At 36.7% G+C, this 72,089-nt stretch overlaps 1 protein-coding gene across 1 annotated transcript; it reads right to left on the bottom strand.

The window, feature by feature from the left end:
* Positions 1-20,984: 20,984 nt before the first annotated feature.
* Positions 20,985-56,294, bottom strand: LOC117987012 (lachesin-like). The gene is made up of 10 exons (XM_034973971.2): positions 55,678-56,294; positions 35,571-35,668; positions 30,816-31,023; positions 28,117-28,275; positions 27,580-27,708; positions 26,614-26,751; positions 25,033-25,182; positions 24,391-24,420; positions 23,470-23,532; positions 20,985-23,226 (listed from the first exon to the last, which is right to left on the bottom strand). Exons 1-10 carry the CDS (start codon positions 55,778-55,780, stop codon positions 23,126-23,128), a joined length of 1,179 nt encoding a protein of 392 aa, XP_034829862.1. The 5' UTR covers positions 55,781-56,294; the 3' UTR covers positions 20,985-23,125.
* Between the last annotated feature and the right edge of the window lie 15,795 nt (positions 56,295-72,089).

The raw sequence follows: 72,089 nt of genomic DNA, 5'->3' as shown, positions 1-72,089 counted from the left end.
TTAAGTTCAAGTATGAAGTTATGAACAATTTTTTTTTCAGTGACTTGATACTTCATTATTTTGTTGAAATTTTGTTTAGAGCTGTGTTAAGGTTATGATAAAAGCTACTTCACACACAAAACATGTTAAGTTTAAGTGAATGCTGGTAGTTTAAAGTGACATTTAGAAACAGATTTTGTTGTATTTTAGGTTATGTGTTAAAAGTGTAAAGTAACAGTCATCAAACCATTGCACAATCTCTTTGTTTTTTTTTGAAAGATAATATGCTAGTCAGAGTTCATTGCAACTTTGTTGCCTGTTTACTTTTGTAATTGTAAAGGTTGTAACACACTGTGTACTCATAAAGGTGATACTGCACCTTACAATCATTTATTCAATTTTGGGAAGTTTTATTTTGTTATATTTTGTTTACTATAGTAATAATATGTGCTTGTATTATTAACAATATTTTGGAATAGGAACATAATTGATGAAATAGTTAGGATAGACTTAAGAATATTGTTTTTGTTGTGTATTTTGCTTGTGTATATTTAATAGTTTAAATAACTTCTTTTGTGTTTGTGTTTAACCAATTTGTATAAGGCTAAACATAGACAGTTACACAAGCTCGATATTTTGTTAAATGTGTTTTGACTTAACACAATGGAACAGACTTTTGCCCAGTTTCATTCACTTTTGAAGGACGAATTGTGTTATGAGGTATCCATTCGTTCCGAAACTCCAGCACCTACAGTGCTAGGTTTAAAGAAACAGTTAAAACAATTAATTCAGGAAATTCCTTCTGAATCAATTTTAGAGACGGATTTCACTTCTGAAAGTGAGTTAGGGGTTATTACTAAAAAACTTCAAGACTTAGAAGATTTAATAAAAAAGTGTTCTGACACTAAAGATAGACATGCCCTCTGTAGGTCTAAAGCTTTAGCTTCACATTTGTACTTTAGAATTTTGAGAATACAGTGTTCCGAACTCAGCTTAATAAGTAGGAAGAGTGAATTACATACAAAGTTGCAGAGTTTGATTTCCAGATTAGATGCTGACAATGAGTCGTCTCACGACGAATCACTGGATTCCGAGAGTACCGCCGTTGACTGCACTGGTGATAAAAATGTTGCCAAGTGGAAGTTACATTTCAACGGACAGGGTGATCCGCGCAGTTTCATCGAACGCGTTGAGGAATATAAAAGATCTTATGGCGTTTCAGATGGAAAATTATTTGTTTCTGCATTTCATCTTTTTACAGGCCGAGCATTGTTATGGTACAGAGGCAACAAATGTCAAGTTTCGTCTTGGTCAGAATTGAAAACTTTATTTTTAGAGGAATTTGATGCAGTAGATTATGACTACAGGTTGCTAGGTGAAATTCGAGCAAGAACACAAGGCTCTGAAGAACCTGTGTCTATCTATTTCGCTGTAATGTTTGGCATGTTTTCAAGGTTGTCAACACCACTTTCCGAAGAACAAAAGTTACAAATTTTATTACATAATATTCGCCCTTTTTACTCAGAACAATTAGCTCTTGTTGACATTAGGTCTGTCGCAATGTTGAAGGAAAAGTGTCGCAAACTAGAGGCTGCGAGGCAGCGTTCCGCCTTATTTTCTGAGCCTACTAACAGTAAGGCAACTTTAAGTTCAGAGTTTGCTTACAAACAAGTGACAAAACAGATAAACACACTTTCAGTCACACCTGCACCTAAGGTTGATACAAGTAAAGGCACTAATTTTACGAAAACAAATAAACAACTATGTTACAAGTGCGGCAAGGGTAACCATTCCTTTAAATTTTGCAGGACAGTTCCGAAATTTATTAGATGTTTTTCGTGTGGACGTCAGAACTTTACAGTAAAGACATGTCCAAGTTGTAGTAAAAAGGCGACTAGTAAACCCGCTCCGGACAAAAATTCAAAAAACTAATTAGTAAGAACTGTGCAGAGACACAAGTAAAGAACTTGGTCATTAACAACAAAACATCCCTTTTACCTGACACAGTTCTGTATTCAGTGGATAAACGAGACTTTAGGCCACATTTAAAGGTTTTTGTTGACGGGTTTGAGATTACAGGTTTACTAGATTCCGGTGCTTGCGCGTCAATTTTGGGTAACCAGGCGCACAAGGTTTTTTTGAGATTCGGTTATAAATTGCATAGCAGTATTGATACCACATTTTCAGTGGCAAATGGAGACAAACTTGATTGCATGGGTTATATGTTTATTCCGATTACTTATAATTCCGTAACTCACATAATAAAATTTTTTGTAGTACCCTCTATAATAGCGGATGTTATTTTTGGCTGTGACTTTTGGAAAACATTTCAGTTAGCCCCTGGCATTTTTGATAATTTAGAATTAATTAAGGCACCTTCTCAATTTTACAATATTTGTGCGATTGATAATGAACAAATTCATACCATCACTTCTTTTGAAAACTTATCATCTCAACAGAAAGAATTAGCCCAGTCTGTAGTAAATAAATTTTTAGATATTTCTTCAGAGAAAATTGGATTGGGTAGAACAAAATTAATTGAACATGTTATTGACACCGGTGATGCCTTGCCAATAAAAATAAAACAATATCCACTTTCTCCCGAAAAGAAGGAAGCTTTAAGTAAAGAGTTAGATAGGATGCTGGAAATGGACGTAGTTACTCCGAGTGAAAGCCCTTGGAATAACCCAGCAATTTTAGTGAAAAAGGCAAATGGAGACTGGAGATTTTGCCTAGATTGCAGGAAATTAAATTCAGTGACAAAGGGGGATTCATACTCAATACCGTACATTCCACAAATTCTAGATAGCTTGAAAGAGGCAAGGTTTTTATCATCGATTGATTTAAGTTCAAGTTTCTGGCAAATTCCGTTAGCTAACGACTCTCAGGAAAAAACCAGTTTTACAGTTCCTGGTAGAGGGTTATTCAAATTTAAAGTCATGCCGTTTGGCCTATGCGGTGCACCAGCACGACAGCAGAGGTTAATGGACCAGTTATTTAATCAAAATTTTTGTAGTGATATTGAAAATGGAATAGTATTTTGTTATATAGATGATATTGTTATTTGTTCTGCTGATTTTGAAACCCATTTAATTTTATTAAACAGAGTTCTGGATAAACTAAAAATGGCTCAACTATCCATAAATTTTGATAAATGTAATTTTTTTAGAAACTCTTTGAAATATTTAGGGTATATAGTGGACGAATTTGGTTTACGCACAGATCCTGGAAAAGTTGCCGCAGTTTTGAACTTTCCGACCCCAAAAACTGCACAGGAGGTAAAGATTTTCCTAGGCACTTGTTCTTGGTACAGGCGCTTTATTAGGAATTTTTCAACCATCGCTGCACCACTCAATAGACTAACGAGTAAAGGAAAGAACGCACCTAAATTTGAGTGGAGCGAACAGGCAGAGGTAGCATTTAATACATTGAAGAATGCGTTGGTAACCGCACCTGTTCTTGCGGTACCGAATTTTGAAAAACCATTCAAAATACATTGTGATGCTTCTGCATATGGTGTTGGCGGTATGCTAACGCAAGAAACCGATGGTTGCGATCATCCCATTGCGTATGTCAGTAGGAGCCTAAATAAAAACGAAAGGAATTACAGCGCGACGGAACGCGAGGCTCTAGCTGTGATTTTTGCAGTGGAGAAATTTCAGGCTTATTTTGGTTCCAAGCCAGTCACAATTATCACAGACCATGCATCCCTAAAGTGGTTCTTAAATTTAGAAAATCCCTCAGGACGACTCGCCAGATGGGGTTGTAGATTATCACAGTATAATTTTGTTATCGAACATAGGAAGGGTTGTGATAATGTAGTTCCGGATACCTTGTCGAGACTCATACACGTAGATGTAGTTGGTGATCGTAATGATAACTCTAGTCAACAAGTTTTGGTAGATGACTGGTATGACAAAACATTTAATGGCTGTAAAATCAATCCAGCAAATTTTCCGAATTTTTGTATTTTGAACGATAAACTATATCGTTACAGTAAATGTAAATACCAGCTTCTCAGTGAGTTCGACTGGAAAGAGGTAGTCCACAAGAACGACATCCTTAGAATTATGCAACAAAACCATGCAGATGCAACTGCAGGTCATTTTGGTGTGTTCAAAACTCATCGCAGATTATCCCTCAGATATTTTTGGCGTGGTATGTATAAGGACGTGGTTGAGTACGTTAAGAATTGTGATACTTGCTCTGCGTATAAACACACGACATCAGCCACTCCAGGTCTGCTTGGGAAGCCTAAAGTCTGCGAGAGACCTTTTCAGGTCATTTCGGCTGATTTAGTCGGACCTTTGCCTAGGTCTAAATCAGGATTTACATTTCTTTTTGTGGTGACGTGTTGTTTTTCGAAATATACAATGTTGTTTCCGTTACGGCGTGCCACAGGTGCCGCTGTTGTTAAAGCGCTAGAGAATTTTGTATTTTTGAACCATAGTGTTCCAGAGACTGTGATTGTGGACAATGGGTCCCAATTTACAGGATCTGAATTCCGTAATCTCATTAAGCGTTATAATATTCCGAAATTACACTACACACCACTGTACACTCCGCAAGTTAACCTTGTTGAGAGGTACAATAAGGTTGTTATGACTGCTGTAGCCGCTTTTGTGAAAGATAACCACAGGTCCTGGGACGAAAACCTGTACAAGGTCCAGTTCGCCATAAACAGTGCGGTTAATGAATCCACTGGATTCTCCCCGTTCTTCCTTGTCCACGCTAGAGAACCGGTCTTAAATGGTTCCTTCTATAAGGACACGGATAAGGAGTACGAGGCCGGAATTCCAAGGGAGGAATACGCAGGAAAGTTTGGATCTTTGGAGGACATATTTGGTCAGGTTAGGAGAAATTTGTTTCAGGCTCATGCAGAGTATGCAACGCATTACAACTTAAGGCGTAGGTCTGCAAGCTATTCTGTTGGGGATATAGTGTGGAAAAAGACCTATCCACAAAGCGACGCTACAAATTTTTTCGCAGCTAAGCTGGCACCTAAGTATGAAAAGTGCAGGGTTGTCAAGGTTTTGTCACCTTTGGTTTATGAACTAGTTAGAGTAGCTGACAACCACCCAATAGGCACTTGGCATATTAAGGATATTAAGAAGTAGATATTTGCCATTACTTAGTTTGGTCTAAACTGTTTGAATATTTAAGTTATCAATATTCAATTAGGAATTTGAATGAGTGTAGTGATGTTCTGAGTTAACAGTTACATTACCATGGTTCAGTTGAAGATGAATGTAGTGGATGTATGTAGGGATGAATATGTGATGATTGGAATGCTTGTGGTAGACCAACCGGTTGAGAAAGTAAAAATGCAAATATCGTACTTTGGGGATAACGAAAAGGGGGGGTTTTGTGTTTTGTTTTCGTTTTCCTTCTAGATAATGGATCATTTCTGTTATTTTTCCGATTCTGTTCCGAGATCTATTTTCTAGGAGAGTTATTTCGTTTTTTTTTTTTCTCATATTCCGATTTTGATTCGGTTTTATTTTTCCGAATGGGATAGAGAACGGTTGCCATATCAGATGGACCCGTTCACAACCAGATTTTCCGTATTTGTTGAGTAACAAATATTACGATGGTAGTTTAAAAGAGTGAACCACCGTAGGCCTAGACGCATTCTATCAGTCAGCTGAAGAATGATGCCAAGATGTTTCCACTCAAGTGTCTTAGACACCATGAAGTTTTTTGTATATATTCTTTTTAGAAGTTAGGGTTGTGTAGTTAAGTATAATGTATAAAACCTTACACTGTTTTCAGTATATTTATTTTGTTAGACAATTTTCCTTGTTAGTAGTAGATGTGCGTTCACGCGTAACTTCTGTGTTTTTTTTGTTTGTTTCAGGCAAATTGTTGGTAGTTGTTGGATGACGCTGAGGGCAGCGTGGTTCAACCTGTTGAACCTTTTCGTAGGAGGGGAAGTATTGTGACGTTGTAAATTTTGAACTACTAACTAGCGTTTCGCTTTTAATAAAAATCAATTTTGTTCAAAGTATGTTGGTGCCACCTAGCATCAAGGTGCAGAACTACGCGTGGGTCGATGTTCAGAGTTCATTCGAGCCACAATAGATGGCGTTTGCTTCGTTGTCAATTGTCGTAAAAATAAAACAAAATAATTAAATAAAACCATAATATCATTTGTTTATTGTTAAGTCATTAACAAAACGGTTCTTATAATATATCCTTAGGTTCCGCAAATATTCAAAAATGAATTGGCTTCATGATCAAACTAAATGAGAGCGGCCACACTCGGGTTGCGTCTGGCAACACCGATTGGTGAGATTTAGAATTTTTCTGGAGTCAACATGTGAAGACGAATTTTTTCGTTCCAGGAAAATCTCACTCTTTTTCGCCCATGGCTTCGCCTGGGAAAATACAATAGTTATAAATTTAGTCATCCTAACGTATTTCAATGTTTCATCAATTATGTTCCAGTTATTTTACCTTCCCAAATAAATGAGGATAATGGGTTGTGGGTGGACTCCTGAAAACCATTGGTGGCCAGGAGTTCAATAGGGTTTCCGTTTGCGTTTCCGTTTTTAGTTTTCGGTTTTCGTATTTCGCTTTCGTTTTCCGTATTTATTTCTTTTGTACATTCACGTTGGCAACTTAATTCTATGGATAAGACTTGGTGAAAATCTTTGTAATGAAACATTTCGGTTGTGAAGAATCAAGTTAAATCGAGTTTTGGGAGCTTGGCCGATGCCGTCCAGCTACCTTGCAGTCTTCGCACCTACAAGTAAGCAAATGTTTGTATCCTGGAACAGTTTAGTGAACCTTCTTAGTGTATGTGTACAGTAAGAACCCTGTCTTTACTACTGAGCTTTTATTTTGAAACAATTTTATGAATTTTACTGTGTCATTGTCTATTCCATGCCAATGGCATCTTAAATTTAAAACATAGATTTTATGTACTATCTACCTAAGGCATTCTAATGTATCTAAATTAAGTCTTGGCATTAAGCTAGAATAACTAAGCATTATTAGCCATCATTATGTATTAAGCGACCCCGGTAAAAGTTACATTAAAAACAATTTTGCCTAACATCTAGCAAATTTCATTTATAACACCTCATATACATTACAAGGGAGTCGACGGCTAGCTTCTATTCTTTACTAGGTAGATAGATCAAGTAAATTATTTTTTTTTTTCCGCTAATCTTTGTAAGGTGGTAGATTATTCCGTATCCGGGTATATTTCTATTCCGCCCAATTTACCACCCTTACACTGCGCGAATCGTCTAGACTTCATATTTTTATGGGACTCCACAATGGCACCTCATTGGCACCGACCCCAAAAAATATTATTATGGAACTATATTAACTCTTGTAGGTATACATAATATATTCGGTAATAAATTAAATTATTTTTCAATTTTTAGTGTTTATGTAACGAAGTCGGTTATACATTTTTTTGTAAAAAAAATTTATTTCACAATTTTTAGTGGCCCCAATGGAATTATGCTATGACTGGTTAAAAATCTACTGTTTACTAAGCTATTACACTGATCGCGAGCAATTTACTCTTATCCGTTGAGGAGTTCCAGTATCTATCTTCGAAGATGTTCATCAGATCTTCACCAAATTGAAATGGGACCAACTTTGAAGTATACCCTTTCAAACAAAAAAAGAATTTTCAAAATCGGTCCAGGCGTTTTTGAGTAATCGGGGAACATACATAAAAAAAAAAAAAAAAAAGATTCCGACGAATTGAGAACCTCCTCCTCCTTTTTTTGAAGTCGGTTAAAAATTATGTTTTCTTTTCTTCCGATAAGAGAAAGTAAGTTAGTTTTCTACTACTTGCTCAGAAATTGCTTCAATATTAAAAAAAAAAAAAAAACGTGAAGCGGCTTTTGCACGTCAGCAATTTCCAACAGGACGGTTCCTATGAATTGCTGGACAATTTCATACTGGTAACGAGGTTACTTTAAATGCACAAAAACTTTTCGACATGGTTCCTCCTCCACTCTTCTACCATCGTACCGCAAGAAGTCGTCAGGGTCTGGAAATTCCACGGACATGTACGAAGCTATATGCTCCCTCGTTTCTTATCCAAACCTCTAGGATACATCAGTTTTCCCCTCCACTTTTAATATGGGTACCTTTTAGTCAAGAGTGAATAGGCATCTTCTAGAGAAGCGCGTTCCATTTTAGGCTAGATCATCACTTGTATTGTCAGCGAGTCTGATTGCAGCCAAGCGCTAGTCAATAAATTTAAAAAACTAACACAAATAAGGTACCACAAATACCTGTAGAAGTAGCCCTATTGTGATTCTTACTGCTTGTTATATTATATTTTTTATATACTACACCACTACGCGTCACAAACGCTGTAGCTACGTAGTAGCTATGTAGCGACTGGCTACGTAGTAGCTACGTAGCTAGAGCGTATTGTCAGTAGGTATAGTGTGGGGTTCACAGTAGCATACTCACATCAGCGGCTGACATATTATGCATTATGTGTGGTTTTTCTATAAATACCTATAAAAGGACTAGTTGATGCATCCATCTAGGAATTTGCAATTTTTCATCTAAGTTTCATCTATAATGTAACTCGCACTAGGACAGGATTTGAGAAATTCCACTTGAGCAACGCTGAGGGAGGTCAGCTAGCAATAATACATTAACAAAGTAAAGTCCACAAACGAAAGTTCCATCTAGGTATAGTGCGTTCAATATTAACTGGCGTGTTTCCATTTGAGACCGTCATTAGCAATAACAATAGGATTGCATGCGATATAACATATATTATATCAAATAACATGCGAATTGCCACGTAAACAATAGGGGTGATAAACCAAACACTCAGAGCTCATTCGTTTTTAAAGGAGCCGGTTCAACCTTATACATTTTGTTGCGAACCAACCAGTGTTGATACTTTTGAAATCACCCGTAACGACTTAATCCTATTGTTATTGCTAATGACTGTCTATATATAATAATAACGACACCGGAGACGAACAGAGACTGGCTGGTGATTGAATTGAAGACAATACTAGGACTATCGTACACAATACACGACCTGCTGGTTCAACGCAAACTACGGCTATTGTTATTGCTAATGATGGTCTCAATTGGAAACACGCCAGTTAATATTGAATGCACTATACCTATGTATTATGCTTTTGTAGTCACCGTAGCGCATAAATGATCTCAATAACGACACCGGGGACGAACAGAGACTGGCTGGTGATTGAATTGAAGACAATACTAGGACTATCGTACACAATACACGACCTGCTGGTTCAACGCAAACTACGGCTGATCAAGCAGTAGCTTTCAACGTGATTGGCAAAACAACATTGAACCATTTGGTGAATATTCCTTAATGGCAGTACTATAGGTATACCTATACTTTGATTTTACGAACAGGTTCTGTGATTCATTTTTTAGGGTTCCGTACCTCAAAAGAAAAAACGGAACCCTTATAGGATCACTTTGTTGTCTGTCTGTCTCTCTGTCTGTCTGTCGAGAAACTTACAGGGTACTTCCTGTTGAGCTGGAATCATGAAATTTGGCAGGTAGGTGTGTCTTGGCTTTAGGGGAAAAACTGAAAACCGTGAATTTATGTTCACATCACACAAAAAAAAATTAATGGTGGTCATGAACTAATAATTAGTATTTTCAATTATCAAAGTAAGATAACTATATCAAATGTGGTATCATATGAAAGGGCTTCTCCTGTGGATTCTAAAACAGATTTTTATTTATTTTTATGAATCATAGTTTTTGAATTATCGTGCAAAATGTCGAAAGAATACGACTGTACTACGGAACCCTCGGTGCGCGAGCCTGACTCGTACTTGGCCGGTTTTTTATTTATTTAATACTACTATCACATAGTAAGTATAAGTCCCACAAGTTGCTAATGCGCGTTGACGCCATTTTTGTGACGTCAGCACTAGACTGAAGTTTCGAGCTGATGGTATATTTATATTTCGGCTGACGTCAAAATGACGTCATTTCGATGTTAATGAAATATGATTCCAGCGCAATAGAAATTTGCGGGACTTGTAGCGAAGTCTTTATTTGAACGCCAAGCTTACATTTACCTAAAATAAGTATTGTCGGCCTGATATTTAAAAAAACCTTAAATAAAAGGATGCCGTTACTTATTAGGAAAAAACTCTCTTATTGCCATATGTTTTGTATTAATTGGTTTCAATATTTCAATTAAAAAGTCAAACAGCTATTTATTTGTTGAAAACAATACTTACGCCTTTAAAATTTCGTCCGTTCGTTTAGTCTCTAGAAGGGAGAAATAATCCACACTCGTACATAGGTACATAATTTACTTACACACAGTTTAAAAGCATGACCTTTTAATGAGCTTTTTGACCTCATTCCACCCTCATTTTTCTACAACCGCACCGCGCGCCACCGTAGGGAATTTCACCCTCACCACCTGGGTGTCTGGTGCACTTCGACCGTCCGCTGTGCCAGATCCCTCTTTCCACGCACATGCAAACTGTGGAACCAACTCCCATCGGCGGTGTTCCCACTAGATTACAACATGGGTTATTCAAAGGGCGGACCAACAAATTCCTAAAAGGCCGGCAACGCATCGGCGGTTCCTCTGGTGCTGCAAATGTTCATAGGCGCGGTAATCACTTAACATCAGGTGACCCGCCTGCTCGTTTGCTCGCTATCTCTATTTAATAAAAAAAGACTTAACTACATACCTAATAATAAAACTAAGAAAAAGCTGGGCATTTATAAATTGTTTATATCTAATAGTACAGCTTAATAGATTTTTTTTGCAAAAACTCCGCAACCTGTCCGATGAACTGAAGATAAATGCAAGTGTTCCGTCAAGTGTCCACTTGATTAATGGACCATCTCGAAACAAAATGCTCACCTTAAATCCCTGACCGAACTATTAACAAGGGATCTTGCTAATCGGAATTGTATTACAATTTGCTAAACTGCCATGGTTGTGTTTGCATTTTGAAACGCTTAGCTATATTTATAACAAGCTTATGCCCGTGACTTAGCCCGCGTGGACTACACAAATTTCAAATCCCTATTTTACCCACTTAGGAGTTGAATTTTCAAATTATTTTGTCTACGTGATATTATATTAGCCATTAAGCTATTCAAAAATCCTGTGGAAACTCTCATGTTTTTCTACGATAAAAAGTAGGCTGTGTCTGTTTCCTGGATGCAATTGCTACCTCTGTGACTCTCTCTATGAATTTGACTAACAAATTAGAGCAAGAGATTCGATGGTGTCCGACCTTTCGCTCTCGTTCGTCAGTCGAAGTGGGATAGTGATAAGTAGCTATTTGCTTCAAGTATATTGTATGAGGACTGCTCTATCCATAATCCATATACCTATTACCTATAGATTCATGGGTCTGCTGGTATGGTCGTTGTAAATAGCTGGGCGGTAGAATCGGCTATACAACGTTAGTTTTATTTTAGTATACGTAACACGTTAACCGAAACCGAAACACGTGTCGAATATTTTTACATAAAGAATATACATGTAAAGAAACTATCTTATATACATTTATACAAAATTTCAAAAATACTTAATGAAAATTGACGAAGTTATAAGCCTGTCGTTGTGAGTCGTTGTTGTCGCGAAAACATGGTCACTCAAAGCGAGCGGCTGTGAGCGAATGGGACGGCTAGGCTAGCGTCAATCGTGCGCGCTCCCGCTTGCGCGTCTCGAATCAGCTGGTGCATGCGGTCATTCAACTAGGTATCCAAACTTGCAGGATTTTAAAGTATTTTTTGGTCAAAATATAACACGTTGTAAAAATGGTTGCAATCGATTCTGTTGCTGATTCTGAACAAACTACTTTCAAGTTTTACATGTACTAAAACTAACGTTGTATTATTATGTAGGTGAATGTTCGACAAAAAGGCTGCTCAGCCTGCCTACTCGGTTAAACATACTTGGTTCGGCTTTAGACTGCAAAGCCGAACGAGGACTCAAACAGAAGTGCTAAAAACCGAGTAGCACTCGACTAAACATAAGCGGTTTTGACGATCGGGCGAACTGAATGAAAATCAAACATGCATGAGTTACATTTTGAAGCCGATTTTGTTGTTCAATAAAAATTGTCAAATATAACGTGGCGACCCGCCTATGTATACACACATGGGCGGGTCGCCACATTCTAGGCGGGTTTCACAAAGCACGAAGTTTTTTGGTTGTCAAAACTAGGAATCTTGTAGGTAAATTACAACGTTGCCTTCAAATTGCTCCATAAAAGCCTGCTACGCGACCCTCATTTTCTCGCGTGACTGAAAGTTTGTAAACTTTTCTTACATGAAGCCTATTATTAGTTATTATTTTATTGATAAATTTAGGCGGTGAAGTTTATCCGATTTACATTTTTGTCACGCATGTAGCTTGTTTACCTATACTTTATTAGGATTTAGGACTATAATAAAGCATGTACTTACTTAGCTTAAGTTGGTGATTAGCATTTTAAAACTACAAATGCAGTTTTCATTTGCGAGAGCCGCGTAATTTTTTGAAATAAATGTAGCCCATGTCACTCAGGAATAATTTCGCTTTCCACTGGTGAATGAATTTTCAAATCGATTCTGTCTGTCTAGCATAGCTGTCTGCTATGCTGACGGACGGACGGACAGACAGACAGACAGACAGACGACAAAGGGTATAAGCGTTCTGTTTTTCCTTTTGAGGTAAGGGACCCTAAAAATACTCATAGGTACCTACCACACTTTAATAACGAATTAAATAGAGGTCGTACACATTTCATTGCTTTCTACACAATTGTATTCATATCGCAGGGTCACAATTCCAACTTAATAATCCAGGGTTTGTTAAATGAGCCAGCAGTTATCCAGTAGAATTAACTCACAGCGCTGCCTTATATCGCTCGTGATTTTTAAGCCTCGTTTTAAATGTTTTGTAGGATTAAGCGTAAAATGAACATAAAATATTCTGAAAAGGATTCGGTCAAAGGGAATTTTAAGTGATTTACTTACTTGATAATATTACGAACGTTATTAAGGATTATAAGAAGCCGAATTTCAAAGTTCACACTTTAGCAGGTATTACTTTGATGTAAGTAGACAGTGTGGCCTGTTTGTGACGGGGTATATTAAATAATTAAAATAATTCGAATAAGTAGACACAATTGAATCAATTCAGATTTACCAATTTTGCAATAGTTATTTGTTATGCAAGGCTGCAAAGTTGTTATTTTGTCGCGAGAAATTCAAAGGCTCGAGCCCAAATAAATTTGAAGCCGTGCGAAACACACAACTTTTCATCTCACTACAGCGAGGAAAACGCTAGATGCTTGATACAAAAGTCGCAAAGTCAGGCAGTGAAGGAGATTCTAATTCAAGAAGATTCTATATACGAATAAAGTTTTTTTCATAATTCAACAAACTTCATTATAATTATTGTTTTACTCAATAAAGCTAAAACGGAGTAGGTAGGTATTATGTTTAATTTAATTAAATAAAATTAAATGCTCCTACTTGTCACTTAATACTTAGTAAATAATAATTAATAGTAAAGACAGTAAGGACGAACGAACCGCGTTTCTGAACGTTTCATTATCACATGGTATTTTAATAGGAAGAAAAAAGTCCTAAGTAGGTACGCCTCAGGTACGCAACCATAGACCACAGTTCGTCACGTTCGAATTTCAACTCGTACTTTCCACGCTAGCGAGCAAAATTACCACTTTCCACACAGATTTCAAAGGGTAAAATGATTGTTTCCGAGCGAGTGAGATGATAAGGTTTTTTACTGCATTATAACAGATTTTCTAAAGAAAATAGGCACTTTATCATTTTATTATGTTGTACTTAACTAATATTATAAGCCAACCACAATTTATTATGCACGGCCTTCTGTATTGTTGTGGTACGTACGTGTGTTAGCCTTCCCCACATTCCTGGAACAGGGGGAGAAAGGTGCATACAAAGCACTATGTAAATTTCTTTCTATTTTCAAGTTATAGGGAAACAATTTTGTAGGTTGCATGTCCAATGTGTTTTTGTACAGTCATGTACATAATATAAAACGATATAATGTCAATACAATAGACCTGCTAGTAATATGACTTTGCGCGCTTCGAATGTGGTAATATTGTAAACTTCGTCCGCGCGGATTTAGGTTGTTAAAAATCCCGTGGGAACTCTTAGATTTTTCGGGATAAAAAGTAGCCCATGTCCTTCCCCGGGATGCAAGCTATATCTGTAGATAGATCATAAGATAGATTAGTCATCCTATAGAATTTTTCACTTGCAAAAGAACGAATGAGAAATGTGTTTCTGCAACGTTTTTATGGACCCTTTCCAGTGTTTACTTTGCCTTGCTATTTAAGAAACATTTAAAGTGACATTAAGATAATAACTCATTTTTGCGGACGACAAGTATATTTTGGCTGCCTTCCAAAATTATAAACCTCGGGCCCGTACTAAGGGTATAAGCACATACATTCGACCGACATCGATAGGCGTGGATCGGTTGAAAATTACTAATTTTAAAAAATCGACTACCTGTAAATAAAACAATCAATCCATAAAATCCATCCATTTTGTATATAAGCATAAACAGTTGATCAATGAGGAAGTTTCAGGACAACGTTCGATAAAATTTTCTTAGATGGCGCTAAATAACCCCACCACTAAAGATGAAAAATAATACCTGTATCTATATGATCTATGCTTTAATGTTTAGGTCGTGTCAATCAATGACATAGATGAAGAGTAAGAGCTAGCGAGCACTGCAATTTTCCTTAAGTTTCTTCCCCACAAAATGTGTGAACTATAATAGAAGTAATTAATTAATTTCGCATCGATTTAAATTTAAAAAATTAAAGCATTGATCAATACCAACATATTATTTTTCATCTTTACTGGTGGGGTTATTTAGCGCCATATATGAAAATCTTATCGAACGTTGCCCTGAAACTTCCTCATTGAGTGGCGTCGGAAACGCTAGACTCGAGGCAAGAGTCATTCTGTCGTGGAACTGTGAGTGCTGTAAACTGTCCGTTCGTCAACTTATCTCATTGTACGTGGCAGAAAATAATGTACATAGACCTTTAGAATGAGACTAGCTTATGCTCGTGACTCGTCCGCGTGGACCATACAAATTTCAAACCCTATTTCACCCCCTTAGGGGTTGAATTTTCAAAAATCCTTTCTTAGCGGATGCCTACGTCATAATAGGCTATCTGCATGCCAAATTTCAGCCCGATCCGTCCAGTAGTTTGAGCTGTGCGTCGATAGATCAGTCAGTCAGTCTTCAGGCTTTGTAGAGCGTTGAGCGTTATCTTTGTTACTTATACTTATGTGACGTTTTGTCGGTCTCAACGACTGAGACAATGCTCTACAAAACCTCTCAATCTCTTTCTAAAGGTCGATGTACATTATTTTCTGCGTACTGTTCTATTGTTACTGATAGCGTCTATTGAGATCAAACGCATGAGTGTGCTAACACCCTAAGCAACAACCCGAGGCGAATTAGTCAAAAATAAAGCTATAAATATTATGTAAAACACATACATGAAATATGGAGCAGAGTATAATAACTTTGCTCGGAGATAGGAAAATAAGATTGATATCGAGCTTCGGAAAATGACGTGAATTTTGTCATAAAAACTGCAAGTTTAGAAAATATTTAGCTTTGGTATGAATTTCAAACATGTCGTCGTATCGAATATTTTCGTTATTTTCTAATAAATACTTATTGAAAACTAGCTGACTTAACCAGGCTTTGCGGAAATGTATTTAGATGCCTAGGTATACATAATACACAAACCGGACAAGTGCGAGTCAGGCTCTCGCAACGAGGGTTCCGTACTAGAGTCAGATTTTTTCGACATTTTGCATGATAATTCAAAAAATATAATGCATAAAAATAAATAAAAAGTTGTTTTAGAATGCACAGGTGAAGACCTTTCATAATATGATACCCCACTTGATATAGTTACCTATCTTACTTCGAAAATTGAAAATACTAATTATTAGTTCATGACCACAATTTAATTTTTTTGTGTGATGTAACCACAAATTCACGTTTTTCAGATTTTTTCCCGAACGTCTGTTACAAGACCTACCTACCTACCTGCCAAATTTCATGATTCTAGGTCAAAGGGAAGTACCCTGTAGGTTTCTTGACAGACCGACAGACAGACAGACAACAAAGTGATCCTATAAAGGTTCCGTTTTTTCTTTTGAAGTACGGAATCCTAAAAATGAAAAAAAAACATCCAGTAGAATTGAGAACTTCCTGCTTTTTTGAAGTCGTTTAAAAAAAGAATCTGCAATAATGTAGGAGAGTCTATATAATAATAATGTAGGAGAGATAGTAAAGGTCAAACATAGGTATAACAGGCCACACACTACAAAAGTTATGAGGCGGCGCCACGCTTGCCGTCGCCCCGTGCCGTGGCATAAATACTGACGCAAGGAAATATAACCTGCATTCCGGGCTGCTTGCCACACGAACGAGTACCTACTTCGGAGTGTTTCAACAGTATATCATAATTGTGCACTGGTGCAGTGCTGCGAGCTGGTCTTGCCAGTGGGAAGTCTCAGGTTAAATTCCCATCCATCATTCATCCTGCGGTACTATAACCCTTTGTGGGTCCCTGCATCCTCCACAGTCTTCTTCCATTCTTCTTCTTCTCGGGTCGACGGTCACCTCAAATACAGGCAGCCCAAAATGCCGCAACCGCGATAGCTCCGTCGGTAGCCTCGTGTAGCTCCTCGTTCGTGTAGGTTGTCGGACACGCAGGGCACCCAGTCATGTGCGCAATGGTCTGTCTCGGATGACCGCAGATGCACTCCGTTCATGTCCAGAGATGAAGCGCCACCTTGCTAAGTTTGCCCTAGACTTCCCCACTCCTGCTCTGAGGCGCTTTCTCCATTTATCGCGGTCCTTTGCCTGGCCTCTCCAGTTTGTGTATCTACTCATTCTTTATTTATTTATTTGTTTTTTATTCAGGTAAACTTTTTACAAGTGCTTATGAATAGTCAGGTAGTTTTAATTTACCACTGGTTCGGAATGCCGTTCCTACCGAGAAGAACCAGCAAGAAACTCGGCGGTTGCTCTTTTAATTTTTCAATTTACAATGTGATTATACCGTACTATACAAGCCATTGCAGCCCCGTGCATTGCTGGAGCGAGTCAAATCCAAGCTTTTTTATCGTTTACATAGTCCTTTCAGTTATTGTTCTACGCATTCTATCTAACGCTCTTTTGACTTGCCTTTAGGTCTTTTCTGATGTTCCAAGTAGGTACCAATTTGCAAGCAAAATCGTTTATCGTTTTTCTTATGCCGAAGTAGGCGGTCCGGAATTTTCTTCTGTATCGGAATACACAACCTAACCATGTCGAGTGGTTGGCCCAACGATGAACCCTCCTCTTTTTTTGAGCTAGAGACTGGCTAGACTATACCGTGGTCAAAACAGTTCGTGATAACTATATTTATCACAGCACACTCAGAGTTCGATTCTCGACAGGGGTATTTTGGAACCTTATTCTTTTTAGGGTTCCGTACCTCAAAAGGAAAAACGGAACCCTTATAGAATCACTTTGTTGTCTGTCTGTCTGTCAGTCTGTCAAGAAACCTACAGGGTACTTCCCGTTGACCTAGAATCATGAAATTTGGCAGGTAGGTGTGTATAGCTGGCATTAGCGAAAAATATGAAAACCGTGAATTTGTGATTATACATCACACAAAAACAATTAAATTGTGGTCATAAACTAATAATTTGTTTTTTAATTTTCGAAGTAAGATAACTATATCAAGTGGGGTATCATATGAAAGGGCTTCACCTGTGCATTCTAAAACAGATTTTTATTTATTTTTATACATCATAGTTTTTAAATTATCGTGCAAAATGTCGAAAAAATACGACTGTATTACGGAACGCTCGTTGCGCGAGCCTGACTCGCACGTGGCCGGTTTTTTAAATGGTCTCTGGACTGGTTTGGTAGCTTCAGTAGCTACCGACGAAGATGTGTCTCCAAGCCAGTTCTTCAGTGCTATCCCGTGTAGAAACGGGTTAGGTGTTGATAAGTATAAGTTTAATTGAATGTCGTTACGTACTTCCAAGTTAGCCAGATATTATCAAGTAGGTAGATGCTAAGCAACGCTTACCTAAGTGAATTATTGCAGAGTTGACGGACTGTGGCGTGTCGTGATGTGTACAAATTCAATTTCTCTTTACCTCCAGGGTACATAGCCAGAGAGCTGGTGGGCCAAATTTAATATAATGTGGCAGGTATCGAATAAGCTAAGCTGTGATAGCCTAGTGGTTAGGACGTCTGCCTTCTAATCGTAGGTCAGGAGTTCGATCCCGGGCACGCACCTCTAACTTTTCAAAGCTAAGTGAGTTTTTTACCGATTTTGATGAAATTTGGTATAGAGATAGCTTGCATCCGAGGGGGGGGGGGCTACTTTTCATCCCCGAAAATTAAAGAGTTCCCACGGGATTTTTAGAAATCTAGTAATTAATATTAGATTTCTAGTGTTTAATATGACGTATTGGATCAGCAAACAAATCTAATTCTATTCTATTCTAGTATGGTATCAGCTCTCTTGCTAAAAGGTATGTGCTATTGACCCCGATCATAATCGAAAACGACTAGCGTGTTTGCTGATAACAATAATGCCATAAATTTAGCCCTTTAGAACTGCTAAAGCCATAATCGAAAAGATCACATTTAACCTCACCTGTTCTAAAGAAGGAGTTCCAGCTTCGATGCCTGGTTGGGTTAAATTGGCTTTTTAAATGCAGTTATTACCAATGGTGTTAGACTAAATTCGTGGTTTAATGATACCTACCTATATATATACCATGTACTTTATATTCCCGCACTCCTTATTGTCATATACCGAGTGGCTGGAAATCCGACATGACCGGAGAAAGTTAAGGTGCAGCCGTGCAGGGAGTGCCGTGCCACGGGAGTATACCTAACACCGCCATCTTTGTCCGCAGCCGCTATGTTAACCACTAGATCAATCGTGGCGGTCAATTTTAATATAAGCTATGCCTTACTTTCCAAAAAATATACCCTTTGTGTCACATTGCATGCAAAACCTTGTCAGAATGTATCCTACGTTGAAATCAGTTTATTCCGGCGGCAACCAGCGCCGAGTACAATGGACCTATTGTTTTGATTCAATCGTACCTGTGCTGTATGCAATGCTGCAAATCTCGCCGACCGACTGGCTAGTACAACAAACACTATAATAAATTCACACCACAGAATTCCAAATAATCTAATGGATATGTGATCTGCTCTCTTTGATTAAGAGGTGATACCCTAGTAGTTCAGACGTCGGCGTCCTATTCGGGAGGTCTGGGGTTCGATCCGGGGCACGCTGCAACTACAGTTCACGACAGTTGGGGAACTTCTAACAAAACGTCGAGGCTTCGACATCACTGGCAGGCGTCAAATGTTAGTTGGTACATTTCACACAAGTAGCCCTACGGTAGCCCTATTTTTGTTAATCATGGCAGTCAATTTCTATATGTGTAAGCTATGCCTTACTTTACTAAAAATATACCCTTTGTGTCACATTGCATGCAAAACCTTGTCAGAATGTATCCTTTGTTGAAATCAGTTTATTCCGGCGGCAACCAGCGCCGAGTACAATGGACCTATTGTTTTGATTCAATCGTACCTGTGCTGTATGCAATGCTGCAAATCTCGCCGACCGACTGGCTAGTACAACAAACACATGATACATTCACACCACAGAATCCCAAATAATCTAACCAATGGATATGGTATCTGATCGCTTTGATTAAGAGTGGTTAAGACGTTGGCCTCCTATTCGGGAGGTCTGGGGTTCGATCCCGGGCACGCCGCAACCACGGTTTACGACGGTTTTGGAACTTGTAACAAATCGTCGAGGCAGGCGTCAATAAGTACGGTATTTGACAACTAGTCAAATCAGTAACTTTTTATCAAACATCAAAACGCTATATTCTATGAAATACTAGAATGTGACGTCATATCATAATGACGTACTTTTTTAGTTTAATCGATAATGAAAATGAAAATGAAAATGAAAATCTTTTTTATTCGTATGAACTTTTAAAAGTTTTTTTTTTTTTTTTAATAGATATAGTGAGCAAGCGAGCAGGCGGGTCACCTGATGTTAAGTGATTACCGCCGCCCATGAACATTTGCAGCACCAGAGGAGCCGCCGATGCGTTGCCGGCCTTTTAGGAATTTGTTGGTCCGCCCCTTGAATAACCCCATGTTATAATCTAGTGGGAACACCGCCGATGGGAGTTGGTTCCACAGTTTGCACGTGCGTGGAAAGAAGGATCTGGCGCAGCGGACGGTCGAAGTGCACCAGACACCCAGATGGTGAGGGTGAAATTCCTTACGGTGGCGCGCGGTGCGGTTGTAGAAAAAAGAGGGTGGAATGAGGTCAAAAAGCTCTTCAGAGCACTCCCCATTATACAGGCGATAGAACACGCATAGAGAGCTAACGTCTCTGCGGTGCTCCAAGCTTTCCAACGAGCCGGTTAGTGCTTACGAATAGTCGGATGCATCTACCACTGGTTCGGATAATTTTAAATGGTTATTACACTTAAAACAAAGAACGTAGATTTTATGTATTTTGGAAGACCCTCTATTAAATATTCACTGATAAACAATTTGTTTTTGATGTAGTCAAATACCCAATTGTTAGTAGGTACATTTCACACAAGTAGCCCTAAGGTAGCCCTATTTTTCTTTGATTTCATGTCACCATAGCCTAATATTTATCATAATAACGTCGATTCAGGATCAAACCGAGTGAGTTCCTTTACTCTAGTTCACTCTGCCGCAACTCTAACTTTTCGGAGTCATGTGCAGTATTCTTGTGCAGAAAAATATTCTGCTTTTATACGTGGTACAACGTGAATCTGGCTTTCACGAGCTCTTGCACATAAGGTTAGAAAATAATTTGAAATTATCCTTTTGTACAGAGATTATACGGGTTTCTATGGACTCTACGACAAATAAAAATACACAATCCATTGATACGTAAACTATTTTATTTTTTATACTGATCAGCAATAGTGGTCCGCATTTAACTAAATTGACTTAAGTATGATATAAATTAAATTACATTTACAAAATATATTTAAAAGAAATAAATACCATAGTAATTAATCATTGTAATATCAACATATTATGATAATTTATAACATCTAAACATAATTAATATGTCACACATTTTTTTTTCTATGCAGCCTGTAGGTATATAATATAGTATAAACAATTATGTATTTATGATTTAATCAAATTATTACTTTAATAAGCTGTCACATTCACATTTGGTACAAAAAGTTGATTTTTGGTAAGAAATAATAATATAGATAAGGGCGTAACTATTTTTTTTAACTAAATATATAAAAGGAAAAGTTGACTGACTGACTGACTGACTGATCTATCAACGCACAGTTCAAACTACTGGACGGATCGGGCTGAAATTTGGCATGCAGATGGCTATTATGACGTAGGCATCCGCTAAGAAAGGGTTTTTGGGGGATTTTTACACGAAGGGGGTTTTAAATTCGTGTAGTCCACGCGAACGAAGTCGCGATCATAAGCTAGTACGTTTATATTATGGCTTAGTGTTGGCAAGCACAATCAGTGCGACAAAACTTTCTCGGCTTTTCTCGGATTTTTAACAAAATCTTAACGCTAATAATAAGACAAACGATAATATTATTATATCAAGATATATATTATCGTTTGTCGAATAACAAAGACATAGTCTCTTAATGCAATTCTTAGTTCATACAATTGGATTTAACCAAACAATTTTTCAATTGCTTGAACCTTAAGCAAAAAATATTTCGCTATTAGCCTCTTTTATATACAGCTTATTATATTAAACTCAGTCTATACTTACCATATTATAACTATCTTATAATACTATTTATATAATACTTTGGTTTATTTCGTAATATTGTTATTTAGACTAGTAAATTATTATTTCGTTTAAAAAAGGTATGCTTTAGTTAATTAAAGCTTGTACTACACTATTTGAAAGCTATTTAAGCGTTTCTAATTTATTTTGTAACAGCAACAAAATATTCCATTTTACATGTATATAATCTTATTATTTAGATAATATTATTTTAACAAACATTTTATTTGTATCTATATAATAATAATAATAATAATGTATTAATACAGTTGTTTCAGTATTTTCTTTATGAAAAATCAATAGTCAAAAAATGTAATATTATACGCTGTTCGATAAATATAAATTCATGTTGTCTAAATTTACACATAAAAATACTGTTAAAAATTGAATTATTTAAAAAATAACATACTTAACTAATGATATGATCTCTTAAGAATTTAATGTTCAGATGAGATATGTTAATTAAATTCATAAGATAATAATCTAAGTTTAGAGCATACTACTTAGCATACCAAACCATTTTAAAATAAATAATTAAATTAATCAAATTTTTGTTAATATTCATTAAACAACTCTTATTTTGATGAGTAATAGTGGTGCCTAAGATGGACTTGCTAAATTCTATTAGTTGAACTAACAAGGATAATAAGCTTTAAGGTTTAGGAACGTGCTCAAACTGATCTCGCTAAAGTGCCCAGGTAAGTCTTACCAGAACTAAACTGTTGAAGCAGCGATATTTGGATTGAACAAGAAAATCTTATAGAAAATAACCAAGTAGCTATAATAAGTTATCAAAACACGAGCAATAAATAAAATTACAGTAAATACTCTTAGTTATTATATTATTATTGATCTACATAAACTGTAGAGTAATAAAGTTTTGTGTGTTAAATTGTCCAGTGTACAAGTTTTTACTTGTTGTACAAGTTCGGAATGCTCTTCCTAAAAATGATATGTAAATGAGTGATAAGATAAAAATATATCAGATACCTATCTATTTGTATAACCAATCAGCTCTAAAATATATCCCTCTAACAAATAAAACTGGAATAGCGGTGGAATAGTTATACTCTGTTTTGTCTTTTTCCTTCAAATGTCAAATTACTGATGACAGAGAAAGACAAAACAGAGTATAACTATTCCACCGCTATTCCAGGTTTATTTGTTAGAGGGTACAATTATTATCCGTTTTACTACTTTTTCATTGCAAATTCTCAACCTTTTTTAATTCAATGAAATTACGGTACAACTCTCTTAATTAGGATAATTAATAAAAACAACAACTTATAACAAAAGCCGTCCCTGGGCACTGCTTTGTTGTAGTCTTGTAATCTAAAATCTGAAAAAGAATACCAATTCAATTAAAAAAATATTATAGAAGAACGTATGAAAAAGTTTGAATAAAAGCATTTAACATTGGCTGCTGATTATCTTGAAAAAATAAACTAATATTTTACGATAAAATTAAAATTAATTAAGTAGCCTCAACAAAGAAAATACAAGTTAAAATAATTATATTATAATAGCTTTCATTGGAAAGCCGGTATAAGGTCAAATTGACAAGGATGAAATATAATCTTACCCTGCGTACCGAACGGTGTACTTTCAGATGCTTTCCCTGCCACTATATTTAGCTTTTGAATAGCTGAAACAAAATAATATAACATTATGAAAACACACCGAGACCGAGAGGCCGCTCACCAACTAGGTGGTCCGACCAGCTAAAGGAGTCCAGCAGGTGTGGATTTTATCACATTGCGAAAATGGCCACCGACAGAAGCCGATGGAAACAGATAATCCATTCGAGGGCAGGTTGCCAGGACCACGATCTTCAGCAATGAAGGAACGACCGGAGAGATAGAGAGAGATGAAAATAAAATTCTTACTATCCGTACCTACTACCGACAAAAATTCAAAATTCAAATAATTTATTCAAAATCCATATCCATACTAATATTACAAATGTGAAAGTGTGTCTGTCTGTCTGCTAGCCTTTCACGGCTCATCCGTTCAACCAATTTTGACGAAATTTGGAACAGAGATACATAGTTTGCATACCGGGGAAGGACATACGCTACTTTTTATCCCAGAAAACCAAAGAGTTCCCACGGGATTTTGAATAACCTAAATCCACGCGGATGAAGTCGCGGGCATACTCTAGTAGGTAATACATAAGACTTTTTGATGGTCGGTTGTTGGATTTGTAAGATATTGTGGTGATAATTATTACGCGAACTTAAAACTAAATCTACGAGGGTTCTAAACGCGCCCAGGTCTGAGAAGAGCCCACAAAAAACTTAGTCAGTATAAATGTGTGTCTGTCCGATTTAACCGATTTTGACGAAATTTGGTACAATGTTAGGTTATATCCTAGAGACGGAGATAGCCTACTTTTACTTTCAGAAGAATCCACGCGGACGAATATTGGCGAGCATCTTAGTAGGTAGGTACTTACCTAACAAGTATGACTTAGACAATGAGAATAAAAAATACAAATACTAACCATTTCTGTTTTCCGCTGGGGGCAGCATGGCTATCCAAAAAATAATGACAATATAATATTATTAATTATACCTGTGATTTACGTAAAAGATAATTAAAAATAAGAATAAAAGTGCGATAAATAAAATGCAGTTTAATTTAAAGTAAAGATTCTCGGATGAATTCAGTTGCAATACAAAACCAGTATAAATTTTACCGACAACACGTTCGCATTTTTTTGCGAAATTTCATCTTTCATTTTAAAAACAAGCGATTCTCGAATTGCAACATCTGTGGCCAAATTAACTGTCTATTCTGCATTGCGGTAAATAGCGATCTATTTATAAAAATCCAATTACTAAGACATTTGGCCTAAGAGCCAGCACGTGCCAGACCTTCCTAATTTTATAAAAGCTGAAAGTATCTCTGTGTATTGTTCCCAACATGTGGACGTCTATCGGTCGGTTATGATGATGATGTGGTTCGAAATTATTGTTAAATAAATTTAAATAATGTTGATAATATTCATAGATAGGTATGTAAGCTTGATCAGACCAACCTATGCATGTGTACATTTGCTGTAGATCTGAGCAGTTGCATTCGTAGCCAAACTGAATGTTGTCTAAGCTATGCCAATATGTATATCTGTGACTGTAGTACTTACGATATAATTTGATGGTGCCTTCCGTATCGCCCAATGAATTCTTGGATACACATTTATATGTGCCATAGTCCGAGCTAGTAACTCTTCTTATAGGCAGACGAAGGATAGAACGATATGATCCAGCAACTTTTTGCGGCTCCAGACCACCTCCTGCATGAAATGATGTTTATTTTACAATCAGAATCTTAAAGTAACTAAGAAATCTGTTTATCGTAAACATTGATATCGATATTTAACGAAAAAGATCTGCAATCCAATGATTAAATCGCTGTTATGTGTACTTAAGTGTGTCTGTCTGTCTGCTAGCTTTACAAGACCCATCCGTTAAAACAATTTGACAAAATTTAATACAATAATTATTATAGTTTTCATCCTGAATACGCTACTTTTCGTCCCGGAAAATTAAAGAGTTCCCACGGGATTATTAAAGGTACATCCGTTAAACCATTAAAAAACCAAATCACTTAACATCAGGTGACCCGCCTGCTCGTTTGCTCGCTATATCTATTTTAAAAAATCCATGTGACGAAGTCACTGGTATTACAACCGAAGACATGATTTGGATATCATTGAATTTGCCGCCATCATCATTTTTAAATTTGGAAAAATCATCTTTGATAAGTATTGGTGTTAGTAATTATAGATTACTTTTTGTTAGGATAAGTACATCATTCCGTATTATTATCCATAGTATTATAGTATCCATATTATTATGTCGTAATTATATTAATTAGCCATTAAGGTAAAATGATAAGGGGTTCAAGGTAGGTATTGCTCTAAAAACTCACATATTTAAAGCAGTATGTATATACCTACACGTATTTAATGAGTTATTTATTAATAACGTGTACAGAGCTATTAAATTAAATTAAACGCTTTTATGATTTGAATGCAGCGCAATCAATTTACATTAATGAGAAAATTGGAATGAATGAAAATGATTTCAAAATGAAATATCAATGGAACCAGTGATTGTGATAATAAGTACCTACTCTGGGATGGCAACTAATAATAATTGTAAATTCACTAACTAAATTATTATATTTTAAAGATTAATTATTGTTAATGATAGAAGATGGCAAGGCAATCGGCACGCAATAACTTAATGAAAAAAACCGGCCAAATGAAAATAAAACTCACGCACCGAGGGTTCCGTATCTTGGACCATCCTAACTTTCACATTTATAGTATACCTAGCTGATGATCGTGACTTTATCCGCGTGAATTTAGGTTTTTAAAAATTCACGGGAAATCCTTGATTTTCTGAGATAAAAAATAGCTCGTGTCACTCTCTCTAGGTCTTTAACTCGATCTGTTGCAACGCGATTGAAAGACTTACCAATAAACCAACAAACAGACACTTTCGGATTTATAATATGGGTATGGGTAGAGTCTTAGAAATCCTTGTCATTCTGAGAGAGCCGTGCTCAGTAGTGTCCTATCCAGTACCGTTGCCAACGCAAGCGCGTTGCATGACGTCATTAAGCCAGGTTCGCAGATATTTCCAACGGGTTGTATCCATCTATCTATCACTACAGGAGTAGTGGGAGCACGGACGAGAGAATGGGAGAACCTACTCACCTATAGGAACAATTTCACCCGTATCTCTGCTCCAGTAGCTAACTGGCTTGGGATAGCCGTCCGTTTCGCATTCCAGCACTAAGTCCGAGCCAACCGCCGCGCCTACCAGTTGATTTCTTATAACGATCACCGGTGGAACTGGTAAACAGAAAATGTATTTAACACAATTATTACAATGTAAAAAATCAGTCAATATAAATATAAACAATAGAAATACACGTCCTGTGAAAATTTCAGGCCTATAGGTACCTATTATGGTTCTCGAAATAAAGCCCACTGACAGACAGGCGGACGGACGGACGGACGGACAGCAGAGTCATAGTAACAGGGTTCCGTTGTCATCCGGTACGGAACCCTATAAACGGGTATGTACCACGATTATACGATGATTTGGAGGTAAATGTATGAAAAGAGAAGAAGTAGAAGAACTTTAGTTTAGTTAGTGTAACTAGTTCGAATAGTTATTTGTAGAACTCTGAGACCGTCGGCTTATCCGCCCATTTCTTTAAAAAACCAGCCAAGTGCGAGTCAGGCTCGCGCAACGTGGGTTCCGTACTCAATCGTATTTTTTCGACATTTTGCACGATAATTCAAAAACTATGATGCTTAAAAATAAATAAAAATCTTTTTTAGAATGTACAGATGAAGACCTTTCTTATGATAATATAGTCACTCACTTACCCTAAATTCACGGTTTTCTGATTTTTCCCCAAATGTCATCTATAAGATCTACCTACCTGCCAAATTTCATGATTCTAGGTCAACGGGAAGTACCCTGTAGGTTTCTTGACAGACAGATAGACAGACAGACAGACAACAAAGTGATCCTATAAGGGTTCCGTTTTTCCCTTTGAGGTACGGAACCCTAAAAAAGACCGGGGTGATCACTCAGTTAACCATGATTGATTTTCCTAACGAGGAAAAAATACCTAGTGCTATATTGTGTGATATCCCTACAAAACTTACATTCAACAGTTAACATAATCCTTTTGGCGATGGTGGGCGGGACTCCATTGGAGGCGATGCACAAATAGGCCCCTGCATGTAGCCGGCTCACTCGACTTATATTTAACACGGGCCCCTCCACTGACGTCACTGCAATCACATAGAACTGTTACCTATTTTTAGAACCTAAGGTAAGGTACCTATCGATCCCACAGACAACAGTCAGAGTTCTAAGTTCTGACCTCACTGCGAATATAGGCGACGCATCACGAAAACCTTGCTAAAACCTCAATAGCTCAATGGTTTCTGAATTCTGAAAGGTCAGTGGTTCAAACCCCATCCGTTGTACTATTGTAGTACCTACAATTACGCTTAGTTGGAGGCGAAAAGCGGAATCTTAAGTACTCATGATTAACATGGTGCGTGCCCGGGATCGAACCCCCGACCTCCGATTAAGAGGCGGACGTCCTAATTATTAGGCTATCACAGTTTCACTAGGCTATGACAGCTTATTACATTCCATTCCATACTTAGGTTTAGGTTTAAATAACGTCTCACCTTGTACGCCTTCAGAAATCATTATAGGATTGGAGTGTTCCCGTCGCCACGAGATCTGCGGATGTGGTGACCCCGTGGCTGCACACGTCATACTGACAGGGGCACCTTCCCGCACCGTCAGATCAGAGCTCGTCCCGCGGTCTAGGATATCCGGTGGTACTAAAATAATTTCGAACGTTCAAAAATCAAAATACCTAGGTTATTTTTTAACCTCTGTGTTTCAAAAACTGTTGACTTTCTTGTTTTCATCAAGAACTAATAAGATATTTTATTGGAATACAAAATGGCGCTATTTATACTATCTTCTAACCTCTTTTTCACCCCCATAGGGATTTTCGTAAATCGTATCTGCACTTGTGCTGTTGTGTTTACCCTAAGTAGATCAAAATGCACGAGCCTTTGAGATGATTAGCCAACGCGTTGCGGGCACGAGTCGTGCCACGTACGAGGCGCGTACGAGGCACGGATTCAAAACATCAGGAACATTTTATATTTATATGAAGTAGTTTATGCTTCACCGTGCCTCGTTCGCGCCTCGTACGTGGCACGGCCCGCGCCCGCCACGTATTCGCATAATATACCCCCATCCCAAAAAATCGGCCGACGCGCGACGGGTCAAATAGCTCGAATCGATCAAATAAACTGATACGGCAATCCAATATTATGTCATAAAAATGTGAAAGTGTGTCTATCTCTCTGTCTGTTACCTTGCTGGTTCTTCTCGGTAGAAAATTTCGAACCAGTGGTAGATGCATTTGACGATTCAAAAGTACTTCTAAAAGTGTAATTGAATAAAAAATACTTTTATTTTTACTTTATTTTACATTTTCACGGGATGTCCACTTAACCGATTTTTACCAAAGGTACAACTATAGCTTGAATCCAGATGATGGACATAGGTTATTACTTACATCCCAGAAATCAAAAAGTTCTAACTGGATATTTAAAAAACCTAAATTCAGGCGGGGGAAACAGTAGGTTAACCGTAGGTAAGTGGTTATTTTACGACGACGCATTCACCCGCGATAGTATATTTTTTACAGGCATAAATGCATTAATCGTTTCTTTAGCGTTTGTGAGCTAAAGGTGTTATCTTAGTTTTTCTGTGATATTTTGCTTTGTTTTTTTTTTATTTATTTTTAATCAAGTTTACCAGATATATACATTTTTTGTCTCTCGCCAAACTGGTGAGCCAGTTTGTTGGTGAGGTGATAATAATATACGTATGTACGTATATTATTATCACCTCACCAGACTTAAAAAGCATTTAATTAATATTTTTTCTTGAAAGTTTTATGTGGTACCTATTTGTAGCGGCAATCGCGTAGGCTAATAGCAAGTTAGAATAACCAACTTCCAAAGGTCAAATTATATTAATCCAAGTTACCACGTGAATAATTCATGAAAACTAGAATCCATAATAATTAATAGAGGTACCTATGTATTTATTTATTATTAAGTAATTACCTTTACATTCGTGTAAGGGAAAATCAATCACTTTAAGATACCTAATTGAATTTCATAACATTAATTTGACCGTCATGTCATGCAGAACTTATCGTAGGTAAAGAAAATGTAAATAAGCCATTGACTTAAGTATATATTACTTCGTAAGGACAGGTCCATTGAACAAGCAAAATGGCACCGACTCATTGGTCCTAAAATGTTTATTTAGCACCAATGCAACCTCAGTGACGTCTGGATTTCAAACGGTTCGTTCATTAGTAGAGGTGGCGCTGATCTATTTGGTTCCAAAACCGTGAAAAATTGTGTTCGCTTGGGCATATCTTGTCATATATATCGATGAAATAAGTCCTTAATATAATAAGTCCTATATAAAAGAAATCTCTGTGCAAAATTTTAGATTTTTAGGCCCAAGACTTTGGTGTTGAAAAGTCAGTCAGAGAGTCAGGACTTTTTTTATAACTTTAGATTTACCTATATTGTAGTGATTGTAGGGTATTTCTAATCGAGCACTTATTAGCTTTATTAAGTTGTGGATTATGATCAAAATAAAATCCAATAATATTCTTGAATTTTGTGTTTCCCAACCGATAAATTCAGGCAATCGATTTTGACTGCAAAGAAATAGAAATCAGCGATAGGTACCTATACAGTAATACATATTTACAAAAACATTAAAAAAAGACGGACTGAGTTAATATTATTAGTATGGATTAACTTTCGTAAGCTGATTTTGTATTCAGGGTATTATAGGTATGTAATTACTAATGGTCAGCGCAGACCGACCAAGTAGCGAAGCGTAGGTAGAATTTCAAATTTAGTTAGTTACTTTTTAGCATCTGCAAGACAATTTTATAGAGCCTTTCGCGAACAAAAAATTTCCTTTGGCAAGGTTGGTCCTTAAAACCCAAGAGTGGATTCAAAAAGTGGAGCAATCAAGATGATTGGTGTATATAAATGATGAAATTAGTCAACTGTGCGGGAGATATGCTTATTGTGTGCTCAAACACAGGTGCATTATCCTATTTTCTCAATCTCATAACCCGATGAGACGGATTTCCAACACGACCGGAGAGATATCAGACGCAGGACCGACCGCCAACTTCCTAACTCCGGGTTAGTTAGATACTGATAATTTCTTAACAAAAACAGCAAATACCTCTTTTTGGTCCGACCCGGGAATCGAACATGCTTATCACTAGAGACCAATTTAACATAAAAGCACAAATACCAACCTACAATATCCAAGTATCCCAGCTGACTCTTCATAGGATCAGTATTAATCTGGCACATGTACCATCCTCTGTCGCTTTCCCGTAACTCTCGGATGTGGAGGAACCAGGTCTTCTGGTCGCTGTACGTGATACCCACGCGCCTGCTGCGCGATATCACGTGGGTGTGGATTGTAAGGATAGTCTGGGTGTCCACTCGCAACCATGCAACCTGTGAAAAAACTTTTCTAAGAATGACGCAATTGTACAAATTGACAGCAGTTTTGATGCAATTTCTATACGTATTTTTTGTTTGTCACGTGGATACGCGGCCGAAAGTAATGTACATCGACCTTTAGAAGGAGATAGCAGATTTGTAGAGCGTTACCCCTATCGTTGAGACCGACAAAACGTCATATAGGTACGAGTGACAGAGACAACGCTATACAAATCCGAAATGTCATTCTAAAGGCCGATGTACATTACTTTCGGCCGCGTACTGATGGTATGAACTAGAAAAATAAAAAACTTCGCCATATTGACGAAAACTAGTGCAACAAATTTACCTAGATTTTTTTTTGGTACCTATTGCAATGAAAAATGCTGAAGTGGCGCCCGTAGAGCAAGTTTTTTATATTTCTGGTCAGACTATACATTAGGTATTATACGTCCCGCAAATTTCTAATGCGTGTGGCCGCCATTTTAGTGACGTCAGCACTAGACTGAAGTGTCGAGCAACCAGTACCCTTGACAAAACTGTCGGTAGAGTACGCGTATCGTGTTTTGAATAATTGCAACGACACACATCGACGACACGATCCGCGTGAGATTAGGTTTTAAAAATCCCGTGGGAATTCTTTAATTTCCCGGTATAAAAAGTAGCCTATGTCCTTCCCCGGGATGTAAGCTAACTCTGTACCAAATTTCATCAAAATCAGTTGCACTGTTGGGCCGTGAAAAGCTAGCAGACAGACAGACACACTTTTGCATTTATAATAATATTAGTATGGATTTTTTATTCCTTGTCATAGTATTAAGCAATAGAGATGTTTATATAAATAAAAATTAAAGTTAAATAAATAAGTAGGTAAGTAGTGATCAATAGCACGGGCGTGTAGTGGTATCCCATTTCGGTACATAAAACATAATCCGCGGCACTATATTGTCCCAAATAAACATTAAAAATGTAACCACGCGCCATGATGTATGAGGGGTGGCCGTCGCATACACTACATGGCTTGAATTTTTTCCAAGGCGCGCGGATTTCCGTTGCACGTTTTCCTTCCATGATAAATGTCTAAATAAAAGCCATTAACATTATCATAAAATGCATACCTATATTATTATTAAATTTCATAAACTAACGCCAGTGACTGCGTTTACATTTCGAACAAAGGTACACCTACCTTTATTCGAAATTGAACGTATAGGTGTTGCATTCATTTCATAATGTACCTACCAGGAATTTTTCCTTGCTGCATATGAATGCATATACACGCCACGCACTAATGTAGAAATCGAACTGTTGAAATAATATAGATAAGAATATATTGTGTCGAGTTATTTAGTGTGCACAAACGCAATGACATATCATATATTCATCATCATCATCAGCCTGTGGATGTCCACTGTTGGACATAGGCAGTGGCGTTCATAGGGTTTAATGCCAGGGTAAGCAGTCGTTAGGTAAGCAAGTCAAAGGATAATGAGCATTGAGCAATTTCAACCGAGTTAACTATTTCTTGGGTAAACAGCGCTTTTATGCCTCTATGAGTTGCACGCCACTGGACATAGGCCTTCCCTAAAGAGTGCCACCACACCCGGTCGTCAGCCTTCCTCATCCAGCCCCTTCCCGCCAGCCTCTTTATATCGTCAATCCATTGTGCCACACTATGCTTGCTTGTACCTACACGGTCTCGACTCAAGGACTTTCCAGCTCCAATGGCCATCGTGCCTCTACGACAGGCATGCTAATGATATAATTATATGAGGTTAACTTGTGATCGCGACTTCGTTCGCGTGGACTACATAAATTTCAAACCCCTATTTCACCCCCTTAGGGGTTGAATTTTCAAAAATCCTTTCTTAGCGAATGCCTACGTCATAGTAGCTATCTGCATGCCAAATTTCAGCCCGATCCGTCCAGTAGTTTGAGCTGTGCGTTGATAGATCAGTCATTCAGTCAGTCAGTCAGTCAGATACCTGTTCCTTTTATATATTTAGACTAGCTTATGCTCGCGACTTCGTCCGCGTGGACTACACAAATTTCAAACCCCTGTTTTACCCCCTTAGGGGTTGAATTTTCAGAAATCCTTTCTTAGCGGATGCCTACGTCATAGTAGCTATCTGCATGCCAAATTTCAACCCGATCCGTCCAGTAGTTTGAGCTGTACGTTGATAGATCAGTCAGTCAGTCAGTCAGTCAGTCAGTCACCTTTTAGATAAACAGTTCTGTATAAATTTATACAATGTGATCCACTGCTTAGTGACCGCTCGGCTTTTCTTGAATATGTGCGTTAAATTACTAGAGGTCTTATTGGGTTTGGTTTTTTAAATTGTTCAGGAGCTTTTAGCCTAGTACAAATAAATTATTATGTTATCTGCTTAGTCAAAATTATGGTTATGGTTTTTTAATAATTTATAGACTAACGCTTAAACTTAACTTAAACTAAATAATATCAACATACATTAAGTAACTCTGTTGCTTTAACAACACGTAGTTCTTAAGTAGTACTTGGTTTGAAGTTGTCAAAGCATCAAGTATTGTATGCACATAACATCCACTTCGCTGTAACATTCTACTTTCAATATAATTATTGAAAGTAGAAACTATTCAAAATAAATTTTAAAGCACTTCATATATTATATTATTATATTTTACCGTAAAAATGTAATTATACCATTAGAGTATAATCTATCTTGCGAGAATGTAAACTATCGAAAGATTGTGAACCGTAACATAGATAGTTACTGCTTACAATTTGACGCGTTATTTTTCGGTAAGTCTTTCAGTTCCGGTAAGCCTTTCCCATGGAAAACTCATCAAGTTGTAGGTATCTCGAGATTTAGTAAACCAATTTTGATCAATGAAAACAGTACTTATTGTCGATTTTCCAAATTCATTCTAACTGATCCAGTGATTTTATCTTGATTGATACACAAATAAACAATAAAACTAGACATACCTACATAGATATACGGTCTACTGATGCTTGCGACTTCGTCAGCGTGGATTTGAGGTTTTTTTTAATCTCGTGGTAGCTCTTTGAATTTTAGGAATAAAAATTAGCCTATGTTAGTTTTTTTAAATTTTATCTTTAGTCCATGCAAAAAATCCCGTCTTTGTTCAGTTGCGGCGTGATTGAAGAACAAACAAACAAATATATTTAAAAAAAAGGATCCCAGTGATTTTCAATATTCAATATCGGTCTTGTTCAATATGCAATACACTGCCTAAGCTTGCTTGTTTGAGAAGCAAGTTAAGACGCGAACAACACGTATGTACTTATCAACTTTTATTGAGCGGGCCACAACTTTGTAGCTCCTGCCAAGCCTCTACGATCAGCCACTTTAAAGCACGAGAAGAACTTTCAACGCAAAATAGTCCTTAAATTAAAGAGACTTAGGCCAAATTTTGTTTGGCTTTGATGAATAAGCTTCCGGCTTCTATGTATGCTTTATTTAAGAACGGGTGCAGCAGTGAATTTCACAAGCAAAATCATATTTTCTTAAGTTTTAATCAGAGTTTGCATTATTCTTAGAGAACAGATTTAATCTAAGTTGAAAACCTACTTATCTACTCGTTCTATTTCATCGAAAGGTACATATAAAAAGATTTGCTGCTTATAATGGAGTATGAAACTCGAATTTCGTTACGTTAAGAGCCAGCGCGTGCCAGACCTTCGTTATTTTATAAAAGCTGAAAGTTTCTCTGCGTATTGGAATCTTTTTTAGATGTTTGTATGGGTCATGGTGGCTTTGGGAGCTAACAGGTAATAATGGTGTAAAAAAAATCTTACGTCAATGTATAAGTCTAATTTTTTTACATTTTCTTCAAAACAGTATTAGCCTCCTGCCAGACACCCTTAAAATTTAACTATTTATTAAATTTTAAGGGTGACTGGCAGGGGGTTGACATGATATTAAGTGTCTGGCAATGCATAAATGTGTTTTTATTCAATTAATATAATAACAAATGTGTGTCATCTATTAGTGCCACGGGGTGTCATCTATTCTGCGTTTCTCAGTTTAGTTTTTTGGGCTGTCATCTATTGGTGACTTCGACCAGGTTCAATAAAATAGAAATTTTATTGAAAAAAGTATTGAATATTAAAGTTTTTACAATGAAGGAGTTTTATTGAATAGTCACTGCCCCCATATAATAAACTGGTTATATTGTATTATAATTAATACGTTTGTAAGAGAAGAAAAAAGTCAAAATGTTCCTTATAGTGTAATCCATTAGTGGCTTAAACTTAACATATTTATATTTATATTTATATTTATATTTATATTTATATTTATATTTATATTTATATTTATATTTATATTTATATTTATATTTATATTTATATTTATATTTATATTTATATTTATATTTATATTTATATTTATATTTATATTTATATTTATATTTATATTTATATTTATATTTATATTTATATTTATATTTATATTTATATTTATATTTATATTTATATTTATATTTATATTTATATTTATATTTATATTTATATTTATATTTATATTTATATTCATATGCGATTATTATGTGCTTACCTTGTATGTAGACAGGTTGTGGACAGTACATGCTAAAATCGCTTCACGTCCTAGGGCCGCCGTAACATTTTCTATAGGACCGCTGAACCCGGGCTCGTCTGCAAGAATACTTTTCATTAATAAAATATGAAGAATACATAACAGTAAAATACGATAAATTATTCGCTATTAATATTTTACATCTCAACCTAAACTGACATAAGTGGTACAGTACGCGACAGAAAGGCCGATGTACATTACTTTCGGCCGCGTACTGTAATATCTACCTGAACTGGCCTCTGTCAGATCATAAATTCGCTGGGTCATGGGAACTTGAGATTTTTCATGTTTACTAGTACTAGGTTATCTCTACAATGTACCTATAGTACGCGACAGGTTGAAATTGCAATCGGGGAGGGAACGCCGCGCACCACCTGCACAGCCCCCGCGCTAACCCGATGCGGGCGAGCGTCCCCCCGCCTCATACCCCGATTGCCAATACCTATATACCAAACCAACATAACATAAGGAGCCAATGAAAACGGGAAATTAAAATCAATGTCCAAAACACTAACAACCCTTTAAAAATTAACAATTATTCATCTTAAAGAGCAATAATAGGTATAGTCGCTATTCACAAACCCATTAAAATGTATATCTCGTTCCCAAATTGTTGGCTTCATTAACAAGCGAATTAATTCTGTACATTAACTCTTAGTTTGTATAACCCGTACCGTTAACATTGATTTGTTTTTACTTCATTGTTTATTATCCTTAACTTTGCAAACAATAGGTTCGAGGGTAGTTCGAAGTAACCCCTTACGTCCCACGTGAGATGGGTTGATTTAAATGCCAGATAAAACATTACAGCTATGCCTAAATAAACCTAGTAATATTCAACAAACAATATAGAATAGTTTTAATAGATTAGAGAAAGTTTAATTATGAAGCAATAATAATATTATGGACTAAGAGCCAGCGCGTGCCAGGCCTTCGTTATTTTATAAATATTGAAAGTTTCTCTGCGTATTTTCCCTAACTCATCGAGGAACGATCAGCTACTATGAAGTTTAGATCATGGTGGCTTTGGGAGATAGCAGGTAATAAAGGTGTAAAAATCTTACGTCAGAATATAAAGTCTATTTTTTTAGACTTTAAGGGTGTCTGGTAGGGGGTTGCCACCTTATTAGTGTCTGGCAATGCACGACGTTATTTCTAATACTATTCGGAAGGAAATATAAAAAAACTAGCTGATGCCCGCGACTTCGTCTGCGTGGGACCAAGTCATAAGTTTTTAAAAATCCCGTGGGAACTCTTTGATTTTCCGAGATAAAAATTAGGGTATGTCACTTTACAAGTCTTTATCTATATCCATGCAAAAAATCATGTCAATGCGTTGCACCGTTGCGACGTGATTGAAGGACAAACCAACAAACAAACACACTTTTTCATTTAAAATAGGGGACCTAATAAGGGTACTGATTACACTTTATATAGGTAAGTACTTTGACGTAAGATTTTTTAAATATTTATTATCTGTTATCTCCCAAAGCCACCATGATCCAAACTTCATAGTCGCTGATCGTTCCTCTCTGTGTTGCAAAGATACTTTCAGCTTTTATAAAATAAGGAAGTCTGGCACGCGCTGGCTCTCTCTAATAGTTCGATAATTTTAAAACTAAATAATAGAATGGTTCTTCTTCCATCCTTAGAGACCCTTTTTCTCAGAAAAGTGTAGAATTAGGTAACAAGCTGAAATCGACATCAGGCGCTTTTGTTGGAAAGTTTAACGAATTGTAAGGTAATGAACAATCTCTCTTATTGGCAGCGTGCTCTCCATAGAGGCGACACGGCTCTGTCTACCCAATCTTTTGTTATTGCTTACAATTAGATTTTAGAAGCATAAAGAATTTTACTATGAAATTATTAAATTTAATGATTAATCATTAAGAAAACAGACATACAGAAAACTAAGTGAATCTATAAATGTTTTGTTTATGTCTCTCAAAGTAGGTATAGTCTGCAACAGGTCGAGATGGCAATCGGATTATGAGGCGGGGGGACGCCCCGCACACCCGCACGTCACCCGCGCTTGCCCGCACTGGATCAGCACGGGGCCTGTGCGGGTATTCGGGGTGTTCCCTCCCCGATTGCCATTTCGACCTTTCGCGTACTATGCCTATTGTGAAAAAGAAAATGAATTAGCTATAGTTCTATACTGTAATCAAGATAGGTAAGTATCAACCTATACAACCTACAACGACATCGATAAGATAGTAGATACTTATTGGCGTAGACGATTACCTCACGTACGAGAAAATTGACACAATTTTCTTCACACCTTTAACTTCCTGACCTCACCTCGTATTACATTAAAATACCTAAGCTTACCACTAGAGACGCCGAGCAATGTAATAGTGGAAATCCAAACACCAAAAGACATTTTCAAAACGTACCCTTGGCATCACTACCCATATTATCACTACCTTTAAATTTAAAGGGAAATTTATGATTTGTTGACTAGCCAGACCAGACTAGAGACAACTCTAGTCTGGTCTGACTAGAAACAAACCTAGTCTGGTCTGGCTACAGCAAAGCCGTGCCGCCAAGCGATTTTTCATTCCGGTACGAAGCCATCTAGAAACCAGTTAGGAATATGGCCAGGGTTTAATAAAATACTGTCATAATCTTTCTAGGTAAGCTCGTCCATCGGAGTGCATGCTCGCTTACCACCAAGTGATATTGCAGTCAAGGGCTAACTTGCATCTGAATAAAAATAAATCCTTAACAACAAGTCAAGTAACGAGTCACTATGAAATACCTAGATCCATTTTCAAAAGTAGGTAGCTTTCCTTCACTGACAGTGCTCAGAATGTGCTCAGATTATATTTGTAAAGCGGAGTGCATTAGAGTACGTCCTATTTGGTAACTATAGCTTGACGTATTGAATGGAGGGACCGTCGTGTTTGCCCCAACATAGCCCGCCCGGCGCGATAGGGGTGACATAATTACTGCTTCTAGCTTAGCCGGCACTTCGAGTGCTTGATATTACTCTTCAATTATTGCGGAGGTTATTCCAGTTCTCTTTCTAAATACCTGCTGGCTGCTGGTATATTTTTATGAAACGGAATGCACTAAGTCATTTATTCAGTAAGTATTTATTACTTAAATATACTAACTAAACTAAATAATAAAATTAAGTATATAAAAGGCAAAGGTGGTTAGGTGAGGAATCTCCCTACTCTGGAGCCACGACCACTGGCAGCTTTGGTCCTACTCCACTGCTAGTGGGACCCATTTAATCCATTGACCTATAATATATTACTTCATTTAATCATAATTTTTACTACCTAATGAGGAGGTTTCCAGAAAATTTTCATAGATGGCGCTGAATATATTACCACCACAAGACGAAAAATAATACCTATGTCTATATCATATATATGCTTTAAATTTTTAAATTTAAATCGGATGCAAAATAAATAATTACTTCTATTATAGTTCACAGATTTTTTGGGGAAGAAACGTAAGGAAAATTGCAGTGCACGCTAGCTCTTACTCTTCATCTATGTCATTGATTGACACGACCTAAACATTAAAGCATAGATCATATAGATATAGGTATTATTTTGTCTCTTTCGTGACTACCTGTGCGAAATATTCAAGAGACATCTATGAAATTTTTATTGAAGCTGTCATTAGTGCCATGTGAACAAGATCTAGGGGCTACCCCTCTTGGCTTTCTATAAATATTTTTTTACGATGTAAGTTTCGAACCCAGCAATCGTTCAATTTTCCTCAAAACATGCCCTTGAAATGCCCTATTGAAAAGCTATTTGAAGTGCTTGACGAGGTGATTTAAATTATTGAAATAACTTTGTTTCGCCATGAAATTTCTCAAGTATTTCTCTTTGAAACTCCGAATTTTTGACGTCGTCTCTGAGAGTGATAATAATTTACAATTAATATAATTTTATGTCTCATATCAAAAATCATGATAGGTACTATAAACCTTATGAATTGACTTATTATTTATTTAATTCATCCTACGTTCATATAAATATTTCCATTTATGAACGTAGCACTGTAAATTAAATAAATCAGAAATAATTAATTCCTACCTATTATTTGAAATGAAATGAAATGAAATAATGTATTAGTTTGAAGATGGGATAGACGTTTCAAATACAGAATTAAGCCAACATATCCATATTAAGCACATATATTAAGTAATAATTTTAAGGTAATTGGTAATTTCAATCATAATAAGTAGGTACCTATACATATAAAAAGCGACACACGAGAGAAAAAACAAAACCAGCCCGAAATAAGCAAAAGTTTACTTTAATAAAAAATTCTCCATAAATGTTACCCTGTAACACGAAATATTTCGGTGACTGAGAATGTCACCTTACCTTAATATTTATTCAAAAGGTCTCTTTTGAAGACGTAATATGTAGCTCGATAGCTCAGGGGATGGATTGAAAGTCAAAGATCTGATTACTGATTTGTCAGTGACCATTAAAATAAAATGAATAAAAATAAAAAAAATGTTTTTTATTTATTTATTGAAGTCTGCTTTTAATATCAGCCATTGTTTTGCCATGACATCTTTGGTGGTCATCTCTGATGGTGACAATGCCGTCTAATGTAGGTTGTGACGTTGTAAATTTTGAACTACTAACTAGCGTTTCGCTTTTAATAAAAATCAATTTTGTTCAAAGTATGTTGGTGCCACCTAGCATCAAGGTGCAGAACTACGCGTGGGTCGATGTTCAGAGTTCATTCGAGCCACAATAGATGGCGTTTGCTTCGTTGTCAATTGTCGTAAAAATAAAACAAAATAATTAAATAAAACCATAATATCATTTGTTTATTGTTAAGTCATTAACAAAACGGTTCTTATAATATATCCTTAGGTTCCGCAAATATTCAAAAATGAATTGGCTTCATGATCAAACTAAATGAGAGCGGCCACACTCGGGTTGCGTCTGGCAACACCGATTGGTGAGATTTAGAATTTTTCTGGAGTCAACATGTGAAGACGAATTTTTTCGTTCCAGGAAAATCTCACTCCTTTTCGCCCATGGCTTCGCCTGGGAAAATACAATAGTTATAAATTTAGTCATCCTAACGTATTTCAATGTTTCATCAATTATGGTGAGTGAAAAATCAAGTAATGTGGATTCGACAAAATGGCGGTTTGGTTAGAGAAAATCCTAATTTCATGATTTCCCTTTCAGTTCCAGTTATTTTACCTTCCCAAATAAATGAGGATAATGGGTTGTGGGTGGACTCCTGAAAACCATTGGTGGCCAGGAGTTCAATAGGTGAGTTGTGTTTGATCGGGAAAATTCCACGTGTCGAAATTTTCACACAGCACAAATTATAATCTTGTTTTTTCTTTGTTGCAGGGTTTCCGTTTGCGTTTCCGTTTTTAGTTTTCGGTTTTCCGTTTTTTTTTTTTTGCTTTCGTTTTCCGTATTTATTTCTTTTGCACATTCACGTTGGCAACTTAATTTCTATGGATAAGACTTGGTGAAAATCTTTGTAAGGAAACATTTCGGTTGTGAAGAATCAAGTTAAATTGAGTTTTGGATCTTGGCCGATGCCGTCCAGCTACATTGCAGTCTTCGCACCTACAAGTAAGCAAATGTTTGTATCCTGGAACAGTTTAGTGAACCTTCTTAGTGTATGTGTACAGTAAGAACCCTGTCTTTACTACTGAGCTTTTATTTTGAAACAATTTTATGAATTTTACTGTGTCATTGTCTATTCCATGCCAATGGCATCTTAAATTTAAAACATAGATTTTATGTACTATCTACCTAAGGCATTCTAATGTATCTAAATTAAGTCTTGGCATTAAGCTAGAATAACTAAGCATTATTAGCCATCACTATGTATTAAGCGACCCCGGTAAAAGTTACATTAAAAACAATTTTGCCTAACATCTAGCAAATTTCATTTATAACACCTCATATACATTACAAGGGAGTCGACGGCTAGCTTCTATTCTTTACTAGGTAGATAGATCAAGTAAGTAAAATTATTTTTTTTTTCCTCTAATCTTTGTAAGGTGGTAGATTATTCCGTATCCGGGTATATTTCTATTCCGCCCAATTTACCACCCTTACAAATGGCGCCCGAACGTTTTTTTTATATAGTTATTTCAGTATATTTTGAGAAATTTTGTGAATTTTATGAAATGTACTCCGCTGATTGTACAATTTTCTAAGTAGTGACACATTGCAAAGAGCACTAAGCTGTTTTTATGGTTAACTAACTAAATAATAACTAATAGTTAGAAATTTTGTCTGATAGGTTAAGTAATTTTCTGAGTATAGTCCAACATTGGTTTTTTCTTATTTAATTAACACATTATAAATGGTGCTTATGCCGTTCAATTATGTTATTTGACTTACCTTGGAGGTGTATAAGTGAATGTTTGCCTTCAGTTTAGTAATAAACATTGCTTAACTGAGTTGTTGTTGGGTATTGCTTTCAATAGTAAGTACATCTTATGTTTGAAAATTCCGGTAACTTAGTATAATTAAAGTTTTGAAACGCTATGTGCTGTTAACTAGTTACACACATACATTTATAAATACTAAGAGTTACAACTTGTGAAACTAAATATATAAACTATATTCAGAGATTACATTAAGTTCAAGTATGAAGTTATGAACAATTTTTTTTTCAGTGACTTGATACTTCATTATTTTGTTGAAATTTTGTTTAGAGCTGTGTTAAGGTTATGATAAAAGCTACTTCACACACAAAACATGTTAAGTTTAAGTGAATGCTGGTAGTTTAAAGTGACATTAGAAACAGATTTTGTTGTATTTTAGGTTATGTGTTAAAAGTGTAAAGTAACAGTCATCAAACCATTGCACAATCTCTTTGTTTTTTTTTGAAAGATAATATGCTAGTCAGAGTTCATTGCAACTTTGCTGCCTGTTTACTTTTGTAATTGTAAAGGTTGTAACACACTGTGTACTCATAAAGGTGATACTGCACCTTACAATCATTTATTCAATTTTGGGAAGTTTATTTTGTTATATTTTGTTTACTATAGTAATAATATGTGCTTGTATTATTAACAATATTTTGGAATAGGAACATAATTGATAAAATAGGTTAGGATAGACTTAAGAATATTGTTTTGTTGTGTATTTTGCTTGTGTATATTTAATAGTTTAAATAACTTCTTTTGTGTTTGTGTTTAACCAATTGGTATAAGGCTAAACATAGACAGTTACACAAGCTCGATATTTTGTTAAATGTGTTTTGACTTAACACAATGGAACAGACTTTTGCCCAGTTTCATTCACTTTTGAAGGACGAATTGTGTTATGAGGTATCCATTCGTTCCGAAACTCCAGCACCTACAGTGCTAGGTTTAAAGAAACAGTTAAAACAATTAATTCAGGAAATTCCTTCTGAATCAATTTTAGAGACGGATTTCACTTCTGAAAGTGAGTTAGGGGTTATTACTAAAAAACTTCAAGACTTAGAAGATTTATTAAAAAAGTGTTCTGACACTAAAGATAGACATGCCCTCTGTAGGTCTAAAGCTTTAGCTTCACATTTGTACTTTAGAATTTTGAGAATACAGTGTTCCGAACTCAGCTTAATAAGTAGGAAGAGTGAATTACATACAAAGTTGCAGAGTTTGATTTCCAGATTAGATGCTGACAATGAGTCGTCTCACGACGAATCACTGGATTCCGAGAGTACCGCCGTTGACTGCACTGGTGATAAAAATGTTGCCAAGTGGAAGTTAAATTTCAACGGACAGGGTGATCCGCGCAGTTTCATCGAACGCGTTGAGGAATATAAAAGATCTTATGGCGTTTCAGATGGAAAATTATTTGTTTCTGCATTTCATCTTTTTACAGGCCGAGCATTGTTATGGTACAGAGGCAACAAATGTCAAGTTTCGTCTTGGTCAGAATTGAAAACTTTATTTTTAGAGGAATTTGATGCAGTAGATTATGACTACAGGTTGCTAGGTGAAATTCGAGCAAGAACACAAGGCTCTGAAGAACCTGTGTCTATCTATTTCGCTGTAATGTTTGGCATGTTTTCAAGGTTGTCAACACCACTTTCCGAAGAACAAAAGTTACAAATTTTATTACATAATATTCGCCCTTTTTACTCAGAACAATTAGCTCTTGTTGACATTAAGTCTGTCGCAATGTTGAAGGAAAAGTGTCGCAAACTAGAGGCTGCGAGGCAGCGTTCCGCCTTATTTTCTGAGCCTACTAACAGTAAGGCAACTTTAAGTTCAGAGTTTGCTTACAAACAAGTGACAAAACAGATAAACACACTTTCAGTCACACCTGCACCTAAGGTTGATACAAGTAAAGGCACTGATTTACGAAAACAAATAAACAACTATGTTACAAGTGCGGCAAGGGTAACCATTCCTTTAAATTTTGCAGGACAGTTCCGAAATTTATTAGATGTTTTTCGTGTGGACGTCAGAACTTTACAGTAAAGACATGTCCAAGTTGTAGTAAAAAGGCGATTAGTAAACCCGCTCCGGACAAAAATTCAAAAAACTAATTAGTAAGAACTGTGCAGAGACACAAGTAAAGAACTTGGTCATTAACAACAAAACATCCCTTTTACCTGACACAGTTCTGTATTCAGTGGATAAACGAGACTTTAGGCCATATTTAAAGGTTTTTGTTGACGGTTTTGAGATTACAGGTTTACTAGATTCCGGTGCTTGCGCGTCAATTTTGGGTAACCAGGCGCACAAGGTTTTTTTGAGATTCGGTTATAAATTGCATAGCAGTATTGATACCACATTTTCAGTGGCAAATGGAGACAAACTTGATTGCATGGGTTATATGTTTATTCCGATTACTTATAATTCCGTAACTCACATAATAAAATTTTTTGTAGTACCCTCTATAATAGCGGATGTTATTTTTGGCTGTGACTTTTGGAAAACATTTCAGTTAGCCCCTGGCATTTTTGATAATTTAGAATTAATTAAGGCACCTTCTCAATTTTACAATATTTGTGCGATTGATAATGAACAAATTCATACCATCACTTCTTTTGAAAACTTATCATCTCAACAGAAAGAATTAGCCCAGTCTGTAGTAAATAAATTTTTAGATATTTCTTCAGAGAAAATAGGATTGGGTAGAACAAAATTAATTGAACATGTTATTGACACCGGTGATGCCTTGCCAATAAAAATAAAACAATATCCACTTTCTCCCGAAAAGAAGGAAGCTTTAAGTAAAGAGTTAGATAGGATGCTGGAAATGGACGTAGTTACTCCGAGTGAAAGCCCTTGGAATAACCCAGCAATTTTAGTGAAAAAGGCAAATGGAGACTGGAGATTTTGCCTAGATTGCAGGAAATTAAATTCAGTGACAAAGGGGGATTCATACTCAATACCGTACATTCCACAAATTCTAGATAGTTTGAAAGAGGCAAGGTTTTTATCATCGATTGATTTAAGTTCAAGTTTCTGGCAAATTCCATTAGCTAACGACTCTCAGGAAAAAACCAGTTTTACAGTTCCTGGTAGAGGGTTATTCAAATTTAAAGTCATGCCGTTTGGCCTATGCGGTGCACCAGCACGACAGCAGAGGTTAATGGACCAGTTATTTAATCAAAATTTTTGTAGTGATATTGAAAATGGAATAGTATTTTGTTATATAGATGATATTGTTATTTGTTCTGCTGATTTTGAAACCCATTTAATTTTATTAAACAGAGTTCTGGATAAACTAAAAATGGCTCAACTATCCATAAATTTTGATAAATGTAATTTTTTTAGAAACTCTTTGAAATATTTAGGGTATATAGTGGATGAATTTGGTTTACGCACAGATCCTGGAAAAGTTGCCGCAGTTTTGAACTTTCCGACCCCAAAAACTGCACAGGAGGTAAAGATTTTCCTAGGCACTTGTTCTTGGTACAGGCGCTTTATTAGGAATTTTTCAACCATCGCTGCACCACTCAATAGACTAACGAGTAAAGGAAAGAACGCACCTAAATTTGAGTGGAGCGAAACAGGCAGAGGTAGCATTTAATACATTGAAGAATGCGTTGGTAACCGCACCTGTTCTTGCGGTACCGAATTTTGAAAAACCATTCAAAATACATTGTGATGCTTCTGCATATGGTGTTGGCGGTATGCTGACGCAAGAAACCGATGGTTGCGATCATCCCATTGCGTATGTCAGTAGGAGCCTAAATAAAAACGAAAGGAATTACAGCGCGACGGAACGCGAGGCTCTAGCTGTGATTTTTGCAGTGGAGAAATTTCAGGCTTATTTTGGTTCCAAGCCAGTCACAATTATCACAGACCATGCATCCCTAAAGTGGTTCTTAAATTTAGAAAATCCCTCAGGACGACTCGCCAGATGGGGTTGTAGATTATCACAGTATAATTTTGTTATCGAACATAGGAAGGGTTGTGATAATGTAGTTCCGGATACCTTGTCGAGACTCATACACGTAGATGTAGTTGGTGATCGTAATGATAACTCTAGTCAACAAGTTTTGGTAGATGACTGGTATGACAAAACATTTAATGGCTGTAAAATCAATCCAGCAAATTTTCCGAATTTTTGTATTTTGAACGATAAACTATATCGTTACAGTAAATGTAAATACCAGCTTCTCAGTGAGTTCGACTGGAAAGAGGTAGTCCACAAGAACGACATCCTTAGAATTATGCAACAAAACCATGCAGATGCAACTGCAGGTCATTTTGGTGTGTTCAAAACTCATCGCAGATTATCCCTCAGATATTTTTGGCGTGGTATGTATAAGGACGTGGTTGAGTACGTTAAGAATTGTGATACTTGCTCTGCGTATAAACACACGACATCAGCCACTCCAGGTCTGCTTGGGAAGCCTAAAGTCTGCGAGAGACCTTTTCAGGTCATTTCGGCTGATTTAGTCGGACCTTTGCCTAGGTCTAAATCAGGATTTACATTTCTTTTTGTGGTGACGTGTTGTTTTTCGAAATATACAATGTTGTTTCCGTTACGGCGTGCCACAGGTGCCGCTGTTGTTAAAGCGCTAGAGAATTTTGTATTTTTGAACCATAGTGTTCCAGAGACTGTGATTGTGGACAATGGGTCCCAATTTACAGGATCTGAATTCCGTAATCTCATTAAGCGTTATAATATTCCGAAATTACACTACACACCACTGTACACTCCGCAAGTTAACCTTGTTGAGAGGTACAATAAGGTTGTTATGACTGCTGTAGCCGCTTTTGTGAAAGATAACCACAGGTCCTGGGACGAAAACCTGTACAAGGTCCAGTTCGCCATAAACAGTGCGGTTAATGAATCCACTGGATTCTCCCCGTTCTTCCTTGTCCACGCTAGAGAACCGGTCTTAAATGGTTCCTTCTATAAGGACACGGATAAGGAGTACGAGGCCGGAATTCCAAGGGAGGAATACGCAGGAAAGTTTGGATCTTTGGAGGACATATTTGGTCAGGTTAGGAGAAATTTGTTTCAGGCTCATGCAGAGTATGCAACGCATTACAACTTAAGGCGTAGGTCTGCAAGCTATTCTGTTGGGGATATAGTGTGGAAAAAGACCTATCCACAAAGCGACGCTACAAATTTTTTCGCAGCTAAGCTGGCACCTAAGTATGAAAAGTGCAGGGTTGTCAAGGTTTTGTCACCTTTGGTTTATGAACTAGTTAGAGTAGCTGACAACCACCCAATAGGCACTTGGCATATTAAGGATATTAAGAAGTAGATATTTGCCATTACTTAGTTTGGTCTAAACTGTTTGAATATTTAAGTTATCAATATTCAATTAGGAATTTGTATGAGTGTAGTGATGTTCTGAGTTAACAGTTACATTACCATGGTTCAGTTGAGGATGAATGTAGTGGATGTATGTAGGGATGAATATGTGATGATTGGAATGCTTGTGGTAGACCAACCGGTTGAGAAAGTAAAAATGCAAATATCGTACTTTGGGGATAACGAAAAGGGGGGGGTTTTGTGTTTTGTTTTCGTTTTCCTTCTAGATAATGGATCATTTCTGTTATTTTTCCGATTCTGTTCCGAGATCTATTTTCTAGGAGAGTTATTTCGTTTTTTTTTTCTCATATTCCGATTTTGATTCGGTTTTATTTTTCCGAATGGGATAGAGAACGGTTGCCATATCAGATGGACCCGTTCACAACCAGTTTTTCCGTATTTGTTGAGTAACAAATATTAAGATGGTAGTTTAAAAGAGTGAACCACCGTAGGCCTAGACGCATTCTATCAGTCAGCTGAAGAATGATGCCAAGATGTTTCCACTCAAGTGTCTTAGACACCATGAAGTTTTTTTGTATATATTCTTTTAGAAGTTAGGGTTGTGTAGTTAAGTATAATGTATAAAACCTTACACTGTTTTCAGTATATTTATTTTGTTAGACAATTTTCCTTGTTAGTAGTAGATGTGCGTTCACGCGTAACTTCTGTGTTTTTTTTGTTTGTTTCAGGCAAATTGTTAGTAGTTGTTGGATGACGCTGAGGGCAGCGTGGTTCAACCTGTTGAACCTTTTCGTAGGAGGGGAAGTATTGTGACGTTGTAAATTTTGAACTACTAACTAGCGTTTCGCTTTTAATAAAAATCAATTTTGTTCAAAGTATGTTGGTGCCACCTAGCATCAAGGTGCAGAACTACGCGTGGGTCGATGTTCAGAGTTCATTCGAGCCACAATAGATGGCGTTTGCTTCGTTGTCAATTGTCGTAAAAATAAAACAAAATAATTAAATAAAACCATAATATCATTTGTTTATTGTTAAGTCATTAACAAAACGGTTCTTATAATATATCCTTAGGTTCCGCAAATATTCAAAAATGAATTGGCTTCATGATCAAACTAAATGAGAGCGGCCACACTCGGGTTGCGTCTGGCAACACCGATTGGTGAGATTTAGAATTTTTCTGGAGTCAACATGTGAAGACGAATTTTTTCGTTCCAGGAAAATCTCACTCCTTTTCGCCCATGGCTTCGCCTGGGAAAATACAATAGTTATAAATTTAGTCATCCTAACGTATTTCAATGTTTCATCAATTATGGTGAGTGAAAAATCAAGTAATGTGGATTCGACAAAATGGCGGTTTGGTTAGAGAAAATCCTAATTTCATGATTTCCCTTTCAGTTCCAGTTATTTTACCTTCCCAAATAAATGAGGATAATGGGTTGTGGGTGGACTCCTGAAAACCATTGGTGGCCAGGAGTTCAATAGGTGAGTTGTGTTTGATCGGGAAAATTCCACGTGTCGAAATTTTCACACAGCACAAATTATAATCTTGTTTTTTCTTTGTTGCAGGGTTTCCGTTTGCGTTTCCGTTTTTAGTTTTCGGTTTTCCGTTTTTTTTTTTTTGCTTTCGTTTTCCGTATTTATTTCTTTTGCACATTCACGTTGGCAACTTAATTTCTATGGATAAGACTTGGTGAAAATCTTTGTAAGGAAACATTTCGGTTGTGAAGAATCAAGTTAAATTGAGTTTTGGATCTTGGCCGATGCCGTCCAGCTACATTGCAGTCTTCGCACCTACAAGTAAGCAAATGTTTGTATCCTGGAACAGTTTAGTGAACCTTCTTAGTGTATGTGTACAGTAAGAACCCTGTCTTTACTACTGAGCTTTTATTTTGAAACAATTTTATGAATTTTACTGTGTCATTGTCTATTCCATGCCAATGGCATCTTAAATTTAAAACATAGATTTTATGTACTATCTACCTAAGGCATTCTAATGTATCTAAATTAAGTCTTGGCATTAAGCTAGAATAACTAAGCATTATTAGCCATCACTATGTATTAAGCGACCCCGGTAAAAGTTACATTAAAAACAATTTTGCCTAACATCTAGCAAATTTCATTTATAACACCTCATATACATTACAAGGGAGTCGACGGCTAGCTTCTATTCTTTACTAGGTAGATAGATCAAGTAAGTAAAATTATTTTTTTTTTCCTCTAATCTTTGTAAGGTGGTAGATTATTCCGTATCCGGGTATATTTCTATTCCGCCCAATTTACCACCCTTACAAGGTATATATTAACGCTATTTGTTGTAAGTAATATAGTGTAAACTAATGCAGAATGTGGCTATCATAGCTGGAAATAGTGAATCACATTAGCAACTAATAGCTCCACTGACAGCAGCGATTAGAAACGTTATATTAAAATCACTCCCCTCTATTTGGATTGTGGCGGCTAAATTTGACGCGCAGTCAATTAGCGTTGACTGCTGGATGGTGGGGCCGGGCCGTGGACGGGCATTCGCAATTTGTCAGTGACAGCAACGGAAGTTTCATGAGCGCTAGTTTTACAACATAAGCCATCAAATAAGCAATCTACAGTACGCGGCAGAAAATAATTTACATCGACCTTTAGAAAGAGATAGCGGTTTTGTGGAGCATTGTCTCTGTCGTTGAAACCGACAAAACGTCACATAGGTATGAATGACAGAGACAACGCTCTACAAAGCCGAAATCTCATTCTAAAGGTCGATAAAAAAAATTCTGCCGCGTTCTGTACTTGTATTTTATGAGAGAGGAATAGATAAAATATATAAATATATATATAAGAAAAGGTGACTGATTCGCTGGCTGACTGACTGACTGACTGATCGATCAACGCACAGCTCAAAATAGTCGACGGATTGGGATGATGTAAACTTCCGCTAAGAAAAAAAAATCTAATTCAACCCCTGAGAGTAAAAAGAGGTTTGAAATTATTGTCCGTGACAGGTCGAGATGGCAATCGGGGAGGGAACGCCCCGCACAGCCCCCGCAGTGCGGACGAGCGTGTGTGACGTGCGGGTGTGCGGGGCGTCCCCCGCTTCTCATATCCCGATTGACATCTCGACCTGTCGCGTAAGGTTGTTCCTAATCCAGTCCTATCTATATAATCTGTACCTACCAATATTATAAATGCGAAAGTGCGTCAGTCTGTAAGTCGCTCTAACTACTTTTTATCCCGAAAGAGTTCCCACGGGATTTCTAAATATTTATTCACATCATCTAGTTGTGAATAAATATTTTTTAAATTTTCTGTTGCTAATAGGGTAGGCACCCCAGGCCACGGCTGTCTTTGACTGCTTCAAGTGTTGGACGATGGACCTCTGAGAGGGTCTATCGTCGGGGGAGCGGAATTGCCGCCGGTGGTGATTTATGTTCTACATGAGGGAGCTAATTAAAGACATGGTCAGGTGATAGTAGCCAATGTGCGTCTAGCTTTAATGTTTTTGTGAAGGGTTCACACGGTCGCGTCGTTGGAAGTATTGAAAAGCAAATTACAAAATTTCCGGCGTTGTCACTAAAAACTGCGTTCGTTCAGCCTTAATAGTAAACCATTCACCATTAATTGGGTGTCAAATGTAGCCTGCAAAGTGAAAAAGGATCTAGTTTTTAATTAAATACTACTACTAGCTGTATCACGTGACTTTTTATGTAGGTATTTACTGACTTTTTTAACTGTTCGGTTGTACCATTGATGGAAGAGGAAAACTATGGATTGAAATAATGTTTAACTAGCATTATCAACTGCCATGAAAATAAAAAATAAATAAAAGTGTTATTTCTTGTACGATGGTACTGAACCCTTCGTGTGCGACTCCGAGTCGCATTTGGTGGGTTTTTACTTCCTCAGGAGGCAGGGTACGTTTTTAAATAATTTTAAATTTTTTTTTGCAAGATTGAGAAGAATAAGCTTAGATAGACTTCATGCTTTGCTATCAGTTATACCTACCTTAACTAGCGACCCGGCCCAGCTTCGCATGGGTGCAATGTAGATACTAATGTGGTTTCATTGAGATGTCATTGCCTCGGAAACTCTCAAATGAGAGGACTTTTTCCGACCTAATTCACATTATTTCAATTTCTCTAGGGATCTCTAATTTTTGGGAATTAAACTATACCTATAAAGCTTCCTCTTAAATCACTCTATCTGTTGGTGAAAACCGCATTAAAATCCGTAGCGTAGTTTAAAAGATCTACGCGTTCATATACATTTTATACTATGTAGAGATATTTTTTGTCTACTTATATTAGTAAAAAATGGTTTCCATGCATTTAATCCAAGTTGCCATGACATTACAACAATTATTGGATATCAAAGAGAATATTTCACAATAATATTGTGGCCGAGAGCTTCCTCCGGCTTCATACATCGATAATCTGAATAAATCCTGAGGATTTTCAGATATTGTGTTTATTTTAAAACCGGAATCACAGAAAAGCGAGCTAATGGTCTTTCCAAAATATATATTGATAGTCCAATAAAATAAATGTCACGTGGTAAGTGCAGCTTGCTGTGAAAAATTGCAGCTCGTAAAAGTTTATCCAAAAAAAAAGTTGGAGTAATAAATCTTCGTCCTTGGCACTTATTTTGCGTTAGCGCGGTAGCCGCTTGGTTATGCTTTTATTGTAACAAATTAATCTTTTTTGAGACCCAAATGTCAAGTTCAAATTGAAGCGCGTCGCACGACGTATTTCATTTCAGGTCGAAGGCAGCATTATTCTAAGGGCTAGTGACTACATAATATAGTCAAGTCTTTTTAATAACTAACTTAATATAACCTAAATAAATACTTTTAAGTTTCAAGGTTCTTGGGTGGTTCTAGGCAAGCGCGCTCCAACTTAGGCGTTATCATTGGTCATAAACGGGAAGTACTCCAATAGGTTTTGATTCTCTTGACGGGTCATAACAGACACAACATACAGACAGGCAGACAGACATACATCGATATTATACATGTTACAGTGTGTTTTTGTTGGTTTTTCCTTCAATCATGTCGCAACGGATCAACGCGATTTTTGCATAGGTATAGTTGAAGGCCTGGAGAGTGAGTGACATAAGCTACTTTTGTCCTGAAAAATAGAAGAGTTCCTACGGGATTATTGAAAACTCCGCGCTGACGAAATCGAGGGCTTGTAATAATAATATGCGTTCCTTTTTAGGGTTCCGTACCTCAAAAGGAAAAACGGAACCCTTATAGGATCACTTTGTTGTCTGTCTGTCTGTCTGTCAAGAAACCTACAGGGTACTTCCCGTTGACCTAGAATCATGAAATTTGGCAGAAAGGTAGATCTTATAGCTGACATTTGGGGAAAAATCTGAAAACTTAATTTAGGGTTAGATCACACAAAAAAATTAAATTGTGGTCATGAACTTATAATTAGTATTTTCAACTTTCGAAGGTAGTGACTATATCAAGTGGGGTATCATGTGAAAGGTCATCACTTGTACATTCTAAAACAGTTTTATTTTATTTTTACGCATCATAGTTTTTGAATTATCGTGCAAAATGTCGAAAATATACGACTGTAGCACGGAACCCTCATTGCGTGAGCCTGATTCGCACTTAGCCGGTTTTTTATCTGGAAATGCGGAACCCTGAGCAACGTCTGTAAAGTCACGAGTAGATTTTTTTAAATTTCATCCAATATAAAACAGTAAAAAATATTCTGTTCATTTTAAATATTAAACTTGATATAAACTGGTCTACTAGCACTACATTTTTGTAAGCCAAGTAGCTCTCGGAGAGCTTCAAAAGTCATTATTAACCAGGCGTGTTACTCTTCGCTATATTCCAGTTTCGCTGGAAATGTTAGTAATTATTATTTTAAAAAGCTTTCGTACCTACTTCATTAAAAATACACCAACTACAACATATTTTTAAAAACCGTTACCTATTTAAAAACTTGGAATTCTAAAAAAACATATTACTAACTGGTAAACCTAAGTTACGTTCCATAACGAGGAAATCCGTAGGAGAACCAGAGTGACCGACATAGCCCAACGAATTAGCCAGCTGAAGTGGCAGTGGGCAGGCCACGTCTGCCGCAGAACCGATGGCCGATGGGGCAGACGTGTTCTGGAGTGGAGACCGCGTATCAGCAAGCGCAGTGCGGGACGTCCTCCAACCCGCTGGACTGAGGACCTTAAGAAGATAGCGGGAAGTGGGTAGATGAGGAAGGCGAGGGAGTCGTGTGTGGTGGCGTGCTCTTGGGAAGGCCTATGTCCAGCAGTGGACGCAAACAGGCTGATTGAAGAAGTACCAAGTATCTACAGGATTACTAATTGGGGTCCCAAAACTTTGCGAGTGGTAAGTTTTCATGTAAATAAACGTGACACCGGAGTAACGTAAATCTACTAAAATTGTACAGAAATGCCAGATCACAATTTTCCCGTCTATAATAATTAATATAGCCTTATCCCACGACTTCAGTCGCGTGGATGTAGGTTTTTGAGGATCCCGCACGACCGCTTCTCAAAATCCTTAATGGAAGTGTACGTTATAGGGAGAACCTACAAGTATAAATCCAGCGATTTAAACTTGTCTGTCAATATGTGCCAACTTTAGTTATAACGTTTGTTTTAATATACGCAAAACTGGCAAAACCTGAAAGTAGTTTGTTCAAAATCAGAACAGAACAGAATCGGTTGCAATTATTTTTACTACGGGTTATATTTGGACCAAAAACAACTTTAAAATACTGCAAGTTTGAACACCTAGTTGAATGTTGAATGAGTTGAATGCAGCCATCAAAGCTAAATTCAGTATAATATTATGTTGATATGTTTACCCTAAAATATACCTACCTATTCAAGGCTTTCTACATGTAAAACCTTTAAGAATTACCTACACGAATTCTCGTGAACCCGGAAAATATGAAAATACAAAAATCCTATTACAATATTCTCATGCGTTTTGACATTGAACTTTCACCACTAAGTTAGTGCTACTGAAAGTATTATCGGTTTAGGAACGCCACGGAATCACGAAACCATTTTACATAACGTTATTTTTCTTTATGAGACAGGCGTGTCGAAGTTAAATCATTTATATTTTTTAACAAGGGACACTGGTTCAAATTAATTATTTGTACTTGTAAATAAATCCAAAAATCTCTTTCAGCATCGTCTGCCTTACTGATGAGGGTCGTCATCCCTTTCCAAAGTTAATAAAGTACGTCATATAAGCAACTTGCTCTAAAAAAGAAAATGTAGGATAGCCTAAGAAAACCCGTTCAAGAGTTGCCACGTTTTAAAGTTAGGAACTTATATTAATACACTCATCTAAATTAAAAGTACAATGAATTTGATACCAATTAAGAGCGGGGAGCATAAGGAATAATATTTTAAAGATTTATGGTTGCCTTAGAAAATTTGGTTATGGTTAAGAGTCAGGGTTACCATGATTAAAGTAGCCTTTGAACATACTTTAATGTATATAACGGGAATATATACCACGATTAATTTTTGTTTTGATTTGTCAATGTACCTATTATATATACATTAATATAATATGTCGTTAAACCACGAAATAAGCTTAAAATCATTAGCCTTTTGAAGTAACGCCATTAGCTAACTCAAGAGAAGTATGATAGTTATCACTATCCATATTATAAATGCGAAAGTGTTTGTTGGTTGGTTTATTAGTTTATCCTTTAATCGCGCCGCAATGGTGTAAAGAATAAGCGTGATTTGTCCATGAACATAGCTTGACCACTTGAGTTTTGGACTTGTAACAATTCCGTGGGAACTCTTTGGGGCGTTATACCCTTAGGTAGGTTCTGGTGATGTGTGGTACAACTTTCAAAAATAAGCATTTTCTTTTCTTTTCATTACTTTTCTTCTCTTTTCTTTGTATCATGTCCGTCTCCAGGATTCAAAATATCTGTGTTCAGCGGTCGAGCAGTGAAAAGGGTTGACAAACACATTTTCCCATTTATAATAGTAACTAGCTGATCCGCGCGGCTTCGCTCAGGCAAAATTTCTGAGATTATTTTCTTATAGGGGTCCACGTGATAAAGAAAATGTACTGGAATGTAATGTAATTTTGCAATATACTTAATATTGCAAAATTTCAAGTCTCTTACCCAGTAGGTAGTTTACTGGCTGTACAGTGTACGTTAATATGACAGTCAGTTAGTTTATCCTTTTATATGTAAACTAGCTGACCCACCCCGGCTTCACTCGAGTGGAATTTTTGAAAATAGATGAGGTGATGATAGGTGATTGATAGATCAGTCAGATATTTTTGTAAATGTTTACATAAATAGGTATAAGTTATTATTATTATATAATTGTGTAAATTAAGTTATACTTACGGATAACAGCGTCGATTCTGCTTGCGAACAAACAATCCAATATAAATAAAGCTAGAATCATTTTGCTTATTTTAACAATCTGCAACTTATAAACAAAGTTCATTTCTACGTCATTCACTTATTTTTTTTAAACCTATAGTTCAAGTAGGTATATTCTTATATTATTTTTTCCTCTATCAGGTCTGAACCTAGTTACAAAATTGACTATCTATAAGCTCTACATTGGGCGCCAAAATGATAAACCAATCAGAATAAATCATAACTTGTTAAAGTCTTTTAAGTCATCGCAGATACTAAAACTTTTTTCTACTGTATTATTTTAATTGGGTACCACTTAGCACACACATATTATTTTCATGAAACGCAACATTAAAATAATGACAAATTCATCCGACATGAAAACGATAAAAATCACTTCGACGAATACATTTTAAAGAACGAAACACATCGTTAACCATCATCGGATAGCGTTCAACACACGCGAGGCAGTGATTAAGAGGGCGGTAAAATTTTAATCTGTTTCTTCTTCGAAGCGCCGTGAAAAGTTTTATGCTATTTCCCGCAGCTGGCAACACAACTTCGATGTGTGGCGTCTACCGAGCTACTGGATTCAGAATGGTGCATGGGGTTGCAACGCGCGCCGTAGCACCTCCCCTTTCGACAGGCCTTCTCTTTTATGAAGTACGGAATACTGAATTACGTAGAACTGAATATAAGAGGCCCCGCCACACGGTCAAGCATGTGTTTATTATTTTATATTTTTTTTATTCAGATACAAGTTAGCCCTTGACTGCAATCTCACCTGATGGTAAGTGACTACGTCCTTGTCAAACAACCTACGTGTTTGGCAAATTTGATTGACGGTCTCTTTGTCAAACATGCTTGACAATGTACGGCTGTTTGTCAAACAAACGTTCCATTTTTGCTCCATATTTCTTTCAGTAAATTTTCATGTGTGAATATATCTCGCTGTTTTAACCATTCTCGTACCCAACGACTCTTTTTTTAAACATATTGCTAAAGTTAATGCAAGAAATCCTTTGTCCGCGGTGCTCATCACTCAGCGCCTATGATGCTCAGCGCAGTATCCCTTTCAGGATTCTGCGTTGAAAGTGACGCCTTGTTTGACAAGCCTGTTTGACAGATCTGTTTGAATGGTATTTGCATCGCGCTCTTGTGTTTGATGACCTCATCAAACAAATCGTCAAAAAACGTAAAATTTGACAAACTTGCTTGACCGTGTGTGGGGCCCATAACAATAATGGTCTAATAATTTTCTTTTGAATCCTAGAAATGATGATTATGTAACATTATTATTTCGTGGGAAAACATTCATAATATATTGGCATCTAATAATTTTATAGTTACAGGGCGATTTAACAATAATGTGATAACTGTGATTAATATTTAGTAATAATTTGTCGCTAATTCATACAAGTTTACTATTTATTATTGAATAATTAAAAATAGAATATCAAAATGTATATTCTTACAAGTATAAAGTGACTGACGGACTGACTTACAAATTTATTAAATCACTGGTTTTAGAAACTTGCGATTTTGCACATAGGTTTTCTTGTTTAGCGTAGAGCCCCACTAAAAGGATTTTCAGAAATTCCATTCGAACAAAGCTGGCGTGCCGTGTGGGTGCACCACCTATACCTATCAAGACTGGGCACATACTTATTAGGTAACTTCTATGACCTGAGCACACATAAGCGTATAGCCTCTAAGAGCAGGCATAGCATCTAAAGAGAAACTCAAGTTTCTCTACAATAGCTTTAATGGCTCAAGATGCAAGAAGCTTTGGCTTGGATTCTCAAGCCACCACCGGTCTTTAAAGAAGATCAAGCTGTTAAAAATCACGTTCATTTGCTGAAAAAAGCGATCACTTAGCGCAATTTATATACCTACTCAAAACGAAATCCACTTAAAGTTATTTCGTTATTACAAAATATCTGTACAAAATATTTTGATAAGGAGGAATTTAATTAGAATTATAGAAAACGAGGAAAATATAGGGATAAAATATAATATGACACCGACATTTTATTACAAGTATTACTAAAGGCAAAATATTATAAGGAATAGCGTGGACGGTCGCTTATTAATATTAAGTATGATCAAATTAAATTCAAGTTATCACACAGTTAATATAAAAGATTAAGCTCAAGGCACATAACGGATAGTGAGAACGAAGTACCTAAAGGATCATTTCTAAATAAGTAATTCTAAGTAAGTTTAATTTTAAATCCACTATTGAGTTACTCCATTACTTTATGTGAAGCAAAACAAAAAAGGTCAACCGAATCTGAATTGGTGACCAAGTCGAATGAAAAAAACTTGCTTGTCTGGTCAAGCTTTCAAAAAATATAACATACTAGCTGATGCCCGCGACTTCGTCCGCGTGGATTTACTTTTTTCAAAATCCCGCGGGAACTCTTTGATTTTCCGGGATAAAAAGTAGCCTATAAGTTAATCCAAATACGTTCAGCCTTTTTTGCGTGATTGAGTAACAAACATCCAAACATCCACACTTTCACATTTATAATATTAGTAGAATAGTAGGATTACTATACTTATGTCATACTCAGGATATAAGACGGTGAGAATTTTTAACCGACTTCCAAAAAGGAGGTGGTTCTCAATTCGGCCCTTTTTAGGGTTCCGTACCTCAAAAGGAAAAACGGAACCCTTATAGGATCACTTTGTTGTCTGTCTGTCTGTCTGTCTGTCTGTCCGTCTGTCTGTCAAGAAACCTACAGGGTACTTCCCGTTGACCTAGAATCATGAAATTTGGCAGGTAGGTAGCTCTTATAGCTGACATTTGGGGAAAAATCTTAAAACCGTGAATTTAGGGTTAGATCACACAAAAAAAAATTAAATTGTGGTCATGAACTAATAATTAGTATTTTCAACTTTCGAAGTGACTGACTATATCAAGTGGGGTATCATATGAAAGGTCTTCACCTGTACATTCTAAAACAGATTTTTATTTATTTTTATACATCATAGTTTTTGAATTATCGTGTAAAATGTCGAAAAAATACGACTGTAGTACGGAACCCTCATTGCGCGAGCCTGACTCGCACTTGGCCGCTTTTTTAATGTAGGTATGTACGTACGCGGCTGTAAACGATATGTAACACGGAATACTTCACCACACAAAATATGAACGCGGTGACGCTTGAAACGACGTTACGGAAACCTTTCAAGATCCCTTCCTTTGTACAAAATATATTCAATACGTTCACCTAAACATCGGTGAAAGCTGCTATGTTTACAGTAGTCTTGAATAGTTGGTTTATTTTTATTGTCTTTTTTTATACTTTAACTAGCTGATGCCCGCGTTTTCGTTCGCGTGGATTTAGTTTTTTAAAAATCCCGTGGGAACTTATTAATTTTCCGGGATAAAAAGTAACTTATACCACTCTCCAGGTCTATAACTATAACCATGCAAAAAATCACTCTGAGCGGTTGCTCTGTGATTGAAGGACAAACCTTGTTGGTTTGTCCTGTTATTCAGACAATTTCGACAGCCCCCCAAATCGACAAGTTTTATGCCTGCGCAGTACAATAGCTACCTACCTGTATAGAGAATTTTCACAGAGCAAAACCTGGGCGTTTCGTCAAACGGAACCTACACAGTACACACGAAGAATCAGCTTGTTATTGATCACAAGAAAAAACACTTGGGGGCTGCTGGACTATAAGGCTATTAATTATTGTTTTCTTAGTACCTAGTTACAACTGGCTAAGTATTAGTTATTTACAGGTTTTCCAGAAAGCAGTGGATAATTTTCCAACGTAATAGTTTCAGCGAATTTTCCGATGCCCTAGTGGCCTCCGAAGTCCGAACTGTCTTTAATAAAAAACTACATTTGCCTCCACTTAGTAGGTAGGTACTACCTTCTACGATTTTCTTGATAATTTTATTTCATACATGCAACACTTGTACAGGTTGTTTAGGTGTACTTACATACACGGAATGAGTCTATTCGTCTCTAAGCAAGAGATTTTCATCATTATTCTCAGTAGCTCAAACGCACTCTAAACTGCCTAAACAAAATATGGAGCTATCTTGTGAACAGCTAAATTAACTTAAAGCAGATTCTTTCAAGTTTATAAATTGTTTAATAACCTCGACGACTTTTTCGTTCTTACTTTAAGAACTCTACATCTTCTTTAAACATTATAAAAATAAACACTTGTGACTTGAGACGTTTTATCTAAATATATATAAAACGTAAATTTAACTGACTGATCTATCAACGCACAGCTCAATCTACTGAACGGATCGGGCTGAAACTTGGCATACACATAGCTATTATGACGTAGGCATCCGCTATGAAAGGATTTTTGAAAATTCAACCCCTAAGGTGGTGAAATGGGTTTAAGTTTTCCACGTGTAGCCCGCGGACAAAGTTGCGAACATAAGCTAGTAGCTTATAATTATTATTGAGAAGGTACGCCCCAAAGAGTTTATTTTCTCCACAAAACTTCTGCTGTTATCATGGGATCTGTTTAAAGTTTGCCAAACAAATTTAGTACGGGCCATTAATTTAGGGCTCGGCCGGTTTTTATCAGGAAGTTTTAAACACTTTTTCAGTAGTGTATTTTAATCGTTTGTGATGGTAGATAATATGTTTGGTGTCGTAACCGTGGTAAGCTGGTACCAAAGCCCTTAAATTTGTTGACTCGCTTTTGTTTTACCATTTATGATTAAACTATAGCTGATGCCCGCGACTTCGTCCCCGTGGAATTAGGTTTTCTTTGGTAATTATTTGATTTTCTGGGATAAAAAGTAGCCTATGTGTTGATCCAGGGTATAATCTATCCATTCCAAATTTCATCCAAATCCGTTCCGCCGTTTTTGCGTGATTGAGTAACAAACATCCAAACATCCAAACACCCAAACATCCAAACATCCAAACACCCACACTTTCACATTTATAATATTATATGATTAATGATTAAATATTGTGGCAGACATATTATATTTTTATTTTGTATATAGTAGTATTTGGTAGATCAAAACTCTATTAAAATTCGTTAAGATGTTTTGAGATCAGCGTTTGTAAACAAACGGACACGCGGGACATACTGCTTTATACCATTTAGTTATCTATGTTCATAAATATCGACCAATCGAAATAATATTATAGAAAAAAAACATAATTACAGGTAAAGATAAACTAGATACCTACTTAATTGGAAAATCAATCATCAATACATTTATACCTACTAATAAAACAGTACAGTACGCGGCCGAAAGTAATGTATATTTTTACTTTAGAGGGAAATAGCAGAGTTGTAGAGCGTTGTCTCTGTCGTTGAGGCTGACAAAACGTCATATAGGTATGATGACAGAGACAAGGCTCTACAAAACCGAAATGTCATTCTAAAGGCCGATACATTACTTTCTGCTGCGTACCTACTGTAGCGAGCGAGACTGATTAACTGACAAGTGACAACGCACAACCTAAACCGGTAGGAATCTTGAATTTTTGCATGTAAGTAGGTTCTCTCTATAGACACAAAGAAAGGATTTTGAGAAAATAAAAGGAATTTTTACCCACGCGGTCAAAGTCAGGAATCAGGAATCAGCTAGTATAATATCTGCAAAGGAGACCACCCTAAACGAAAGTAGGAAGTGGTAATTTCATTTCATTATTATCAAGTGTAAAAGTAAATGTGGCAATAGGACAGTAATTCGAAGACGTAAGTAAACAGATACGAGAACGTCTTGAAGAACGAGTAAGGATGCATAATACTTCTAGCAATCTTTTGTTATGACTTATGACATTACAATGGCTTCTTTTTAATTTAAGTAGGTACGTTTGCAAAGTTAGAAATGTAGTTTAGAAATGTATTATGGCACAGACAAACCCTACATGGAAATTTTTTCTTTGTTTTTTTTTAATTTCATGTGACTTGACAGCAATCAAACTCGGTGTGTGTGATCAACTGTTTTTTTTAAAAGAGACAGCGAGCAAACGAGCTGGCGGGTCACCTAATGTTAAGCAACCAAGCTGCAACCAAGCTAATCATCTATTCGCGAAAAGTGATATTTTTCATCTCTCTCTCCATAGGTATAAATTAGCAATTAAGGATGTTATATCAAATTCTGCCTAGTTATAGTTTATACTTTAGTCGATTTCAGTTCTGTGTTCCATAAGTTTACCTACCTAGTTAGTTTTAAATACTCTGTGCCTAGTTTTTCATACGCATACTATGCCCGTGTGTTGTGGACATAATTCTTTATTATAAGTGTTAATTTCTCATTGGAGACTGCTTTGGTTTAAGTGTTTATATATATATACTATCTAGTTAACTAATTGTAACTGTTTGTCTCTATAAAATAAAATAAATTAAAATTAAATTAAAAATTAAAAATTAAGTAATTACCGCCGCCCATGAACATTTGCAGCATCAGAGGAACTGCCGATGCGTTGTCGACATTTTAGGAATTTGTTAGTCCGCCCCTTGAATAACCCCATGTTGTAATCTAGTGGGAACACCGCCGATGGGAGTTGATTCCACAGTTTGCATGTGCGTGGAAAGAAGGATTTGGCACAACGGACGGTCGAAATGCACCATACACCCAGGTGCAGTTGCAGCCTAGCTTGGAAGGGCTAACGGGAAGTTTAAGTTGAAGTATCTAACCCTGAAATACTATCAAAACTAGTTTTAATATTTAGATACTTCCTTTAGTTGTGTAATTCAATCTAGCCATTATAGGTGTGCTTCATAAAAGCCTTTTTTTTAATTGCCTTTAATCAAAAAGGACATAACGGCACTTATGTCCCGATAGAAACGATTCGGTTCCGTGGAATAAAGACTTAAGGGATAATTTTAATACTGGCAATTGAAGAAAGGCCTCATTAATCCCTTTATAATAACTCTAAAACCCTTTACCAACATTGTGATTGAATACAATATGTTCATTAGCATCAATTAAAATAAAACACAAAAAAGCTCCTCCTGAAAAGTAGGCCTTTTGTAACAGTGTCCTTATTAGTAGGATACTCGCCTGCTCGTTTGCTCGCTATTTCTATTTTTTTTAATACGACGAGCTAGTGACAGACAACAAGGACGTATGTAAAAAAAAAGCTTGAAATTCCACTTAAAATAATGTTATATTTTATTTCATCAAAGTACGTAAAATTAGAATCTGGGGTTGTTTAGAAAGTAATAATTAAAAAGCACTCGAAAATGTTTATTCCAGCATCAAGTTGAAAGTACGAAACGGATAATCAAGGGGAATAAGAAATAGATTCGTTTTTTCGTTCCACTAAATTATAGGACGGGTAAAGGTAAGAAAACAAGATAAAAATAGAAAATACAGAAGGGAATTTGTGTTGACTGGTTGAAAAGATCGTTTTTATTTTACTAAGTGCCTAACTAGGTATAATATTTTAGGGCCGTGTTTATAGTATGTATCTAAGAAAAGTAGGTACATATGTATATGAATCATGATTTGCTATACTTTGAATGTAATCATTATGTTTGAGTTATCGATAAGAAAAAACCGGCCAAGTGCGAGTCAGACTCGCACACCGAGGGTCCCGTACTACTTACTACGTATTTTTTCGACATTATGCACGATAAATCAAAAAATTTATGCATAAAAATATGTTTTAGAATAATATTACCTACCTACCTACGTAAGTGAAAAAATCAATTTGGAGTAAACAGATTAAAATCACGTCAGATCAGTAACCAAGAGAAATAAAAGTTATAAAACCAAAATTGAACTTATCCCTTTAACGAATATACTGACTTCTTGGAACCTAAATCCTCTGCAATAAAAAGAAAAAACTAGAATTAAGATGTACCAAATTGGATTAATTTAAAATCTAACGTAATCTTTATATATAAAATAATTCAAAGTCCTGACTGACTGAGTGACTTCAATCTGAGCTATATCAACGCACAGCCTAAACCGCTGGTCTTATAGAGACATTCAATTTTGAGGGCGTGTTCTTTGTAAAGAGTAGGTATCCACTAAGAAAGGATTTTTCGAAATTCCACCCCTAAGAGGGTTAAATGGGATGGAAGTTTGTATGAAAGTCCGTCATTTTTGAAGTTATTTGCATGAAAATTGGTTGGTGGGTTTTCGGTCACAAACAAAGATTTTTGGAAATTTAACCTTGATATTCTAAATTCCACCGCGAAGTCGGGGCGCGTTAGCTAGTTAAATAATATGTATCATTAAGTAAAGGCATTTTTGATTTTTTTTTTTATTTTTATTTATATGGTCAGGAACCATGGTGTCGATTTCAACATCATGGTTCCTGACTCTAGAGCTCAGATTTTCACTGACCGCTCGTGTATATCGCCGGCTCCACGTAAAATACACCCCCAAGCTAAAATGCTATGATTATGCTTTTTGGGAATCTCTTAGCGATAAAAGGTACGAATGGGGGTGTATATAGGTCCCACCGCGGCAGTAAGTTCACGGGCGGCCGGCGTCGGTAACGAGCAGTCACATAAAACAAAATGCCACTAGAAAAGGAAACCTGCGAAATGCTTCGATATTTATAAAAACACCCATTTCGGTTAGCCGTAACCGTTTAAGGATGGTATACTCGAAAGTATAGGGTGGGGTCCGAAATATCAGCTGAAATGAATTTTTTATTCGTATCTTTAGGTGATGATATTTGTTGAAAACATAAACAGTAGAATAGATACATACAAATTACAAAGTATTCGCACTTCACACAGAATCGACGCCGACTGCGCTCCAACTAGATTCACAGTAAATAAAGCATGGATATTACTATCCATCAAAGAGTACATTTAGGTACTATATATACAGATAGTACCCTATATATTATATAGGGTACTATCCATGCTTGACTATGGAATATGGATAGTCGATTAATTGTACTTTTTGTCTTACATGGATATTACTGCTCATATATGGAGTTACCTGAGTACCTAGACCCTGAAGCATAGAAATTAGAAATTCTTTATTTGAATAATGTGTTACAAAAGATGATAATGATTACAAAAGTTCAACACATTAGCCGTAGAGGTGTATTGTTATTTGTAACTAGCTGACACGCCCCGGCTTCGCTCGGGTGGAGTTATGAAAATTGAGGGGGATGTTGAATTAAATTTTTCTCTCCGTAAGAACCATCCTCGTACTTCAAGAAATATTACAAAAAAAGAATTAGCGAAATCGGTTCAGCGGTTCTCGAGATTTGCGATGAGCAAAACATTTAGTGATTCATTTTTATATTAAAAAGATTCCGACGAATTGAGAACCTCCTCCTTTTTTTGAAGTCGGTTAAAAAAAGATCTATATCCGTACTAAGTAATTTTATATGTAATGTGAAAGTGTGTCTGTCTGTCTGTTAGCTTTTCACGGCCCATCTGTTCAACCGATTTTGATGGGTGCAGAGGTAGGACTTGCGTCCCGGAAATATCTACACCACATCACATAGGCAACTTTTTACCGCGGAAAATCACGAGTTTTTTGAAATCTATATTAATTGATCGCACTGTAATAAATCAATATTACAGTGCGACAAGGTTATCTTGGCGCATGGCGAAAATCGGAACTAACGTTGCCGTCAAGTGTCTCCTTTGTTCTTGTTTGAATATTCTAAGCCATTGTTCTCCAACAGCGCCCCCCAGTCAATGTCATTCAAGTGCCAAGAGAGCCTTGTCGCACTGTAAGTACTACCTAGCTAAATCATATTTGAAAATGTTAAATATATAGAATAATGCAATACCTTTTAATAAAATGTGTTACCTACATTTCAAACAATTTAGACGAATCAATTCGTATCAAAGTTGTCTACTAATACTTTAGGGCTTTCAGTTTCTTTTTTACCTTTTCCGAGACAAGGAGTAACACAGACGTCTATTATTTGCAAATAAAGGCTGAGTAAACCCATTTCCCTTTTTTTCATTTCCCTAGATTCCACGTTACTCATACGCCCGGTCCCTTGTCAAATAGAAACTTTTCCCCTGTCTTATCGAACCAATTACTTTGATAGCGAAGAAGTATTTTTATGACTGAAATTTTCAGTGCCTTCATTCCTTTTGGGACTAATTCTGACGGGTACATGCCTAGCACAAGTTAAAAGTTCTTCGCTAAAGTTACTAGTTTTTTAATAAAATCTGCTCTACTTATCAGATATTATATTGTACAAGCTTATGCTTGTGACTTCGTCCGCGTGGACTACATAAATTTTAAACCCATTTTTCCCTTAGGGGTTGACTTTTCAAAAATCCTTTCTTAACGGATGCCTACGTCATAATAGCCGCCAAATTTCAGCCCGATCCGTCAAGTAGTTTGAGCTGTACGTTGATAGATCAGTCAGTCAGTCAGACATTCAGTCAGTCAGTCACATTTTCCTTTTATATATGTTCTAGGTTCTGCCCGCGGCTTCGCCCGCGACGATTTAAAAGTACGTGTGAAAGTTTAATTGATTAAAAATTATTTTGGTAATGATTAATCAAATAATTTATTATTGCAAATACACGTAAGGATTTTAAGTAATTACTCTACATCTCTCTCTCGGATGTTAAGTAGAATACTCTGAATGTACCTAAATACTTTCGTAGAATACAGTCCGTAGAATATAGTGGATGTTGCTTGTAACGTGCAATATCACTAATTGGACAGTTTATTAATGGGTGACGGATTTGAAAGCAGTGCAATATTCGGGCACGTCAGATATCAACACTGCCCTATCTGACATTTACTCTGCCTCGTCACGGAATTGTAGCGTTTAGGCCACGCTTCATGCTGTGTTGCTTGCGACGACGCCAGCTTGCACTTTAGCATGTCGTGTTATAAAATGGATAGCAGGTGTTAATGTCGTACCTACTCCTAGCACAAGCTTTACGCTTATTTGGAGGGGAAACGGGAATATTATTCATGATTAGCATTGGCTAATATTCTTTTTTTAAATGTTGAAATAAAATTTAAACCTATTCGTTTTTTTTTGAAAGTCTATGTCCAACAGTGGACGCAAACAGGCTGATTGATTGATTGATTGTTTTTTTGAGTGCTGTAAAATAGTCATCGTCATCATCACCGTTATCAACCGATAGACGTCAAGTGCTGCCAAGCGATTTAGCGTTACGCTACGATGCCGCATAGAAACCGATAAGGGGTATGGGTTTACTTAACTACCATACCTGTTCCAAGTTGGCCCGCTTTCATCTTAGACCTCATCATCAGTAGTGAGAGTGCAGTCAAGGGCTAACTTGTGACAGAATTTTAAAAAACGTTACTTTGAAGAAATAGAATAATTATAACAACAAACTTATCCAAAACACCTAGTTTCTCCTTTCACCAAAGGTTGCCTGGTGGAGATTGCCCTGAGCAATAAGGCCGCCTTTACATTATATAAGATCATACTACACTATAATTGTTATAGTTTATAGTTTCTTTGTTTTTTTTTGTATTGTTTATTTCATGTTTTGTGTGCAATAAAGTATTTCTATCAGGCCAGACATAATTAACCGATAAAATACAGGGTGTAACCAGAACGCTAGCAAAACTTAGCATTATTGTTATACTTAGATACTACCTAAACACAATTCAGTACAAATAACTATTTGCCTTGTTTTGTACTTTTAGATTTTTTCAAACCCGCAATATATAGCGGGCAAAACTCGGGTCAATGCCCCGCCTACGACGCGGCATTGATTGCGAGTGGCTTACTTTTGCAACGTTCATTGACCTCTAGCGTCAGTCCGATGTTTTATTTGCAATAATATATCGTACACTTTTACAAAATTATAGGATTTATTTATATTTCTTCCGCGTTTTTTTGTGGTATCATATAGTCATCAGTAGGTACTATCACTTGTCATTGTTTTTGCCAGCGTTCTGGTTACACCCTGTATATCCTTTGTCATTCTTTTCCATTCCTGACTGCTGACTCAACACGTAGGTACCTACTTCCGAGTGGCCTACTTTCGCAACGTTCATTGACCTCTAGCGTCAGTCAGATGTTTTATTTGCCATATTATATCGTACACTTTTACAAAATTATAGGATTTATTTTAATTTCTTTTCGCGTTTTTTGTGGTATCATATCAGTAGTCATCAGTACTATCACTTGTCATCGGTTTTGCCAGCGTTCTGGTTACACCATCGTGTCTCATTGGCTGCTGACACAATGCCGACAACCATAACAGCATTGCTGTACAAAATATGGTAGCACTAGCTGATGCCCGCGACTTCGTCAGCGTGGAATTTTTAAAAATCCCTTGAGATTTCTTTGATTTTCCGGTCTAAAAAGTAGCCTATGTTACTCTTCAGGTCTTTATCTATACCCATGCAAAATACCACGTCAATCCGTTGCACCGTTGCGATGTGATTAAAGGACAAACCATCAAACCAACAAACAAGCACACTTTCGCATTTATAATTTTAAACATATCTCCACTATATATAACCTACTTAAAAAACAGATAATAGTGTTAATAGCAAGTACGAATGGGTATGGGGTGCCAGCCAGCTAACCTCCCAGTGTGCCTGGGTGCTGCTGGTCCCTTTTGGATGCATCGGGCATCCGAGGGGAAGAGCAATATTCGGGCCGGTGCACCCCGGTAATAATCTCTCTTCGGGGATATTGTTAGCCATGGCTAATGACCTGGCAGGGGGGAAGGTTTCTCCGCGTGTCCCTCTGACTAGCAGAGGGCACAGTGGACGAGGTGGAGGTTGCGTCTCCGGGGGAGGTGAGGTGCACATAGTTGGTGCACCTTGGACGTGCGTGGAGGAGGTGGAGGGTCCGTTTCGGCGGACGTCGCTGGCTGGGTCGCGGTGGTTTGCTTCGGCGTTCCCGTGATTCAGTCGCTAGGCGACGCGCAGGAGTGCCGCTGGGTTTTAGTGGGTATTCCCGTCGCCTCTCGGCCGGTGAGTCCCACATACCTTCCCTCCAGTTGGCTGGCTGGCTGGTTAGCTGGCTGGCTTCCAGGAGGGGGGGATGCGTAAACGCATTTCCCAGCGTTAAAAAAAAAAGTACGAATGGGTATTAATACGTAAGTTACTTTTTACTTTGTTATTTCAGTCCACGGTAACTTTTTATTGTTCTGTGGTCTTCATGTCTCTTATCCAACATAGTTGTTGAAGCAACTTAGTAAGAATTTCAGCTTACGAGATCAGAAAAGGAAATTGCTGTACCTACTGAGTCAGGACAAAGAGACGCAACTACTCGTAACTTACCTACCCACTTACCTATTGGAGAGGTAAGTTTTTACTAACCAATTTGGATAGTGATTAGTAACGATGAAAAGTACTTCGTACTATTTTATACACCACTATCATACATAGATAGATCAACTTTACAGTCCCAAAAGAATTTCGCTATTTAGATTTTTATGTTATAGAAATTTGTGTAGTCCAGGTGGACGAAGTTGCGGCCATATAAACTAGTTTATGATATGCCGTTAAACCGCGAAATAAATAAATAAATAAGTTTATTATTGATCGTAGGTTTAAACTATCGTACCTAAATGATATTCGTTATAAATAATTGATAATAATATGATATTTTAATAAGCAATCAAAAAGTATTTATTTCAGTTTATAAAATTATAAATAAAATTTTATAATTCATTTTAAAGATTTCACCTTTTTAATCTGTTCTACAAATATCCAAAACGTATGATACCGTAGCCGCCATGTTAATTCCGACTGTGACGTCACATGGATTGCAATTGTAACGTATTTCACTAAAAAAACACCGTTACGTCATGACAGCTCATGAATCTAAAAAGAAGGAGGGGGGCGTTTTCACGGCGAAATTTAAAGTGCATAATTTTAAATGCATTTTTATTGCACTTATCCATCGAATATTTTTTTTTAAATATTCGTAGTTTATTATAGAATCAAATTAAGACACTTTTCATAAAGGGTAAAATACTCTATTGTATTCATCATCATCATTATCAACTGATAGACGTCTACTGTTGGACATATTATTATGGGTCTTATAGGGACTTCCATTGTCTTGCGCCATGTCATTTGTCCACCTAATAGGGGTCTTCCAAAGCTGCTTTTTTCGGTGCGAGGTCGCCATCCTATCACCGAGGAACTCCAACATCTATCGGTTTTCGACCTATGTTCGCTACCATTGTCACTTCAGCTTTACAACCTGTTGAGATACACTTGTATGTCACTTTTTCGTAGGAGTTTGTTCCATATATAACACGCCATACACCAGGTTTTCCCGACTAATTTCAGACCCGTCCGGACTCCCTTTCATTGACCTGTTTACGCAACACGGCGGTACTCAATATAATAAACATATAACATATTATTTAAATAATATAAATAATGTATCAGAGGAGTTTAATACAGTTAACCGGTAATTTAAATCAAACAGTTTGAATTCAGGTTAGTGAACTCGCAAAGGGATTCCGATGAATGTTTAGTTTATAATATAATGATTGAACAATAATGCAACTGAAAGGTAATTTAGCTATAATATCCCGTATATGATGGTAATGTTCCTGCGGATCCACGAAGTTGAAAAATATTGTACCTAACTACTCCGTGGCAGTATCCAAGGTATCATAATTATGTGCTGAAATTTATCAAAATCGGTTAAACTGTTGGGCAAGGAAAAGCTAGCAGATGGACACACTTTTGCATTATGGATAATAATATTATTGAATATGAGTTCACCCTAGATCACATTGCCTTATAATCCCATCAAAAGCGTGACAGACAAAATAAAAATTCAATGCTATAAACGTACTTATAGAAGATACAGACAAAAAGGTACGAATAGGTCATTTACGCAGTAGAGTTTTCATAAATTGTGTTTATTCTCTGAGAAATGTAACAAGATGGGTTTACGAGGGAGCGCCTCGCGGCCCAATCTGAGCTTGTTCGTGCGATATGGTAACATTCATGCAGTAACATAACAGCCTGGATTGGTCGCTTCGTCTATGTTCAGCGAGTTCGGTCGAGGTTTCCAAACCTAAAGTCTTCTACTGGAAATGACCTATTTCCATTAGAAGAGTGAAGTTCGAAACACGATCCGTTGCGTTGGGCGGTGACAACAGACAACTCAGCATAATTATTATAATATTTCAATGGTATTTTACTTATGCTCATACGTTACGTGTATGGTGTTAGGCGCGGCGTTAACTAAGGAATTCCAAAGGATGTTCAAATAGGAGTTTGGAGCACAAAAACTATAGATGCTGTGACTGGAGCGATCCGAGAGGATGTTGAGAATAGGCCCGAAGTTCTTCAATATAGAATAGCTGTTAAATGTTGTGTGAAAAATGTCATCCAAAGGCCCTAGTTACCTATTTAGCAAGCTATGCGACATACATTGACGTTCCTCTCGAAATTAATTTGGCATTTTTCTGTGATCAATGGATGAACATTGCTCCAGTGTCACGATTTTTCAACGATCACAAAATATTACCATCAGATACTTAGATGGTAAATAAAACATAAATTATCTTTTCCAGTAGACAAATAGGTGGCAAAGATATCACAAGTTATCTTTTCCAGTAGACTGATATGTATGTGAAGTGAAACTCTCTTGAAATATTTTACGCTTGTTGTAATATTATACCTCCTCGAAGGGAGCTCAACCGGTATGAATGCATTCCCATTTGATGATTTGTGTCGTATTTCTACGGATTCCTTCTATAATTCCAAAACTACAACACTGATTTAATTAAATAGGTAGGTTGTGCGATAATACTATCTTACACCCAAAATTATTGCGATTAATGAACTTTTGAGAGTCAAACGTCACGAGTATAAAATATAATAGACCAAGATAATGTGTAGTTCATCGTAGGTATAGGTACCTACCTACCTACCAAACTTCTTTGAAAACTTAACTAGGGAGATACTAGGCAGAGAATAGACAGCCACAAAAACAAAGCAAACCTACTTATTCCAAAATTGTTCATGATACTTTAAGAAAATTGTAATACATTTTGATTTTGAAAGGAACACTGTTCAGGAATGGCTTTCAATTAGATCAAATTTTCGTTTTTGGAGTTACATTTTATTATTTCAATCTCGTGGGATAGACACGCTTCGAAATAATCTTTCTTCACGATACGTCGTGACGTGATTGGTAGTGACATCTTTCATTCAAATTCACATTACAATATTTTTTAAGTACTTTGCTTTCTTTCTTTTATTCTTGAATCTTAATAATATTGTTACAAAAAAAAGTTACTTACTATTTCATCTAAATATATAAAAGGAAAAGGTTACTGACTGACTGATCTATTAACGCACAGCCCAAACTACTGGACGGATCGTGCTGAAATTTGATATGCAGATAGCTGTTATAACGTAGGCATCCGCTAAACAAGGGTTTTTAAAAATTCAACCCCTAAGGGGGTGAAATAGGGGTTTGAAATTTGTGTAGTCCACGTGGACGAAGTTGCGAGCATAA

Source organism: Maniola hyperantus, chromosome 12 (assembly GCF_902806685.2).
Source record: "Maniola hyperantus chromosome 12, iAphHyp1.2, whole genome shotgun sequence".
Classification (NCBI taxonomy): domain Eukaryota; kingdom Metazoa; phylum Arthropoda; class Insecta; order Lepidoptera; family Nymphalidae; genus Maniola; species Maniola hyperantus.
This window is presented reverse-complemented; position numbering and strand designations above follow the sequence as displayed.

Coding starts and splice junctions, on each gene's coding strand:
- LOC117987012 (XM_034973971.2), bottom strand. CDS start 55,780: ATGAACTTTGTTTATAAGTTGCAGATTGTTAAAATAAGCAAAATGATT. Junction 26,752..27,579: donor GATTATGTTAACTGTTGAAT/GTAAGTTTTGTA, acceptor TCTGTTTACCAG/TTCCACCGGTGATCGTTATA. Junction 23,227..23,469: donor TACACCGTTCGGTACGCAGG/GTAAGATTATAT, acceptor ATTCTTTTTCAG/ATTTTAGATTACAAGACTAC.